This window comes from Cyprinus carpio, chromosome B24 (assembly GCF_018340385.1).
Source record: "Cyprinus carpio isolate SPL01 chromosome B24, ASM1834038v1, whole genome shotgun sequence".
Classification (NCBI taxonomy): Eukaryota; Metazoa; Chordata; class Actinopteri; order Cypriniformes; family Cyprinidae; genus Cyprinus; species Cyprinus carpio.
The window spans coordinates 13,808,012-13,864,134 of NC_056620.1; the positions used below are offsets into that span (position 1 = coordinate 13,808,012).

General features: G+C 37.0%; 3 protein-coding genes across 5 annotated transcripts; 1 reads left to right on the forward strand and 2 right to left on the reverse strand.

Moving 5' to 3' along the window:
- Positions 1-23,690: 23,690 nt before the first annotated feature.
- LOC109085567 (queuine tRNA-ribosyltransferase accessory subunit 2) lies at positions 23,691-35,939 on the reverse strand. 3 transcript variants are annotated; one of them, XM_042752085.1, is made up of 9 exons: positions 35,785-35,939; positions 34,961-35,229; positions 33,941-33,996; positions 31,776-31,852; positions 31,351-31,560; positions 29,725-29,924; positions 28,129-28,298; positions 25,557-25,653; positions 23,691-24,486 (listed from the first exon to the last, which is right to left on the reverse strand). In XM_042752085.1, the coding sequence occupies exons 2-9, from the start codon at positions 35,158-35,160 to the stop codon at positions 24,249-24,251; spliced, it is 1,248 nt and encodes a 415-aa protein (XP_042608019.1). In that variant the 5' UTR covers positions 35,161-35,229; positions 35,785-35,939; the 3' UTR covers positions 23,691-24,248. The 3 variants fall into 3 exon arrangements, with proteins under 3 accessions (XP_042608019.1, XP_042608018.1, XP_042608020.1); XM_042752084.1 differs by lacking the exon at positions 35,785-35,939 and adding an exon at positions 35,346-35,550; XM_042752086.1 differs by lacking the exon at positions 35,785-35,939 and adding an exon at positions 35,346-35,549 and having other exon boundaries at positions 28,147-28,298.
- Positions 35,940-38,886: 2,947 nt separating this feature from the next.
- Positions 38,887-49,773, forward strand: ccdc191 (coiled-coil domain containing 191). Its single transcript, XM_042752147.1, has 17 exons — positions 38,887-39,109; positions 39,532-39,570; positions 39,847-39,976; positions 40,064-40,201; positions 40,362-40,764; positions 41,431-41,575; positions 42,153-42,343; positions 42,541-42,567; positions 42,749-42,959; positions 43,026-43,463; positions 44,622-44,715; positions 45,615-45,697; positions 45,773-45,874; positions 46,821-46,964; positions 47,556-47,708; positions 48,806-48,960; positions 49,125-49,773. The coding sequence occupies exons 1-17, from the start codon at positions 39,035-39,037 to the stop codon at positions 49,294-49,296; spliced, it is 2,700 nt and encodes an 899-aa protein (XP_042608081.1). The 5' UTR covers positions 38,887-39,034; the 3' UTR covers positions 49,297-49,773.
- Positions 49,774-50,252: 479 nt separating this feature from the next.
- LOC109049790 (palmitoyltransferase ZDHHC23-B-like) lies at positions 50,253-55,347 on the reverse strand. Its single transcript, XM_019067444.2, has 5 exons — positions 55,022-55,347; positions 54,052-54,235; positions 53,295-53,975; positions 52,124-52,291; positions 50,253-50,920 (listed from the first exon to the last, which is right to left on the reverse strand). Exons 2-5 carry the CDS (start codon positions 54,186-54,188, stop codon positions 50,647-50,649), a joined length of 1,260 nt encoding a protein of 419 aa, XP_018922989.1. The 5' UTR covers positions 54,189-54,235; positions 55,022-55,347; the 3' UTR covers positions 50,253-50,646.
- Positions 55,348-56,123: the final 776 nt, after the last annotated feature.

Sequence of the window (56,123 nt, forward strand, 5' to 3'; positions counted from 1 at the left end):
GTGGTCCGGCGCGCACACAGAATCGTGGCTTTAACTTGCTGTCAGTGAGAGTGCCAGCTAATGAATTCAAATTGTCGTTTCTCTCGCAAAATCCGGCCCTCCTTCGGTCTTTCTGTTCTCGACCACTACGTATCTGTCTAAAGCACTCACTCCCTGCTGTAGATTCCGATCTGGCTGCATTGTGGACCAGCTTTTGCAAATCATTTCTTTATGAGAGAAATAATTTCTTTATGAGATTTCTTTTTGTGTGCGTATACTTGTTTTTGTGGCTGAACCCCTGCCGGCACTTGTTCTGAGCTAGTCACTAAGCTGCATTCAATAACGGCTCAAAATTGAGGTGGGCTATTGGAAAGACTTGTGAAATGTTATATAAGCTTCTGACTTTCACATTATGACTCTGCCCATCATAGACAGAAGAGGCTAACTCAATCACACCTGGGGAAAAGCTCCATATGGGACCTCTCCATATCACACACACACACACACACACACACACACACACACACACACACACACACACACACACACACACACACACACACACACACACACACACACACATAAATGGGAACATACAATATCAAACACTTCTAATAGTTTGCATAAAGCTAATTATTACAGAAAATTCTATGGAAGCCCATTCTGGCAGAAGGGGAAAAATGCTTGAAATAAAAAATGTGACATAAAAAGTCATAATTAAAAGTCAAAATATTATATAATTACGAAATAAAAGTAGAAACTAGTCAAAGTCAAAATTATGACATTGAAAAGTGCAAATACATTTTTTTTGTCATGATTTTTATATAATAATTTTGACTTTTTGTATCATAAATGACTTTTTATCTTAGAATTTAACATTTCTGTGATAATTGTAACTTTTTATCACATATTAATTACTTGCTATCTCATAATTTCAACCTTTTATGTCATAATTACAATTTTCTACATTATAATTATAATTTACTGATAACCCCCCCCCCCCCAAACCTAACAGAAAACTTCTTGCATGTGAAGAACTATTTTTTTTAAAAGTTCTTGTACAACTAAAATTAATTGTTTTAAATGTTACAAGTGAATTTAGGCATAAAAACATTAGAATTTACGGTATTAAAAATGCTATTGATAATATTTAAAAGTGTTAATAAATTAGTCTTTTTAAATATTAGATGACAACAAAGGATCTAAATATAAAATATATAAAGTTGTGAATGTGAATGGGATGTGAATGTGAATACTCACAAATTAGAAGAATCATGCATTACATTTTTTTTAAATATTTAAATAACTAACCTTATGTATGAGCAACAGTAATAAAAAAAACACCCTCCATAACTGTATGCCATTTTTTTCAAGCACTTGACATTTTGACATTTAGAGAGGTTTGACATCCTCTTAAGAAAGACAGTATAACGCACGTCTTCATTACCGTGTAGTTTGATTTAACATGAAAATAGACACAAACAGAGGATCGTATTTGTCTCACTGGTGACAGTTTAATGAATACTGGATTTATCACATGCCTGATGTGTTAAAAGACAACCAGAGGGAAGATAAGTTGCCCAATTACAGAAGCACAATAGCACAGCTGGAATCCTGGATCTGTCTTACAGCCGAATAAAATGCATTTGCACACACACTTAAACATGCACGAGCTTGCATTTCGAGTAGCCTACTGTATATGCGACTAAACTAGTTAGTGAACCTCAGCTGGTTAGTTTTGAGACCTATATGCCATGTTGTGATGCTTCATTGGAGTTGGTTCTTCATAAAGTGTCCAGTGGTGAGCTTATACTGTAAATCTGTGCCATTGGGAGATGGGATTCTGGTCGTTTGTTACCGTTATCTGCAGTGGCAGTGCTGTGCGAATTCTGATAATTATGTAAATCTCCCCCGATCCCCTGGAAGAACTGTGAATAGCTATAAATAAACTCAGTTTGATGCTCTTGTTAACCTGAGAGATGCACTTTCACGACCACAACACCCATGTCGCATTATCTGTCCCGCTTTATCCAATATCTATTGTGTGATAAAAAGAAGAGTGAGTTGAAAGTACTTTCCTTGCGTGACTACCATATGAAGCTCCTAAAACAATGCATTTAAAGTGATTCATTGGTAGCCAGGTGGAGAGGAGAATTTAAGGGCCAATTCATCTCTATGGCCACAAGGTCTCCTCTGACAAACCACATTGACATCAAGTTTTGGTTAACACATGCCCTTGGTTTTACTACCAGCCCCAATGATCATTTTCAAGCATTTGCTGTAGTGTATTTTTTTTTTTTTTCATTTTATATTGGCCCAACAACATATGACGCTGGTTATTATTTGGTCACCACAAGACTAAAGTACCAATTGGAGATGACAATGTTTGTTGTACTGACAAAGGAAATGAAATGAGATGCTGTCAAACGCAATTTAGCTCCCAGTGGACCGCACCACAGGCTCTTTGCCTCGCACTGCAGTTCTCAATTAACCACCTTTGCAGGTCCGTTTAGTCTCCACTACTGCATCGTACAGATTTGCATTCAAATTGGCTTCAATTATCATCCGGGACTAATGCAACAGGATTCTGGGAGTGAAATCATCAGCAAGTTATCACTTGGAAGAAGCGTAGAAAAGCAGAAGGTTTAAGCATTGCAAAAAATCATGGTATTAGATTTAATAGTATACCATGGTACTTTGATGTGTATAGGAATAGGAATAGTTCAGCCAAAATGAAAATTTGCTGAAAAATGTACTAATCCTTGTGCCATCCATGATGTAGATGAATTTTTAGTTTCTTCAACAGAACATATTTGGAGAAATTTAGCATTATATCACTTGCTTACCAGTGGATCCTCTACAGTGAATGGATGCCGTCAGAATGAGAGTATAAACAGCTCATAAAAACATCACAATAGTCCATAAGTAATACAAACTCACCCATACATTGTCGATGGCCTGAGGGTGAGTTAAGTTTCAGCAAATGTACTCACACTCATGCCATTATAGGTGTATAAGTCTTTCTTCTTTCAGATGAAAACAGTTTGAGTTATATTGACAGTTAATGGGGGTTCAGATTTTGAAGTTCAATAAAGTGCATCCACCCATCATAAAAAGTGCTCCGCAGGATCTGGGGGTTGAATAAAGGCCTTCTGAAGTGAACTTATGCATTTGTGTAAGAAAAATATCCATATTTAAAATGTTATAAACCATAATCTCTAGCTTGCACTAACTGTCGTACGCACGTTCCAGCGGATGACGCAGTACATGAGAAGTGAGAAGTGACAAATCTGGAAGCACAGAGGAGAAAGCAAAACAAAACACCAGTCATGAATTAGAAATACAAAACGAGGATTTGTAAAGAAAAATGTCTGAGCATTTCCATATATGCAAAGAGGATTTCATTTGCTGTAAACAAAACTTGGTTCTCACAAGACTAGCCTATTTTGTCTGCAAGCTAGAGATTACAGTTTATAAAGTTTTAAATATGGATATTATTCTTACACAAATGCAGCAGTTCACCTCCCGTAGCTGCAGGACTGGACTGGGACACAATTTCAGGCCGGGAAATCTCACATTCACGAGGCTACAGAGAAAAAAAAAGGCCAAAATGGTACCTTTTGAGGTACAATAGCTTGTTACTAGTGCAGTACCCTTAAAAGAACATCTTTGTACTTTTTTATTATTATAATTTTTTTGTTTACTCCTAATAGGTACCTTGAACCAACTAATAGTAAAAAAAAAAACAAAAAATACTAACATTTAACAATTACTTCTACAAACATGTCACGATGGACTGGCATGAGGTGTCTGAGGTGGGTCTCGAACCCGGGTCTCCCAGTCAGGGAAAGCTAGTTCTCTACCTCTGGTCTACTGGGAAGAACAGTTTCTTAGAAGACCCATGTGCAGAAGGAAGAGCAAACTCAGAGGCTTAGGTAACTCAAAGGCAGGCAGTCTTTACTTGGTCTCAGTAGTAAATATAAACAAAATATCCATTACAGCTTTACAGCACAAAACAGAAGGTAGTCCAATAGGCAACTGGAAAATGAAACTTAACAGGTCTACAACACAGGTAATAGGTACTGGGTAGGCTCAAGACTGAACACAGCACAATGAAACTGCCAAACTTAAATAGGTCAAAGTACAGGTGGAACACATTAACTTAATGAGCAGTCTTAATTAAAGAGTTCATGGCCGTTAGTGCCACCTAGTGGCCTGGAGAGTTCTCTCATTAAGGTGCAGGAGGTGCCCACCAATGGTTGGGAGAGTAATTGCACGTAGTAGCAGACAGCGCTCCCTAGTGGCTTGGAGAGTCATTACAGGAAGAGTCTTACAGGAGCCCCTCTCTCAGGAACGGCTCCCAACGTTCCGTTGGCTATGGTTGGAGTCATGGCGGTGGAACTCTCTGATCAGGTTTGGATCTAGTATGTCTTTAGCTGGCACCCAGGACCGCTCTTCTGGACCATAACCCTCCCAGTCCACTAAGTATTGCACCCTTCCACGGACTCTACGTGAATCTAGCAGTCGACGGACCGTATACACTGGCTGCCCACCAACGACTTGGGGTAATGGGGGGGGCTTCTTGGCTGTGGACAGAGGAGAGCAGACAACAGGTTTCAAACGTGAAATGTGAAAAGTGGGGTGGATGCGCATAGACCTTGGTAAGATTAGTTGGTAGGACACAGGGTTGATCTTCCTAAGGATCTTAAAAGGACCAATGAATCGGGGTGCCAGTTTCCGAGACTCTAGATGAAGTGGAAGATCCTTAGTTGACAACCACACCCTCTGACCTTGACGTAGTGATGGCCCAATTCTACGGCGCTGGTTGGCCTGTTTCTGCTGCTGTTGTGATGCTCTCAGTAAGGCTGTACGTGCTTTCCGCCAGGCCTGACGACACCGCTTGACTAGTTGGGTTGCGGCTGGTACCTGGACCTCCAGTTCCTGCTCAGGAAACAAAACTGGGGGAAACCCAAATTGACATTCGAATGGAGTCATGCCCAAGGATGAATGGTGTAGGGTGTTATGAGCAAATTCAGCCCAGATCAGACGGGAGCTCCAGGTGCTTTGATTATTGGACACCAGGCACCTGAGGGTCTTCTCAATCTCTTGGTTGACCCGTTCTGTCTGACCATTAGACTGAGGGTGGAATCCAGAAGACAGACTGATGAATGCTCCAATCAGACGGCCAAAAGCTTTCCAAAATCGGGAAGTAAATTGTGACCCCCGATCAGAGACCATGTCTTGAGGAAACCCGTGGATCCTGAAGACGTGCTGCATCATGAGGTCTGCGGTCTGACAAGCTGTGGGGATCTTAGGCAGAGGTATCAGATGACATGCTTTTGAGAATCTGTCTACTACCACCAAGATGACTGTGTTACCTTGTGATTTAGGAAGTCCAGTAACAAAGTCCAAGGAGATATGGGACCATGGACGTCTTGGGATGGGTAAAGGATGGAGTAGACCTTGAGGGTGGGCTTTAGGTTCTTTATTCTGGGCGCATACAGAACAGCCAGACACAAACTTTCGGACGTCCACCTGCATACTGGGCCACCAAAACCGTGTCTGGATGCGCTTCAAAGTTCTTGCAACTCCAGGGTGACCCGAAAGAAGAGATGCATGTCCCCACTGCAACACAGAGCGTACAACATTAGGAACAAAAAGGCGACCTGGGGGGCCATTACCTGGGTCAGGCTGTTGTCGTTGAGCCTTCCTTACTGCCACTTCTATTCCCCACTGAACCCCTGCCACCACCTTGGAGCTGGGAATGATGGGCTCAGGTCTGTCCTCCACATCTGGCATGTCAAACTGTCTCGAAAGGGCATCAGGCTTTGAGTTCTCTGAGCCAGGTCGATAAGAGAGAATGAAATCAAAGCGGTTAAAAAAAAAAAAGAGAGCCCATCGGGCCTGGCGTGGATTCAGCCTCTTAGCCTCCCGGATGTATGTGAGGTTCCGGTGATCTGTCCAAATGACAAATGGGTGTTTGGCCCCCTCTAGCCAGTGTCTCCATTCCTGCAGTGCCAGCTTCACCGCCAGCAACTCTCGGTTACCTATATCATAGTTCTTTTCTGCTTGGGTGAGTCGACGTGAAAAAAAGGCACAAGGATGAAGCTTATTGTCCCTCTTGGCCTTTTGAGACAGAACAGCTCCCACTCCGACATCTGATGCATCCACTTCTACTACAAAAGGCAAATCTGGATCAGGGAGGGTCAGGATGGGTGCAGAGGTGAAGCGGTGCTTGAGCAGCTCAAATGCCTGATTAGCCCCTTCAGTCCATCGAAATGGCTTTGAGGTCTTTTTGGTAAGGGCTGTAAGGGGTTCTGCAATAGAGCTGAAATTTCTTATAAATCTCCTGTAAAAATTTGCAAAACCAAGAAAGCGCTGTACCTGTTTGACAGAGCAAGGCTGAGGCCAGTTCAGAACTGCTTGGGTCTTGCTAGGATCCATCTGAATGCTGCCATTGGAGACAATGAACCCAAGGAAGGAGACAGTTGAAACATGGAACTCACTTTTCTCAATCTTCACAAAGAGCTTGTTTCTCAACAGTTGACACAGAACCTGCCGGACATGCTGGACATGATCTTGGTAACAACGGGAGAAGATTAAGATGTCATCCAGATAAACGAATACAAATTTGTTTAGCATCTCTCGTAGAACATCATTAATGAATGCCTGGAAGACAGCTGGGGCATTGACTAGACCAAAGGGCATTACCTGATACTCATAATGGCCAGTTGGGGTGTTGAACGCCGTCTTCCACTCATCCCCGGCACGGATCCTGACCAGGTGGTACGCATTCCTAAGATCCAGTTTGGTGAATATTGTGGCACCTTGTAGAAGTTCAAAGGCGGAGGTCATCAATGGCAGTGGGTAACGGTTCTTTACAGTGATACGATTTAAACCCCGGTAGTCAATACATGGACGGAGACTGCCATCCTTCTTTCCCACAAAGAAAAACCCAGCACCTGCCGGTGAGGTTGAAGGGCGGATGAATCCACTGTCAACAGCCTTGTTGATATATTCCTCCATAGCGGCTCTTTCTGGGGCAGACAGGGAGAATAGCCTCCCTCGAGGTGGACAAGTGCCAGGATGCAGTTCAATGGCACAATCATAAGGTCTATGGGGAGGAAGAGAGGCAGCATGTTCCTTGCTGAATACTTCACAGAGGTCTGCATACTCTTGGGGGACACGGGATAACTCGGGAGAGGTAGAGAGATCTGTGGAAGCCACTTGTCTCAGTCCAGATCTAGTCAGGCTCTCCTTGGATGGGAAGGTTGCCTGTGGCTCAAGAGAATGGCAGAGAGACAAGCCAGACACACAGCAGTTAGGCCCCCACTCACTTATCTGGTTGGAAGACCAGTCAATTCTTGGATTATGCAGAGCTAGCCAAGGATAGCCAAGGATCAAAGGGAACTCGGGAGAATTAATAAAAAAAAAAAAAAAAAAAAACTGTATCTCTTCTCTATGAGAACCTACTTGAAAATGGAGGAATGTGGTGCACTGGCTTACCTGGCCAGAACCTAGGGGCCTTCCATCCAATGCGGTAACAGTTAAAGGATCATGGAGAGTGATGGGCTGAATCTTTAACTGTGTCGCCAATGCGGAATCCATGAAATTTCCTGCAGCACCAGAGTCTATGAAAGCCATGAGCTCGTGATGTTCATTGCCCCAGGAAATTGAGACATCCATCAAAAGGCCTGAAGCTGCTGGTCGGGGGCAAGTAATTACTCTCGTCCCAGGCCCCCTCCTCTTGGGCGAGAGCTGCCTTTTCCCGCCAGTTCAGGACAATTGGCCCGGAAGTGACCCGACTCACCGCAGTACAGGCAACACTTATCTCTCATTCGTCTCTCCCTCTCAGCCTGTGATAACCGGGTTCTTCCCAGCTGCATTGGCTCCTCAGGACACCCAATCAGTGAGGAAGGTTCCACAAAACCAGTGGAGGTGTGGATCCCGGGTAGTCGAGTCTCATGACAACGTTCACTTTGACGATCTCGAATGCGGTTGTCCAGTCTGATGGCAACATCAATTAGAGACTCCAAATCAGGGGCTGGGTCTCTGTAGGCCAGCTCATCCTTTAACTCGCGTGATAGAGCACGATGGAATGCAGCTTTCAGGGCTCGCTGATCCCACTCACTTTCTGCAGCCAGGGTGCGGAACTCGATAGCAAACTCTGCAACACTGCGGGTTCCTTGTGCAAGTTGAAGAAGTCGATGATCAACCTCTGCTCCACTAACAGGGTGGTGGAAGACCTTCCTCGTCTCAGCTATGAAGAGATCACTGTTGGATGTGAGAGGAGACCTCCTCTCCCAGAGAGCTGTAGCCCAATCCAGTGCCTTTCCCACAAGAAGGGTTGTCATATAAGCCACTCTGCTGCTCTCTGTAGGGAAACTGTTAGGCTGCAGTTGGAAAGCAAGTGTACACTGGGTAATGAATCCTTGACACTTCTCTGGGTTCCCATCATACCTCTCAGGGGCTGGAAGTCTAGGCTCGAGCAGGGGACCAGGTGGTGGAGCAGTACCTTGGGACTGGGCTGGCAGAACTGGAGCAATTTGAGGTATGGACTGGGTTTGTGGGTCTGTAGAGGCCTGAGATATAGATTGAAGTCTCAGACGCTGCAGAATCTCAGTCAGGATTTGTTCATGCTCATGAATGGCCGCAGCTTGGCTAGAGAGCTCAGATAGTATCCGTTCCACATTGGAGGGAGGAGTCTGTTCTTCTGCTGGGTCTACTTCCATGGTTCAGTCTTGCTGTCACGATGGACTGGCATGAGGTGTCTGAGGTGGGTCTCGAACCCGGGTCTCCCAGTCAGGGAAAGCTAGTTCTCTTCCTCTGGTCTACTGGGAAGAACGGTTTCTTAGAAGACCCATTTGCAGAAGGAAGAGCAAACTCAGAGGCTTAGGTAACTCAAAGGCAGGCAGTCTTTACTTGGTCTCAGTAGTAAATATAAACAAAATATCCATTACAGCTTTACAGCACAAAACAGAAGGTAGTCCAATAGGCAACTGGAAAATGAAACTTAACAGGTCTACAACACAGGTAATACATACTGGGTAGGCTCAAGACTGAACACAGCACAATGAAACTGCCAAACTTAAATAGCTCAAAGTACAGATAGAACACAATAACTTAATGAGCAGTCTTAATTAAAGAGTTCATGGCCGTTAGTGCCACCTAGTGGCCTGGAGAGTTCTCTCATTAAGGTGCAGGAGGTGCCCACCAATGGTTGGGAGAGTAATTGCAGGTAGTAGCAGACAGCGCTCCCTAGTGGCTTGGAGAGTCATTACAGGAGGAGTCTTACAAAACAAAAGGCAAAAAGATGTCCTTTTTACAGGTACTTCTCCAGTGACAAGCTGCTGTACCCCAAAAGGTACCATTTGGCCCTTTTTTTCTGTATATAGCCTATACACCCACAACAAATTCTGCAACTACAGATAACCCTATTATTTAAATGTCCATCACCTAAAAACGTCTAAACCTTTAGTCCAGGGTCGTGAAAAATAATTAAAGGTAGTCTCTTGAACAACACCTTCACTTTCCTTTTCCTTTTCTTCATTTTCCCCAATATGTCTCTCCCTCTTTTTCCTCTACATGTCACTTTACCAGCAGGTCTATGATTAGAACTATGTCCACCTTGTTGCAAAACCTCATTGCAATTTGTTATCACAGATTTAACAAACCTATATATTTCATACAAATATATAAAAACACATTTTCTAAAGTGCCTAAATGTCAAAATCAGTACAATATCTTTATTGAAAAATCTTAATACTGAACACACTATTGAATTATTAGGCTGTGACTCATAGCCTATTTTTGTGTTGCTGTCTGCTCTAGCTCCCTTCCTTCCAATAAAACAAATCCATGTGAATATCTGTCTGCTAAATTTATTAATGTAACTTTCCAATCAATAATGATGTTCTTTAGCAAAGTATTCTGACTGATGATAATGGGGTGTTCCTGACAGCCAAACAGATGCTAGCAGTTTAATACTCAACTAGGTTAATAAAGATAAAACTACAATAGCGCATTTACAGATTAAACTGACCTGCACTTGATGCTCTGAACAGGTCAGTCATTTTTCTACATTTCTGTCTGCTTCCTCGAGGCCTGTGCATCAACTCTGTTCGAAACCCTTTGACAGAATAGCAGAACAGACGTGAGCCAATTCGTATAGTGCTGCCAAGAGTAACTGATTTATGATTTATTATCGATTTTTATCAAATGACAAAAACTGAAATTATCACTTTGGTACATTGAGAAGGCAAAATAATAATAATAATAATAATAATAATAATAATAACTAAAAAAAAAAAACAGGACAGCAGACCAAATCAGCCGCCAGGCCACAGGGAGTTCTCCCAGTGCTCCCGATGACCACTCCGGGCCTGCATAGCTGTGTGGAGCACTTTTTATGATTTATGCATTTTATTTTGCTTCAAAATCTCAATTCACTGGCATTATAAAGCTTGGAAGATCCAGGACATTTTTAAATAGAACTCTACTTGTTTTTGTTTGAAAGAAGTCATATACATCTATGATGGCATGATACATGATAGATCATATGATCTATCATGTAGTGTATGATGAGCACAGATTCTAACTTTTTATCTTCAAACTATGATTCATGTTTGATATTTTGAGCTGATTTTAGAACACATATTGTATTCATGTGTCATGCATCTCCTAGCAACAAGGTGCATATTTCTGCATGAGTTTGTTGTGTTCGCAAGGACTTGAAAGTCCTCAGTCATTTAGTGTAGGAAGCCCAGTTTTTTCTGTAATCATTTATAAAGTTGGGAAATGTACTGTATGCCAGCCTTAAGCTGTAACTAAAATTACAGTTGTAGCAACAACAACTTTTTTGTTTTCTTTCCTGTGCATGGCAAAGCACAGTTATTTATTTTTCATGATTTTCTGGGCCAGTTACATTTCAAGACAGCCTTTTCAACTTTTCCTTTTAAATATCATATATTTATAGGCAATAGGTGCTCTGTTAATAAAAAGAGCAGCATATTCTTCACCCTTGGTCCTCATTACCTATGCTAACCCTCATTCTGTCAATACATCTCACTTCCTGAATGTAGGGCACCTCTGTCGCAGAGCGTGTGAATGTGTGTAAGAACTAAAAAAAAATTGTGTGTACACATATGAATGCTTCTTTAAGCAGCTCTGATGAGGTCCTGCCACTTTCATTTTCACACCGGTCGCAAGTCAACAAATTAGTCCTCATTCTTTACAGGGAACAGAGCGAACTCAAGTAATTACTATGCAATCACATTCAAAGTTTTAATAATGCTGTGTTAACTACTCCCACATTCATCACTCACCATGATGAGCCTGTCATTGCTCTGACAGGATAAGTTTTTAAGCATCCTTAACATGAGTAAGACATACTGTACTAGCTTGGTCACAATTGTAATCTGTTAATATACGTTACATGTAATTTCTTTAGTTTTATTCTAAAATGTGGAGAACAGAATTTAATGACAGTATTTCGACTGGGAATATACAATGGCTCCCAAAGTTAAACCGATCTGCTTGTATGTCAAGATTAATATTCAAGGACAGGATCACAGCTATGAATCAGCAGTTATTTTAGCAGGTCAAAGGGTTTCATATGATTTATATCTTCAGGCTTTTCATACTGATATTTTATTTATTTTTATGTCAGAATATTGGATTTTTAAACGGCAATATAAAAATCTACTTTAGATTCAACCTTTTGTTTCAAAGCCTTAGCAACAGTAAAAAGGCTAAGCATTGGTTTAGCCCTTCTAGACAGACCACACTGAAACTGAACCCATCTGTTACAGTGTATTAGTTTGTCGAAGTCTATTTGTCTGTGGTTCACAGAGCACTGCTGGTTTATAGAGAACCGGGACATAGTAAAAAATAAAAAGTGAGTTTTAGTTAGACGGAGGTGATTGATGAAACATGCAATAAATCAACAGAGAGTGATAAAGCACCTGTTTATCTCTCTGAGCAATGCTTGTTAATGGAAGTAGATAAGGACAATCAGGGTTTAAAGGTAAATCAATTGATCAGCAGATCTGATCAAAATCTTCTCCACCCACAATAATCCAATAGTACAGAGGATAAGCAAATATACTGACCTGCAATCTCAGTGTACTCAATCATTCTTGATATGCAGTGCCTGTTGAACAAAGTAAAAAGAAGAATTTGATTACTTTCTTATTTAAAGAATAATTTCTTTAATAACGCAGGTATGTGTTACTCCGCAGCGGTGACGACCCAAACAGGCTACAATAGTCCAAAAATAATCACTTGTTATAAATATACCATAGTGATTTGAGATCACTAAGGCGTTTTGGTAGGTGTATTTATGATGTACTCGCTCATTATATACATTTTGCAAATTTTGAACATAGAAAAAGTTACATAACGTTGCTTTAAAGGAGAAGCCTATTTCAGCCCAGGCTCTTAATAAATTATAAATTAAGTTTATTTAATTATACAATGGTAAAGACAATAAACAAGACGAAAATAAAAAGCAAAAGTTAAACAAACAAAATAAAAAAAAAAAAAAAATTTTTCAAAATAAAAAATAAAATAAATCTTTCTACTTTAACATTTAATTCAATGTCTAAATTAATCTAACTAATGAAAATAGTATGGGATGTCAATGTGAAGCTAATTATAGCTATTTATAATTATAGCTATTTTTGGAGGATTAGTTCCTTAATTTATTACACAGAACTGATTGTAAGTTAAAGTGAGACAAATCAGTTAATACCATAAAACATCACAAAACTGAAATCCATTGTTAAAACTATTTAATTTTTGTTTGTGACTTTTTCTGAAAAAAAAGTTAAAGAGTTATTTCAAAAGACTAACAAGACCTAGGACAGAAGAAAATTAATTAATTAATTAACATAACTAAAATAACCTATTTAGTTGCTCTTTTTTTTTCTCTATTCAAATTATTTTGTTTCAGTAAAGTGCACCCTTAACTGTGACAGTGTGGTAAAATAAAACTAATATTCAATTTATTTTTAATACTAGTATCACTAAAATACTACTGCAGTTTAAACTAATGTTTTGCTTTAGTTTTTATTTTTGTTTCTATTTTCATTTATATTTTAGTTACAATTTTAGTAATTTTTTTGTGTTTGTCATGAGTTTTGTCATATTTTAGTACACTAAATGAAATTATTTTTTTTTTCATTTAGAGTTTATGTCAAGTAATAAAATTAGTTTCATTGTTGTAGTATTAATAGCCCTGATTGTGAATTCCAAATTATTATTCAGTATATTAAGTCATATGATAAGGACATGAAAATGCACAAACACAAAGGCTGTCTTGCTCTAATTTTCACTGCTCCCTGTAGTCAATAAGTCTCTCCTGTTCCCCTCTCCCCACCTCACCTCACTCTTGCTCCAGATGTGTTAGAGACGGTTAATGATGTTGAAGCTGAAACGTTCTCTCCTCTTCGGTCCAGGTAATGGAATCTCAGAATTCCAGACCAGTAAAGGAAATTTACATGAATCTTTCTGTAATACAGGCCTGCTATCGCAGCAGCCAAAGATCACAGAGGTCAGAATGACTGAGTGAACCATTCCAAGGATGAAATTACTGAAGCATGAAAAGAAGATACTGTATTGCTGGCCTTCAGAAAAGAAATGCTCAACAGAGATATTCATACACTGCACAGATGTAAAGGTTTATTTATGGTGACATTAACGCACTGTCACAAATTAATACAGACATTAGTCAGGGTAGACAGCGTATTTAATTTGACACAAATTAATTTTTTTTTAATGAAGATGAGAGAGTAGAGAAACAGGTAATGCAGCAACAAGTTGTTGAACAACATTCAAAAGCAACCCTTTCCAGCTGTATTTCCAACAACTTCCAAACATGCACCTAAGGCATTCATTTTAGATTCAGTTCATGCCTGTGCTCATAAGATTAAGGTAATGAGGTGAGCGTCAGGCTGTAGGCAGTTGAAGATTTGCGTCTGGCTATCAGACAGACTCCAAAACAACTAACAGCCTGACCTGCTCCAGCTGCAGCTGAGCAACCCCATATACATCACATTTAGAGCTTCAGGAATGAGGACACATCCAACAATAGTGATGAATGAAGAAAATGTTCAGCCCTCCAACCAACAGGGGGACATTCATTAACTAGCTGATTATACTGTTATGAAAGACGCCACCCTTTACTGGGGTTATTTTGGTTAACAAAAACCAAAACTAAAACCATAAGAAATGCATTTTTGTTACTTAAAATGAAATGTAAAAACTAAACATTTTAAAATAATAAAAACTATAATAATAATAATTATATAATATATAAAAAAAACTTTAAAATTATTTTATTTCAGCTAGTTGACAAAGCAATATGTCTGAATTTTATTTAATGTACTAAAATAACTTAAACAGTAATAAAAATAGTAAAACTTTATAGGCACTTAAAAATAACTAATAAAATTACGAAAAATACACATCATTACTAAAACTTAAAATGAAAAACAAATGTAAAAAAAACATTGAAAACATTAATAAAACTGTAATAGTATCTCAGTTGTAAGAAATTAACATATGTGATGAGTGATTGACAGTTTTAAATTAATCAAGCGAAAAGAAAAAAAAAGGAAATGCAATCAAAAAATTAATTATTGAAAAATTTAAAACTAAAAATTAAATGATTTTTAAGATTTTTTTTTAATGAGGATTATTTTAATTTTAACAATGCATTGTCCCTGTTACAGTAAAAAACAAATCTTTTGACATTTCATTTTCACCGTAATCTATAGACAACATATTAAGATTCAAATAAGAAAGGAAAATGTGAGAAAAATGGCAAATACTTTTTTAAAAAAGCTTTTCCATTATGCCAATAAAAAACTGTGACAGAATTCAATTAAAATTTGTTAACTAAAACAAAAGTTTTAGTTATTATATAAAAGTTCGGTTTTATTTAAATTTAAATTTTCAATGTCAGCCAGTTTAAAATTGGCATGAAAGGTCTAGGCTTAAGGTCAGGAAGGTGGATGTTCCTTTAAGGAAAGACAATGGCACATTCACAGAGTAACTTTATTGATCCCCATGGGGAAACTCGTGTTAGCATGATATACTGTTCTGCAGTTTGCCGTGTCTAATTTATTCACAAAAATCCTGTGAAATTCAAAACTGCATTCTGCAGTCTAGGTTTCAGTTTTATTAACATCATCTAGAGAATTTCCTTCATGCTTTAGTTTGGCCAAATAGCATCTTTCCCTTTTTCCTAAATCCCTTATTGACCCTCTTAAGCCTTAGTGAATACTTTTCTGTCTAAGCCCTTGTGAATAACATAAATTCACCTGTTTTGCCAGATAAAAGTAGTGAGGGGATTATTTTAAACTCATTTTCTATTCAGATAAACTCCAGCCAAGATGAACAGATTCCACTCTTAAAGACCTTTGCTCACTTCTCACTGAACATAAATCATAAATTCCCACTATTCCTATCTAAACCTTTGGTCACCTGGTATTAAAAACCATACAACTGCTGAGAAAAAAAAAGAGGAGAGAGAGGGAAAAAAGGGAGGAGAAAGTAAAGTAAAGGACAGATGATGGTGGAGGACTTACTGTCCCATTTTTGCAAACACAAATGGGGCATTTCCTACAAAGCTTCAATATCAGCATTACCCATTCCACCCCACTGCTGTCTCACAGGAAATATGTCCAACTTCACCTATATTTTAACTCTTCTATGTGGAATCCTAAAAGTCTGCCACAGGACATCTGGGATATTTCAAGGCACTTGCCATGAATAGGTTATAAAATAGGGTCTGAAACTCTATTGTAAATGTACAGTACTTCAGAAATTGTGACCCATCTAAGTACAATAAATAAAAGCCTGATTTGGGTGATTTTGTTCTTTTTATTTTTTTACCATTTCTACCACTTGACATTAAATAAACAAGAGAGGGCATTTCCATGACACTGCTTTTAACTAAAAACTGGAAATTTTTATGCATTTTGGCCATTCATTTACATGACAATAGCATTTTGGGGGAGTGAAAATGCAAACATTGCTTTGAAAAAAGTTTTTGAAAACAATACTGTTCTCTTAATAATTAATCATTAATTTAAATATTATTGTTTTTATTATTAAAAATGAACTAATATATATATATATTATATATATATATATATATATATATATAGTATATATATATTATATATATATAAAATTTTTTTTTTTTATATACAATTAATAACTAATTTTTTTTTTTTTTTTACTATGAATAACTAAATGTAATTCACAGTATATCAAAATAAATTCACATTGTTAATGATTTTATCGCTGGATACAACCAAGGTGGTCGAGACAGGCCCGGTGCCAGAGGACATCCCTGTGCCCCCCCCCCCCAAAAAACATAAATAAAACTTGCGTTCCCTTTCATGGGTTCACTTCAATGCTGAGACAGCAGTTGCTATGGGAACACCTTCAGTGTGATGAAAGTCCTTATATCATCATGCCAATTCATTGGCCAATAGTGCTTTAGCACTGCCCCGTGCATATGTCACGTATGCTCATATCAGCGTGCTGCGCGATATTTAATCAGATTTCATTTCCTTCAGGAAGTGGATTATCTGTTGCCCATAGGAAACCGTTCTTTTGTCATGTTCTCAGCTATTTTCTTTCAGAAAAGAACAGTTTACTCCTCTTCAGCAGACACGATGAGCTACAGGTAAGGTATTAAGCCGTGTGACAGGTTCATCGCAGGAGAAGACACTCATGACAGGTGCATGCTATGTTTGGGCCTACACACTCGAGCGGTGTTTAACGACCTATCTATTGTCTACACTGCGATAGCCTACGGCTAAAATTATTGCACAAATTATCGCGGCCTTCCCTAAGAAGGAGGCCTCTCGTCTAACCTCCGCCATCCCGTTTCTGAAGCACCGCATGAAACGGTAGCTTGGGTTGATGCATTGAGCTGGAACTTTTGCATGAATATGGGCAGCCTATAAGGGTGTTTGCCTCTCAGTCAGCTGTTCTGCCACTAGTTATGTTTTGGACTGATTTTGACCGTTCTCCGTGCCTTAGATTTCATAGATCAAGAGGATAGCCCTAAGTCCATTGTTGCAGGGTCTATGTCGACATCCAAGCTCCCACTTCTGTGGTTGGCGCTGGTTTGCCTGTTTTTAGGATCAGAGGTTTTTCCCACAATTTAGGCGTTTCGGGGCCTCACGAAGCTTCTATGGTGACTACCCATTTTGGAAGTAAAGCTGTCACTTCTAATGTGACTACTTGTGTTGATTTGGATTTGCGTCACCTAATCTTGTACTTGAGTAGCAATTTCATGATGCTGATGCAGAGGTTCATCCTGGCTCTATCTGAACCAGAGATTGGTTTGTGACCATTGATCTAGGATGTGTACTTAAATCTGCATCCAGATAGTCAAGAGACACAGGAAGTTTGGAGGCCGGAGAATAGAGATTGCACACTCAAGTGAAGCAACTTGTTTGCCTCAAGCACGACTACACATTGCCCACTCTGGTTTTTCCCTGTCTCTTCCGTAACCTCTGGTATGGATGCCCAGGACCTAGAGTAGACTAGGACCATTCTTTATGCCTTCCCACTGATCCGTTTGCTCCAAGCGGTTCTGTTCAGAGTACGGACAGACAGAGTGGAACGTCTGCCATTGGTGACACTGTTCTGGCCCACTCAGACGTGGTTCTCAGAATTAGTCAGTCTGTTAGCCAGCCCTCTTTGGGAGGTTCCCCTCAGACACAACCTGCTGACTCAGGCTCGGAGCATGATTGGCAGCCCCATTCGGATTATGGGTGTGGCCCCTGAGCAGAGTGCGTTAATGTGTTCTGGTTTCTAGGCAGAGATTATCTACACTATTCTTAATTCTAGGGCTTGTCTTCCTCCATGAGATGCTTGTGAGCCCTCATGGGAAAGCTTTTTGCCTCCTGGTGTAGGAAACACAATCTGGACCCAGTAATTTTCCCTGTAGGTCGATACTGAGCTTCTTCAGAGTCACTTTTTGAAGGGGGTGGCCCCTACCTCTCTTAAGGTTACGTGGCAGCCATATCTGCTGAGCATGTAGCCATGAGGTGTTTCAGTTGGACATCACCCTCTGTTTTCTCGTTTTATGCAGGGGTCGAGATGTACAACACAACTACTACACTACATAGAACAAGATAATAGCCTAATTTCAGAAGCACGAAGTGATGTGATTCTGCAACCAAGCCTGGTCCAAATGCAGGATTTAGGTAAGGAAATGGTTATTAATTTGTAATTTGTATAGGCTTCCATGCCAAATCATGCACCTGCTTGCTTTTCCATTTAATTTAAGTGTTTTTGTGAAGGTATATGCTTTAATAACAAATTAACAAATAATTGCAACATTTTACAATAAGGTTTCATTAGTTAATGTTAGTTAATGTATTAAAGTGTATTAAAGTGTTAGTAAATTATTGTAAAGTGTTACCCAAATAATGTATTTTGAGCGTTCACTTGAAACTAACCGCACCCCCAAAAATTACAACCAAAATTCCAAAAATACATAACAACATTACTAAAACTTAATTAAAATAAAAATATATAGAAAAAAACTAAAACCAAAAAAATTATTTGGAGAATCAAAACAGTTCATTACTGTGGGGAAAAAACCTTTTTGGATAACAGGCCAATTTCACCATTTTAAGGGGAGATATAGACATTAAATTGGTTTAACATTTAATACTAGGTCAAGTTTGTTAGTTCAAATGATACATCTAATAGCTATTAGTTGGAAGAAAAAAACATGGCATTTGTGCTAAAAATGTTTTAGTAATAGGACACCCATTTGTATGTGATAACAGTATTGCTCTCTTCAAGGTCACTGCCTGTGCGTGCTGTGCAGGAGATTGAGTGATTTCCAAGCCAACATACATTTCCTAAATAATCATCTATATTTTGTGCCTGGATGAACCACTGATAGGGTTTAGCCAAAATATCAACATGAGACAGAGTAGCTATAAAGCCACAGACTGCTTTAACATAACACTTCACACATCAGACAGCATTTCCAAAACCAAAAAATAAAAACAGACAAACAGATAAAATTTTTATAAATCTATACATCTCTAAAAAATTTAATCTTGTGCTAGGTCTTACTTTGACTTGTAAAAGTTTGAGAAAACTCACAAAATAACTTACCTGAGGACCTCAACAGACCTCACTGCCAACCAGACCAGCTGAAGACTACAATTTTTATTTATTTCATGCTTGTATACAATCTCAGAGCAAAACGAGATGAGAACATCACCAAAATGATTTCCAAGGTGAGGTCATGATTTCATCTGAGTCTGATAGCCAACCATGGTGCTCAACAACTCTATTAGACTCTCCAAAGGACATTAGACACATTTGTCACCTGTGGAAGATCAGCGTCCAGCACCTGTTATCATTTAATCAAAGGGAATGGCCTGAAAACTTACGGCCTGATACAGTTAAATCGATTCACACCAAATAAAGTTAACAGATAGATGATGGATTGAGAGAAGGTCCTTCCTGTTTGACCTATTCAGCTGCACATCTTACCAGCACAGCAGACATCAATGACCTTTACTTCAACTGCCCCTAACCTTCCGCTCTAGAAACAAAACAAAAAAGTAAGACAAGCAAAAGTGGAACAGTACCTCTGTAACATTGCTTACTGCCCTGAATACTTCATTCGCGGCATCCAGCGGTCAGATTATTTCAAGGTAACGTTGTAGCTATATCATTCCGCTAGTCACACATTTACTGTTTCCCCAGTGTAATTAAGCAACTAAATCCAGTCATAAAAATCTCCCCACACAGATTTCTTAATTTCTTTTGATGAGAATTTACCACGTTGACTAACAGTTATTAGCGCTTAAAGGGATACTCCATCGCAAAATGAAAATTTTGTCATTAATCACTTACCCCCATGTCGTTCCAAACCCGTAAAAGCTTCGTTCGTCTTCAGAACACAATTTAAGATATTTTGGATGAAAACCGGGAGGCCTGTGACTGTCCCATAGACTGCCAAATAAGTAACAGTGTCAAGGTCCAGCAAAGTGTGAAAAGCATCATCAGAATAGTCCATCTGCCATCAGTGGTTCAACCATAACGTTATGAAGCGACGGCTTATGGCAGTCTATGGGACAGTCTCAAGCCTACCGGTTTTCATCCAAAATATCTTAAATTGTGTTTTGAAGACGAACAAAGCTTTTACGGGTTTGGAACGACATTGGGGTAAGTGATTAATGACAAAATTTTAATTTTGCAGTGGAGTAACCCTTTAATTTACTGGTTCTACTTTTAACACCTCGGAGACTCTCCCGCGCTTATTTCATACGAATGCGATTGGCAACAATTCTCGACCTGAGTGAGAAAATCAACTATTTCTGTAATAATGGAGTAAAGTTTGTCTTGTTGGTTGGTCGATTGTTTTGTACATTGCAAGGGACAATTTTTTATTGTTTATATATTTTTTCGGTTTAAAAAATACATTGGTTAAATTATAAAATAATATTAACTCAAATCAAGTAGCCTACCTATTTAATTTTTGATGGCTAGAAAGATAATGTACAGACAGCTGGTCATTATTACGAAATAGAAGTGGTAATGTTGTGAATAACCAGCTGTATTATCTCATTTAGGCTATCTGGGTGCAGGGCTACTCAGAAAGAAACGCTTGACCTGGAGAAGAAACAGGCTTTCTCTTAAACATTTCTAATAAAATTCAGTAAAGGAATCCTAAAATCCCAATGCTACGGTACTCTAACCTCTTCAATAATTCAGTCAAACCCTTAAATATACATTTAGAATTGAATTCCCTCTGAAACCACTCACAATAAGAGGAGACTGACTTCGACACCATATGCCGTGAAGGGACAGCTTAAACTCTCTATTTGATTTAGAATAACTTCTCTGCACCGTCAATTTGACACATAAATGTAACATCATAAGCCTTCATATATCATTCAAGAAACAAGACATGTGGAGAGCCAGAAGACAGGATTTGCACTTAACTGAGCTTTTAAGAAGACCGAAAGGTCAAGTTTTCCCACAAGAATAACCCTTCAGTTTTACTCACCACAATCTTTGCTTTTGAAGTGAATCTGACAAGGAGCCCAACTGACATTCAACTGAAATAAAAATTCATATTATACAGCACAGAACAAGATTATATATTAAGACATAGTCATTTTCAACATCGCAACAGATCACTGATAGGTCTACTTGAAAAATCAAGAAGGCAAGATGCACAGGGAAATTCAAATACGCTGAGACTTCTCTGGAAAGAAACTAAGGTAACACTTTCTATGAAACCCATATTTATTATACATTATAAGGGTATTATTAAGGCATTATAATGAATGCATAACGTGTTAACACATATACTCTCACCCCCTCTTCATTTATACATTGTCCATGCTTGAACGACCCTTAAAAGGGCAACATTTTTGAGAATCCATTGCAAAAAGCAGTAAATCTAAAAAGAAATTGTGTAGGGTTTCTCAAGTACAGCTTTTCAAAGTCATTTCAAACATTCCTGCTATAGTAAGTGGGTCACAAAAATTATATATATATAAAAAAAATGATTTAAAAAAACATCAAAAGGTAGAAGTAGACAAGGTTCATCAGAGAAGAGGTAAAAAGTAAATCTTGAAGCATTGCTTTCAATGATTTAAAAAGAAAAAAAGAGCTAATTACGCAAAGCTTAAAAGCTGAATGTCAAGTTTATGATTAATAGGGGAGACTGGGGCTAGTTGTCACACCTTTTCTCCAGTGAATATTTCTATATTTTTGAAAGTCAATTTCAAAGTCTTGGCCATATTTTTCCTTGAACATTTCCACCGTTATTGCTTAGAAAAAAAAGCCACATCAAACATTTCCGTAATTGACTTTTGACTCGAACCAGAGTTACGGAGATAAAGCCCTTGTGATGAGTGGAGGTTGGGATAAAAGTGAAGTCAAAATCAGGTGCAGGGACAGCATTGGAAAGTCATCCAGCAGTTCAAACCTTTCTTTCTAATGATCTCTCCTGGCTCCTCGGAAAAGGTAATTGGCTAAAACGTGGGGAGGAACTCACCTGCTGGGAAAGATGCTCTGCAGCTATTAAATGGAAATGCTACCTGCTGTCACTCATACGAGCATATACATTTGAGTTAACACTCAACAGTGAACACAGAATTCCCCACATACACAGTGAGGTTCAAAAAGCTGGGATCACACTGAAAATGTAAGTAAACATGATAAAGACTTTCAAAAATGTATATTAATGCTGATAATTTAAGATGCAATTAAAAAAAAAAAAAAAAAAAAAAAAAATGTATTTCATGAATAAAATACAAAATATACACTTGCTGGTCAACAGTTTTGAATAATTACTGTGCACAAAAATACAGTAAAAACAATGATTTTGTGAAATTTTATTACAATACCTGTTTTCTATTTGAATAATATATATATATTATTCCTGAAATGGCAAAGCTGAATTCCAGCAGCCATTTCTTCAGTCTTCAGTGTTGCATGATCCTTCAGAAATCTAATATGCTGATTTGGTGCTTAATTGTTAAAAGTAATTGTTTGTGATCAATTATTAATAAAGGTTCTCATTATTATCTTGTATTGTCTTGAAAACTGTTTTTGCTGCTTGATGTTTTCTTGGAAACTGTGAAACTTTCTTTTCAGGATGCTTTGATGAATCTAAAGTTCAAAAGAACAGCATTTGAAATAGAAATATTTTGTAACATTATAAATGTCTTTACTGTCAGTTTTGATTAGTTGAATTTTGATACATAGTGTATCACAATTTCCACACAAACATTAAGCAGCTGTGATAAGAAGAAATGTTTCTTGAGCACCAAATCAGCATATTAGAATGATTTCTGAAGGATCATGTGACACTTAAGTTGGCTGCTAAAAATTCTGCTTTTCTGTCACAGGAAAAATTACATATTTAAATATAATAAAATAGATAATAGTTATTTTAAATTGTAATAATATTTCACAATATTACTGTTTTTAGTGTATTTCTGATTAAAAAATGCAGCCTTGGTGAGCATGGAAGTCTTTCAAAATCAATAAAATAGCTGAATTATTCCAAACTTTTGGCAAGTACTTTATAAAAAAAAAAATAATAATAAATTTAAAAAAAGGAAAGTGATCTCAGTATTTTGGAGAAACAAAGGACTATTGGAAAACAAAGCTTTACCTACATAACAACACTGCAAAGTGCAAACAATTTCAGGCCATCTTTCATTGATTCCCTCTTTGATTTCCAATTCCTGCAGCTTGTACCTAACCCAGGCTTTCTGACTTCTATTCATTAAAACACTCCCACTACAACAAACTTTCCCTAACTTAAGTATTTGAAAGAATATCCTGTACTGTATACTTTTACACCTACATTTCAGTACCAGTTGATACATGGCCAACTTTGAAACTTTGTATTGCTGCATTTATGTTACTCTCTTATGAACTGCTTGCACTGTAGCATTCCTTTAGTAGACCGCACTGAATAAAAACTACCAAATGAATATATGTTACAGTACCCACTGTCAATTTCACTCATGCATCCTTAATTATAAATGTCATAAAACAATTAAAATAGTTATGGCCCTGGAAGCTGACTGGTCACTACAACATTTTATCTGTGCTACAATATACACAGATTTAACACTAAACTTTTATAAAAGCAAAAGGTGCCATATTGTGAATATAGTCAAAGCTAAAAGGTTTATAGTTGTGCATTTATTGTAAAAAACAAAATTAGATAAAAAAATGTCTAAAACTTAATGTTGAACTTACAAATGCTAATTTAATCTAAACATCACAAGTTTACACAATAATAATAATGCACAATAATAAATATTATTCAATACCATTATTATAAGAAATAAAAAAAAAAAATGCAGCACTTTCCAATAATAAATGTAACTCATCTGAAAAAATATGTGCTAAACAAAACAGCAGGTGGTGACTTTTCAGGGCTTTAGAGAGAGAATCTCTTTAAAAAGGTAATTTCACCATTATTCATGCTCCGTCTAAGTGAAACTATTCTTTGATGGAGCAGACGACAAATTTAAAATCCATAAGCAAGCTCTGAGATGAGCCATGGGAAACTTAAAACGTTTGCTGTGTCACTCACATATTTTGCATGGCAAGAGCACATGCATCAGAATCCAGCTTTATATTCATGAAACACATATACTCTGAAATCAAAGCCTTAAGTATGCTCTGATGTAGGTGTTCTTTTGTTCGTTCTTTTTTCCTGCAGTCCTTCAATCATTTCAATCACCTTCTCTGCAATGGAGGACTCTATTTTTAAAGTCCTGCAGACGGTCGCTGGTTATCGCCTCCCGGAGCGCTTTGAAGAAGCCAAGGTAATGCGCCATGTTGTGCAGCATGAGTAAAACACCGCCGAGCAGCTCGTTGGTCACCAGTAAATGATGAACATACGCTCTCATATGCTTTTCACAGCAGTAGCAGCTGCAGCCCTCCACAAGTGGGCGGAAATCATCATGATACCTAAAAGTCAAACAGTGTTATGAGGCTAATTGTCACACCAGGGTATGTTTAATGGAATTCAATTTAAGTACTTTAAAGTGCAAAATGGAAAAATAATTTCATGGACAAATCTGCCATGCAACAAAATGCATAAAAAAAATTATTGAAATGCGCACACACGCGCACACACACACACACACACACAAATTAAATATAAAAAATAAAAAACAATTAAATATATAAATATAGAAGTAAATATATATTAAACAAACCTAATATATGAATAAATATATATTAAATAAATATAACTAAATATATTAATATTTAAATAAAAATAAAAACAGCCTCAAACACTTCAACCAATCTGTATACCGGTTATTAGAGCTGGAAGAATTAATAAGTTCCATGTAAAGCATGTTTTGTTTATTGATGATATTAGTGATATCATATATGTTCTGCAGCTTAAAAAAAAAAAAAAATTATACATCTATTTATGCATTTACTTTTTTTATTTTTTTTATTGTAAGACCCATAATATGCACTTAACAACAACTGTTTAAAATATTTCATTCAAAAACTAAAATGCGCTGAAAATCCAGTTAAATAAATAAAGGCAAGTTTTCCACAAAATAAATCCCTTGGATGAAAAAAATCCTATTAAAATGTACAAATACATCAATGCTGGTTAAGAAACAGTAATATTAATCTGAGTTAAGTTTGTTTTATTCAGTATAAAGGCAATTCATAGATCATTACTGCCGATGTATACAGGACGCTTTTATACGGCACTGGTTTGAGACATGGGTGTAGGGGTTGGAAAATCTTTTTGTTTAATATCCTTCATCGCTCCTTTGACCACTAATCTGATCTGACTCTAGTGATAAAGGCAATGTTATGAAAATGCACTCAGAAGCGAGTATGAATTACTGACATATTGCATTTATTTATCCTCATATCCAAGCTGAGGTGATTGAGATCATGAAAGATGTGCTAGAAAGCATTAGTCGTCTAATCTGATATGAGCAAATGAATACACACAGTTATATGAGGGGTGAAAGGATACGTCCTTTTCTCCCTCTATACATACACACCTTTTATCTTTGAGGTTCATTTCGTAAGGCGTCATATTTTCATCTCCATTTGAGTTTAGCTTCTTGACAGCAGGCATCTCCCCATTGAATTCCAACACTGTTTCAAACATATAAAACATGATTAAACATTTAGCACTGCTTTACATACAGTTGTGGTCAGACTTATTAGCCACAACATGTAAAATAAATAGGCTACTTAATAAATTAATAGGCTATTGATATGACAAGAGTTAATTACATGTGAGAGTAAATCATGTTTTAAAATATTTCAAAATACAGTTTTACACCTAAAATTACTGAGTGCATGTTTAATTGTACAGTAAGTGAAAAAAAGAGCACAAAGTGGATATTTAGAGATGTATAGAGGGTGATAAAGAGAAGAGTGGTATAGAGTAGAACCTGCAGTGAAAGAAGGCGGCAGATCAGGGTGAGTCTCCCTGCAGAGCTCTCTAATTGGCCGAGGGGATATTTCTTTCTTTACCCATTCTGCATGTGCCTGTCCTGAACTCTATTACCATCCTAACACATCGATTAGCTTCTTCTGCACACCAAACAGCCTGAATCAATTATTAATGGCTGATAGTGAATTTTTTATGTCTCTTCGTGTGATCCAGATACTTTGCAGACATATGCAGGGGTCTCCATTCTCACAAATTAAGCTTTTGAAAGTAAAAACCAACATTAAAATATTGGAAACTATAATGAGGTTTGACTTCATAGATGTTCCTGCTGAACTTGAAGATGCAAGATAGATTCCCAGGGCTCTGGTTCTGTTTGAAACAAGCCAATTACTTAATTTGACTAGGGCTTGAACAAACACACACTCTCTCGAAGACTTTATTATTTAAACTCACACTTAATTATCTGAATCAACCAGCAGAAGCACAGCCCCACTTCCACCAAGCCATGCTGAGAAAAACAGCCCCACAGGCTGCTCATTGTTTCTGCTGGCAGTGAACGGGTAGCTGACACTTTAAATACAACTTTACTGATTCATATTATTGTGCTGAACAGCTCCTTCATATCACAAGATGGATCTGAAACAGCCTTCCTTCAAAATGAAAGATTCAGTGTTAAAATACTTTCTATAAATGCAAGGACAAAATGTAATTACTATGGCAACGATGAATCTAGAAAATGCTGCCAATTGTTTTAAATTGAATTTTGAATGATTTATTATCAATTCTCACACTCCATTTTCTCTAAACAGAACCTTTTAACCCTGTAAGATGCTGACATTTGAAAAAATAGTCAGAAATTTAGGGCCCTATTTAAATGATCTAAGTGCATGGTCTAAAGCGCATGGCGCAGGTGCACTCAGGGCGTGTCCGGATCCACTTTTACCTGTTTAACGACGGGAAAAATGGTAGGCGCACCCGGATGCATGGTCTAAACAGGTTGTCCCTATTCTCTTAATTAGTAATGAGTGTTTTTTGGGTGTAACGTGCAATAAACCAATCAGAGTCTCATCTCCCATCCCCTTTAAAAGCCAGTTGCGCTCGCACCATGGTGGGCTCGCTATTTAAATGGCGGAATTTTTTTCATTTTTCATTTTTCATTTTTAAAAATGTTTGTGTGCTGCTGCGCATCCCTGTGTGTGTAGTGAGCAAAGTGTACACGCGTTGTGCACCTGCCTATATGTGCGTATTACTAACGCGTTCTTTAAATAAAGAAAAAAAATATCAGACCAGTTTGAGTTGGTCTATGGTGCAATCTATTTCAGTTCCTCAAAATAGCAAGGCGCCAACAATGCGCCTAAACACACCTCTTTTTTAGACCAGCACACCCATGGGCGCAAAAATGGGCTCAACTGCATTTGCTATTTAAACAACGCGGCACAAGATGGGAAAATGAGAACAGCGTTGGGCTGAAACTAGCAAAAACATTGCGCCGGGTGTATGACAGGGCCCTTATTTTTTTAAACTGCACTTGAGACAAAATCTCAAAAAAATTAAATAAAAATAAAAATAAAAAATAAATAAAATTCTGAGTATAATATTTGATACATCAGGCTTTTATATACAGTTTGGAAAATGGATTCATGATGTATTCGCTCATTATATATATTTTTTACATTTTCAACACAAAACAACACTGTGGCACAGCCCTGCGCTGATTGGACCAGAAGAGCCGGGAGCGGTGGATTTTGTTTATATTGGAGAGAAGTAGCTCCGGCTACAGACGCGAGCCCCGAGAGTTACCAACTGCAGCTTTAAGTTAAAGTTGTTTCAGTTCAGTATGTTCATCAAAAAATTTTAATAACAATTTAAAGTTTATTATGTTTACTTTATAAAAATAACAGCAATTAGACCACGTACCATGAGATGAAGATGAACAGTTTAATGTTTATACTAAAGGGCCTTTTATTTGCTAAGAAAAAGTATTAAGTATCAATTAAATGACAGAAAGCATGTAGCAGATTTTGTAAAATAGGTTTTTTTTCTGCAAATGTTGATAATTTAGAGACCTTAGAAATTAGTACATCAAATATAATACAGTAGGTTTTATATAGGGTTAAGAAAGTGTAGGAAACCTGTATCTTTTCAATAGCATAGTTATGGGCTTTGCACACCTGTAGGGGTTGATGTACCTGCTGTCTCAGGGTCAGGATCAATGTTGTAATTAAAGGAGAGCGCACAGCCTCGCTCCGTCACCTGGAAGGGGAAGAAGCTCTCAAACAGGTCCACTCCTGCTTCAACACAGCTGATGACCTCATCAGGACGGCCAACCCCCAGCACTAACCTGACACAGATGGTAAAAGCTCAATGTCAATGCACTGCACGTTCAATGCAATGTTTTTTTGTCTTGTTTTTTGCTTTAATGGGAGTTATTATTAATTAAAGGTCATAGTTGTCTCTGCATGCAAAGCTAAGATAGGAAAACATATTAAACATTGAATAAATAACACACTTCAGCTGTAACAGGTAATTCTAAGGCTTTAGATGTCACAATGCATTTTTTCCTATTGGTTTGGGAATACTTTTCTCAGTGTACCTCAGTAAAACAGATTATAGTCAACCCCAAAGTATTAATACAAAACCAGTGAATCTGCAGGTTTTTTTGTGCAGTCTCTATACTGTGTTTCAATGGAGATCCAAAAGCTATCTCAAACAGATCAACAAACACAAACTGTTGCACAAAGTAAAATGAGGAGCACTAGCACTTTCTGACATGTACCAACAGACACACACACATTCATATGTTGTGGGGTGGTACTTTATGTTTTTAAAAGAGGTCTCATGTTCAACAAGGCTAATATACTGTAATATTGTGAAATAGTTACTAATTTAAAATATTTTTTCTATTTTAATACATACTTTTACATTTAAAGTATAATTTGTTCCTGTGATGATCATTTTAATAAGCTGATTTGCTGCACAAGAAATCTCTCTTATCAATGTTGATAACAGTTGTCCTGTTTAATATTTTGGAGGAAACCATTATATTTTTTCAGGATTCTTTGATGAATAGAAAGTTCAAAATAACAGCATTTATTTTGGAATACAAGATTCTAAACATTTTTAGTGTCACTTTTGATGAATTTAATGCATCCTCGCTGAAAAAAAATAATTAACTTATTTTCAAAACTTTTGAACAAAACATAAGTGTGAAAATAAATAGTGTAATAAAAACATAAAAACTGCAGCACAGAAACATCTTGTCCTGCTCTAAACCTACATTATGTATCCTGTCCTCCAGCCCGTCTGCCTCATAACCTTCTCCAGCTCCAGTTATTTGTGACCTGAGATACACCCAAGGGAAATGTCAGTTTCTAACAAGACTATAAAGTCCAGTGGGAAGCACCCCTTTTAAGACCCCGCTGTGCCACAAGGACACTTCCAAATCCACACTTCTTTACTTCCTGCCATTGTCTCTGTGTGATTCTGTAACCTCCTTGTCAACCTCAAAGAGAGGGAGCTCAGAAAAATCAATCATTACACTACAAGAAACTCAAGATGAAGTCTGTTCCTGAAACCTTTCTAACCCAAGCACTTCCAGTTCCCTGGAAGGGATGAGGTGGTTGCTATGGGCTGCTAGTGGAATGGAGTGTTGCTATGGCTGCTGAAAATCAGAGAGTAATAAGTTGGGGAAGATCTAGCCACCTAATCTCCGAATGAAGAATCGTCTGAGCCTGAGAGGCAGAAATTTAAATAGACACCTTTTTTACCTGGGTTTTTCTTGGGGAAGCTCTGCAGATGTCGCTTTAATCAACTGAACCCTCACATCCTGGTCCATGGCAGCAGAATGAAATCCATCCAGGACAAATCCGCCCACAGGACGCTTTGCAGTCTCTCGTGCCGACCGGAGCCTCTCCTCCAAAATGTCTCCACCCTCCACAACTCCAAATATCTCGGACTGTTTTAATTCCTGTAAAAAACAGTATATTTATTTATTTAAATATAGGTTATATATTAGGTTTAAGGACTCATGCTTCTAGTGTCTGAACAATTACAGATAAATTTGAAAAATATCACGTTTGTGCTTGTGTGCTTGAAGTTATAATATGAGGCTATACTGTTAGCGCTAAACTGCTGGATGATACAAATTTGTTAAAATGGTAGGAGTGGGGTAATTTGAGCAAAATGTCATTGGGGTAAGTTGAGCCAATGGCTCAGCCCTTCTTATGATTATAAGGTATTGTAATTCTACATTATATTTCATTAATTTTAAACTAAACATTTCTAATTTGGTTCTTTGTTATGAACTTGATTTTGTTCTGAAAATTTTAAAGTTTATGAAAATTGGCCATTGACGTTTTTAAGAAACTGTAACTTGCCTGCAACATTTATACTCAACTTACCCAACCAACACATTTTCATTCTTTTGCTTGGGTTGAACACATCATCTTTGCTTGGTTGAAACAGCAGCTATGCTAATTTTGTCTCTATTTGCTTCTCTGTTTCTGCCACGGGACTTGCATCCCAGGCAACTAGGAATTACACAAGCTTCAGTCTGGATCCAACCCATGCGAAGATCTCTGAGATGACCGAACACCTGAGAAGAGATGATGTCAGCCTCAGATGCTGCTAACCCTGGAACAACATATAAAACTACTACATTTTGCTTATCGCAACGTTTAAATCGCAATCGCAAAGTTTAATCGCAACATATAATCACTGCAGTTAATTCACTGCATTCATTGCAGTTGTTCACCATCTGTTTGATTATGTGTAATTTGTAATTAACTGCATGATTCTTACTGTACATTTCTGCCATAGTCACCACAAATAAGCCACTCCTATATATAATGTAGAAACTTAACATTTTCTGTAAAGCTGCTTTGCAATGATTTTTATGAACTGAATTTGCGAATAAGCACTGTTTCCATCTGACGTGACAAGGGGAACAAACGAATATAGATGCCCGCTGTTCGGGAACGCAGTCAAGTCAGACTTTGCTCGGGCATTTCAGAAAGACCTCAACATTTCAGATGCTGTGCAAGGAGATCAGTCCACTGGTTAGTCAGGTTATGCCGTCCCATCGCGCAAAGTAGCCACTGTTATGTGCTCACTTTAAACACACTGTAAGTAAAAACTGGCTCAACTCAACCCACTCCTATGTTAAAATCTAATTTTGTCATAAAATCTCAGAATCTAAAATAAAGACAGATTCAATTTAGAAAAACTCAAGTTGTTTAGAAGAATCTTTTTGTATAAAGTCTTTATTCTGCTGTTCTTCCTGGCAGTCGAGCCCTGAATAGTTCAAATAGGACCATTTGTAATTTTTATGGGAAATGTATTCTGCAGTCACTAACAGGCATTCCAGTACTGAGTCTGTGTTTTTGTGTAGTAACCTGAGTTTTCTGGTGCAACACCAGACATTCATCCAGATGGGCCAGAGTCCTGTCCACTGCTTTACGGACTCTCTTGCGAGAGGTACCGGCCTGCCAGGTCTCTCCGTCTGCCATGCTCTGATAGAAGTCCGGCTGGATAGCTGCCTGAATCGCCATGAACCGAGCCGCTGTCAGCTCTATCCTTCCACCGCTGCCCCACACCGACACTGTCTGTTAAATCACACACAACCATTAAATCCCTCACAATTAACAGTAAAGGGATTGCACAGCTTCAAAGGACACAAAAGCTCTCTGTAAGCCAAACCGCATCAGTCGAAAACCAATAAGATTTTACTAAATTGACTATTTGTAATGATTTAATGGAATCTGAGTCAGTCTCAGTGACAAAAGAGGCTGAAAACAATCATTCGACACAGTTCTCTAACCTTGTTGGTGACGTGACCGGCGGGGATGGAGTTCGCAGAATCATGCAGAGAGCAGAAAAGCACAGTATCATGAAGACCTGCGTAGGAAACCATCAGCTCACGTCAGAGAAATAGCTTATTAGACGTCTACTGTCTACAACTCAAGTAGCTCCTTCTAATCAAAACAGACGTCTTGCATACAAATTTAAAACATTTTAACACGAGTTTCAATGACTTGAAATTTTAAAGCTATAAATAGTGCAAACACACCATATGATGAACTGCAAAATACACTTGTATTATTCATCCATTTACTAAATCTTCAACAGCAATAGAATGCATAAGAACAGTTCAATGCAATCAGGCAGAACACTTGTTCATTATTACAAAACTGTTTACTGGCGAAATAAACAACCAAGACTCATTATTCTGAAGATATAAAAATGCATTTATATAGAGTTTAGGACAAATTGGGGCACTGATGAGTGTCGTCGATGACAAAAGTGTACATTTGCATAGCTTGTACTAACTAATTCCCAACTGTAGTTTAGACGAACGTGAACATGTATGATATGAACATGAAGAGGAGTCTAAATTTGGCTGTATTTTATGGAAATGATGGAGGTGAACTTCAGTGACCAACATTATCATGTACAATAATTTTCTTTTTGTAATTATCCAAATGGAGAGCTAGCAGCCGCCTCAAGTCACCCTTTGAAATGTCTTCACGGTCACACATCTTAATATCGTGAATGCAATTACCTTTCTCATTTCTGGTTGGATTGCTGAAGGCAACGACTGAAACAGAGCCCTTCTTTTCGTTACGGTTGCAAAATGAAAACTGAAAACTCATTTAAGGAAAATGCATCTGTGGTATGCATCCAAGCATGAATGCATAATTATTTCTAAACAGTCACTTAGTAGTCAGCAAGAGAGGGAGAGAATCTGAAAACATGCCTTCAGAACTAAAAATGAACACCCCCACTTGTAAATTTAGATTTGGTTGAAAGTTAAAAGACTTTCAAAACCAAACAAGCTTTTATTTAATATGAATTTAATTTTATTAAAGCATATGTTTGGAATATCGAAGTGTGTATTTTCTACTAGTGGCACCAATTGCAATTTGTTTGTTCGAGCAATAGAAGTGGCTCGAAACCAGTTTTAAGTTGATTTATTTTTGAAGTTTTGCTGTCTGCTAGCAGTTTCACCTTCAAGATCAGTTTAACTATTCAAAATTTCTAGTACTGCAAGCAAAAGAGAGATTCATTTATCAAGTCCTTCAATTCTCAAAGCTTGTGGAGGATCAACCTATAGCCAATTACATTTATTTTTAAATTGGGATCGTCTTCAAAAGTGCAATACTTTCTTCCACAGTCTTAGCTCCAGAACCTCTCTGGCCATTTATAATCCACTTGATGTGTGAATTTTCTAATAGAACTGTGTGAACTGCTTCTAGATCTATTAGCCAACTGAGAAAATGTTTACACCCACACTGCTGGATAGAAATGACTTACAATGCTTTTGAAAATAGCAGAAGAGCAACAAAGATGATCTTTTCGAGGACTGACTTTTCAATGATCTTGAACAAACTACCAGTGACAGTATGTTTTCTGAGTAGAATTTGTTAGCATTTCTGTTCATCTCAATAGCAGTTGCTGGACTTATTTGGCTGAGAACCACAAAACTTTTTGAGTCAATCACCTGAGCTGTAAATGCCATGTGACTACTTACTTTAGAACCGCAGGAAATGACACAATGGCACTGGCTGATGGCACCACAAAAGCATTAAAATGGTGATTCACCACTGGCAGGATGGGATTGTAACAAAAATTGTCTGTCGATGCAGTAGAAATTCTATTTTTTTTTTTTAAACAGTGCTATATGACTTGAGAAAACAAAGAAAAAGGCATGCATGGGAACAGATATCTTGGGGCCTCATTTATAAAATGTTGCACAGAAACCATCCTCATTGTAATCTTCTACTATCACCTCTCAAATATGCGTCTAGTGATTCATAAAATGAACTCTGTAAACGACTCCTAATTAATGTCATTAACATATAAAAGATCACCAATCATCGTCAAATCCTTTAATTTAGAACAGCAAGCTGCAAGAACAAATGTCTGAAGACATTTTTAACCAAGAAAGAAAATAACAAAAAGTTAGTAAAAGAGTGAAACACTAACCTGCAAACTTTCTGAGACCCTCTTTGAATTCCTCCAGAACCTCATGATGCTCTGCACTGAAAAAGAAAAAATGCTTAAAAAAGAGACGTATCAAATAAATGATAAAAAAAAAAAAAAAAAATCAAACCTTTTCCAACATGGATTTTTATTTTTCTTTTTTTGCAGAAATTAGTGCGAGATTCATCCCTAATAATACTTTTAATAATTTTATTTTATCTTTACACTACCGGTCAAACTTTTTTAAAATGTTTTTAAAATAAGTTTTACTAACAGAAATGTTTTTGAAATATTATTACTATTTTAAATAACTTTTTCTATTGTAATTTTTTTTTTTTCCTGTTTTCAACAGCCATTACACCAGTTTTCAGTGTCACATGAAAGTTCAAAAGAATAGAATTTATTTGGAATAAAAATCTTTTGTAACACTGCATCTCTGTCTTTACTGTCACTTTTGATCAATTCATTGTGCCTTTTCTGGGAAAAAATATATATTTTCAAAAATTCATACCCCAGCTGTTTCCAACAATAATAATAGTATGAAATGCATCTTGAGTAGCAAATCAGCATATAAGAATGATTTCTAAAGGATCATGTGACACAGGAGACTGGAGTATGATGCTGAAATTTCAGCTTTGCAATCACAGGAACATTTTTATAAATTAAAATAAAAAGAAGTAATTTTAAAATATAAAGATAAGTAGGTGCAACCTTAGTGAGCATAAATCACTTCTTTCAACAAAATAAAAAACAACAAAAAAAGATTACTGTTGCCTATCAGGACCTCAAGGTCACTTTACAAATGACAAGACAAAAGTCTAATAAATTACTAATCTTATAGACTTCTATACACTGAATACTGTAAAAGCTTCCACAACATCAAATTTTGTGAACTGAGATCTGTCAGAAAATTATGCCATTTTTCAGACCCACGTGTTTGGTTAGAAACACTGTTGGACAACTATTCACTGAACGTACAAACTGAATTAATAATTTAATATACAAGTATAGCTAGAAGCTTACAGGCTATCCACTGACACCTGAGTGACTGATGGGAGGTCTCTCAAAGTGTGTAATGTGTCCTGGGTCAGATGAGGAACAGTTGCACAGCGAGTGTACAGGAGACAGCCGGGCACCTCCAGTGAATGCTGCCCTGTATTCCCCAGTCCAGTCAAAAGTCCCAGGCGACATCCCTGAACCGCTCGAGACAGTTCCAGTCTCATTCCACTTGTGGAGCTGTAGCCTCCTAATGTGAATGTTTCTCAGATCTAGAGGAAATGACAGCTTGTCACCTGGAAAAACAACATTCAACCTCTTTATTCTCTCGTTGTGCAGAGGGATATAGTGTTTGAGATGCACACATGCACTTATGAATGAAACAGAAGACATTACGGTCTAGTTTACCAACCTGAATTTATCTACTTTATAACGGGATGCAAAGTTTACTACACAACGAGCAAAGTACGCCGCGAAAACTTGTTAGCAGTGAATAAAAAAAATGTAATTCGATAATAAATCTTCTCAATCTTAGCTGCCTCAGAAAGCAGGGCATGTGGTAACTTCAGGTCGCAGAAATACTTCGTTGCGCTTTGACTCGGGTCTCACAATTACGACGTCATAACATTTCTACAGCGCACTGAGCGCAGAGCTGAATTTGATTTTTATATAGGCTACATACTCGTGGGTTTTAAAATAGAGGAGGCACACTAATTGTGTTGGTCTGGGATCCCTGCCGATTATTATTATTATTATTTGTTTAACCGCTTTAAATGGCTTTTTGGTTGCTTTTAGTCAGACAACGTAAAGAAAACGACACACATACAACAAGATAATATAATTTCACTTACCTGTCCTATCACCTGAAGCAAACATCCATCCCTTCTTAAAAGTCTGTTAAAAGAGAGCTGCCTGTTGTGCTGTTTAATTAAGCCGACTGCTGTATTCTCTATCCAGCTTAGACGTGTTTTCTCTTTTTTTAATTGTATAAATACTGTTTCAATGACAGCTTGGTAAATCTGTTGGCGATCAAATATAAAATATAGCTGCTCATCATAAGTACCTCGTGCCTTATCAGTGCAGCGCGAGACGTTCAAACTAATATCACGTAATTAAGTCTCTATGATGATTGGTTGATATCAGAAGGGAGGCTAGCGGTTTCTTTTCTCAACACTCATCAGCGCTGAACGTGAACACTCGATTCTGATTGGCTATTTTTTTTTTTTTTTTTTACCAACGGAGGCACGAGAGCTCATCTCTCCCCCGGCCCCCCTCCCCTTCTGTAACATTAGCGGTTGTCATTACATCAGCAGATTCGGCAAATTCGCGATAGAAATGCAGCGCTTTCCAACTTCATTAACATTTTATGGTATTACAACTGTGACATTACAAACAAAAAAAAATACACATTCTAAGACATGAACTGAAATTAATTGTGAATTTTATTAACATTAAATAGTCTTCCTCCAATTTTCACCTCAAAATTTTGGGGCGTCTGTGCCTCCCCTCCCCTTGTATTCTGTGCTTAAAGGGGTCATATGATGCTGCACATTATTTTCCATATAATGTACATTATAGTTTCTCCTCTATGCCCCGCCTTCTGAAACGAGTCGATTTTTACAAAGCTCATCGGTCTGAAACGCGAGGTGTGCTGTGATTGGCCGAATGCCTCAAGCGTGTGACCGAAATGTTACGCCCCTTAACATACTATGCCGTCTCCCTACTGCTCAAAACTCGCGTTTGAATCATCATTGGCAAATTATTTAAATATAAAAATCGTACTTACAGACTGTGTCAGAAGCGCCAGAGTTGCAAAGTTTGAACTGCGCAACTTTACAGAAACGTTGTGCCACAGACGCATTGCAGGCTACTGGTTCAGGAAACAGTCCTTATCCTCCATAAAATGTGAAGCACACATTTGAATATTTGGGTTGGACTGTTCTGGAACAGTGTTGAAATAAACTTGAACCACTGATTTGTAGTTGTGTCCTCTTTTGGAAGGCCAAACAAAGTTTCATTTCAATGAAACACACAGCGACTCCACAACATGGCAGCGGCAGCAAACAGAGAGAATAAAAGTTACACCTTCTTTCTTTGTGTGAACATCTGGGCGGCGTTATGCAAATCTTCCCACATAGTGATGTAGTCATGTGGGGGCGTGTTTAAATGAGTCGTTTTAGGGGTGTGTGGTTGACTGTTAACTTTTATAAAGAATATCTCTTTGGATTGAGACGTTAGTCTTTGCAACTTTGCAGATCTTCTTTATTCACCAAGAGCTTGTAACACTCCAAAGAGAAAGGAAAAACTGAAATCGCATCATATGACCCCTTAAAGCCCCGAAAAAGAACTTGTACACCAGGGTGCATTCAGATCAAGGTTACTACAGTTAACTAACTATTAAATTAATATTAAAACTTATTGAATTTTAGCTATAGTTCATAATGCAATAATAAATAAAACTAATGTATATATATTCAATTCTATGTCTGTTCCTTCGACAGGTCAACAAGACAATACAGGAGTGGTGTGGACGAGTCAGCTCCAGAAAAAAAGGAGCACATGGCAGAAAAAATGACTAGCTCCCGGGAGGTGGCTCAAAGCATTTATTTTGGCTAGTATATTATGTTTAATTGAATATTTGTAAATATTTAATATTTATATTGTGTTTGTGCATATATTAATATGATTGGAATAACAAAAATAATAATAAATGGTGTATTTTTTTTTTTAATCAAGTACAACACACTTTTATTAACACTTAATAGATATTTTTGGGGGGAGACTGCTCCAGGACATTTCTACCTTACAGCTATCAGTGGGCTTTTTGTATGCAAAAAAAAAAAAAAACCTGTCGTCTTCATCTTATATTATATGTGTCTCACTGGATTTGTTATTTGCTATGAATAATTAGCCTAAAATACAAGGCTACCGAAAAGTTAAACTGTGAATCTCCAAATAACCTATGAATTTACAAATATAGGCTACTATAATGTATAAAATATAAATTATAATGTATAAGATTATAGTATAATATAAATTATATAATATGATAAACTAACAATCTGCTTGTTTGATCAGCAGCTGACATTCAGAAAGACGTTTTTGAATATCTTCAAAACATCAATGTTGGCAACCAAACAATATGGTGCTCATTGGCTTCCATTGTAAGGACAAAGAAAACGAACACCACTGAGACATCCTAAAATATCTTCTTTTGTGTTTCACCATTCAGAGCTGTTTGATGTAGAGCGTACAGCTGCGCTCTCCTGACGGGATGTTCAACTTTGATCAGGACCCTCCGCTTGTTGTTCAGGTTTCAACTTCAGTTTAAAAAGAACATTTAGGCTGATTGTTTTCTCTCTAAAAAACAACTAATTTTAAAATCACCTACATTCTTAATAATTATTGTTTTATTTTTGTTTTTTGTTTTTATTTTTGTTTTTTACTACAATAAACACTATAAAGCTATAAAATATCCAACAAGTTGAAAAATAAATTATCATTGCACTTTTTATTCATTGGTAACAAATCAATTTTTTTTTTGTTTGACAAAGCAGTTATAAAACATGATTTAATTTTAACTTCTATATTTTAAAGTTGAACCAAACAGACAGAAACTCTTATAATTAATGCCATATTTATCTTGGGAACTGGGAATTTTACTTAATTTGAACACCTTGATTTTCACACAATAAACAACAAAAATTGCAATACCTTATTACACTAAGTTACAAATATCTCGACTAAATAAACACAATTATAGGATCTGAAATAAATGCATTTAGCTTAATAGTTCACCATCAGTGGTGTAACCAGGGTGTGACATATCTATGGTAACAACCGTCTCCATGGTTTCAAAGTAGACGCTTCAGCTCTCGTCAGTTCTTGTTGGGATATGTAGTTCTTTTCAGGCGCCAACTCATGCTACGTCACTTTGCGTAAACTACAAATCCCATAATTCCATTGTTGGGCCAAAAGTTTCTCACTAAATTTTCTATAACCTGTCCTATACTGTAAATTGCTGCTACATACACTTTGCGAACATGTGAAAATATATTAGCTTACAATCCAAATGCATGTCCATGTAGCCTGCTAGCGACCATGGCAAATCCCATGCACAGACCGGATATTTTTCGTTGGAAAACGACAAAGACTAAAACGACAGGCAGTAATAAGGCAAGTAAGCCCTGATTTCTCTGTTCTCACTCGGTTCTTCAATGATTTAGCTTCGGAATAGCGTTTTTCTTCGTTTCCTTTTTTTTGGTCTTTGGTCATGCACATTGGTCATTAGTAATGAATAGATTTGTGGCTCAGCAGAAGGATTTAGCTCAAATGTGCAATGAAATGTGTATCTACAAAAGAGCCAGTTTAAGGTAACACGGGATTTTTATTAATCCAGGGATTAGATGTGTGAGGCCAGTGTGACTAATAATTCATATCAGTTTATGTCAAGTTCAGGCATTAGCAAGGGTGGAAAGCTCTTGGTTTGACCCAGTGATCAGCTTGTGACTGTAGAGAAGCCAGTAATACATTTTAAAGTCTCAGTCTATTTTGAACTGAAACAATGATCAGATCTGAATTCATATGTCATATTGCAGGTGCAGCTGAATGAGAATGACATAAAGCATTGGGTGAAGGCAAGTACATTTCAATCATTTGAATTCATGTCATGCATAAAATTAAAACCAAACTACTCAAAAGCTCATTAAAAAAAAATTTACTAAATATTAATTAAAGTAAACTTCCCTGTTTCTTAACACACATAAGTACACTTCCTAAAAGTGCATTCCATAATAATTTATTATTTATTAATTGCAGTTAACATTCCAAAAGTGGTCGAAATTTTTTTTTTTACAAGGGATGCATGGTCTGTGTTTATGTATATCATTTTATTTCGGTTTCATTCTTCTCAGAGGGTGGAGAAGGCTTCAGAGTTTGCTGTAGCCGAGGTGTTTTCCATCAAGAAACCATGTGGTGGTAAAAACAGTATGGCGCTGCAGACTGTAGAGCAGCTACAGGATCATGATGATGCCTACAGTGAAGGTAATCTTTAACAAATTAATATTCAGCACTTAATGTATGTGCAGGTTTTTGTAATCAGCATTCCACAGTTCCACTTGTATTCCACAGCTCAGTCCATTCTAAGTGAATGGATGAACCAGAAGTTACGTTTGGAGCTTGAAATGGGCGATGACGAGGAGGAAGAGGAGTTGGAAGAATCCAAACAACTTGTTAAAACCACACAATCCAGCTATAATAACTTTGATGGTACAAATGAAACAAAGCAAATGTTCATTTTTATAATTTTTCTAATATTTATATTTTATTTTATTTAAGCTTTATTTCAGTTACCAAATTCATTTTTAATAGTTAATAATAATTTATTACTTTAAAACTGATCTAATCCAGAGTTTGTCTTTTTTATTAGACATGTACTTTCACCTAGCACAGGAAGAGGAGAACTCTGTAGTGCACAATTTCCTCCAGGACCTGATGGAAACCGAGGTTTTGGACATGGGGATAGTGGAGGACCTTAAAGTAGCCTCTAATCAGAATAAGAAGAGATGGAGGGACCCTAGTATTACCATGGAGGTGCGTCACAAGCAGGTAAAGGAGAACCGCATCCGCAGAGACGCTGAACGGGACAAACTGCAAAAAGAAAAGGGAGCGCTAAGGGAGGCGCGAGAGGAGGCATGGCAACTGGAAAAGGAGAAGCAGCGAAAGAAGAGGCAGGAGGCACGCAGACAGGAAGAACTGATCCAGCAGGAGATGATTCGCCTACGCAGGGAGATGGAGGAGAAGAGGAGTGTGGAGCAGCTTGCACGAAACATGTACAACAACCACAAAAAGTATTTGGGCACTCTAGCCACAATTTAAAAATGTATGAATGTCAAAATAAAAGCAAACAAATGATGCTAAACCTTTTTTCCCAACTAATTTCTCTTGGCATCTTTACCCCTCACAAGGTCATTTTTAGTTAATGTATGAAGTCGGTTAGGGGAACTGACGTCATACATTAACTAAAAATCACCATGTGAGCATTCATAGACAAACCTGATCAAAGGACCATGGGGCTTTGGGACACAAACATCCCATTATATCCACTGCAGTTGTTCTGTAATATATGCATGAGTATTTAACTTTGTGTTTTCCTCATTTGCAGATTTAGGACAAGACCATTGGTGAAAACTAGCCTAGTTAGAAGGATCTGATCATACATTTAATAAGAATAAATTTCCACATTTCTCAGTGCTTGAGGCCCATATTTTTGCAAAATATTTTTCCTTGAAGAGCGCATTTGTCCTTTTTTTTTTTTTTAATAAATGTCACTTGGTTTGATATTTTCTTATTCAATGCAGTCACATAAATACATATTTAATTGTGGCTTCAATTGTCCAGATACTTTTAAGGGCAATTATATAATTTTCTAATTTAAATGGCATTCAGATTTTTGAAGAGATGATTGCATGACATTTTTTAATTTCAATCTTGACCAGGGAGAGGGAAAGGCTTCAGAGACAAAGGCCCACTGAAAACTCTCTCATTCCAAAACATCATAATTCCACACAGAAGAAACAGAACAAAGACCTTCAACTTAAGCTGAAGAAGCTGGAAGCCAAAGTTCACCTTCTCAGTTTGCAGGTTAGAAGACATTACAGTTTAATTAAATTGTATGCATATATATAAAAATATATATATATAATAAAATAATCATTATTAAAATCAGCATAAATTAAATTCAGTTAAATGAATACTACTATGATATACACTCACAGATAGAATTTACCTATGTTACAATTTATATATACTTTATATTTATATATAAAAATGTTAATATTACAGTAAGAAATTAACATTAAATTTATCAGAAGTGACAGTAAAGATATTTGTAACATGTAAAAAAAACTGTTTAATAAGCAGATTAATAAATGCTGTTCTTTTGAACTCTCTGTCGATCAAAGAATCCTGAAAAATGTCATGTTTTCCACAAAAATACTAAGAACCATAACAGTTTTCAACATTGATAATAATACAAAAAAATGTTACCTTACCAAATCGGCATATTAGAATTGTTTCTGAAGGATACATGTGAAGTAGAAGTGGAAAGTGCAAAAGTTCACCTCAGTTTGTAGGTTAGAAGACATTATGGTTTAATTATATCGTCTGCAGTATATTCTTATGTTTTTTTCTAAATGGTTGCAATGCATATATGTTTTAGTGCATGCACAGGCATTTTACGGCATGGTACTCCGTGATATTGGAAAGAAGAGTGCGCATGGGGAAGGCAGCGGCACTGTGTGATTGGAGGAGGCAGCTGAAAGCGTGGCGGGCATGGCGGGCTCTCGTCTGGGCCAGAAGAGAGGAGAAAGAGGCTGAAAGGACTGAAGAGGAGCTAAGACTGGAGCACAGGCAAGAGAGCTCAATTTAGAAAAACCTGTCACTGTCAACATAGGGCTTCAACAGCCTGATAAACATTTGGAAGAAAAGCAAAGCTCTAAACGATTAGACTAAAAGAGCATGTTAATTGCTTAATTAAAGGTTAATTAAAGGCTTTGATTCCTCTTGGCAGTCAGACTGGTTTTAAGTCATATCTGTCTTTCCCACAGGCGCTGTCAGCAGGCAGTGGAGAGGAGGCTTGTGTGGTGTCCGTCATCCAAGGAGCTTCTCTCTCCAACAACAAGAAGAAACTCGACGGAAATGGCTGCTTTGATCAATGCGGGCACTTCTAGGAACCTAGGGGCAAGAAAAATCTCCACCAGTTACTAATACACCTGAACACCAGTCGCTACAGAAAACGACAGCCTCAGTAAGCAGGAGGCTTTTGAGGCGCTGCCTCAGTGATTGGCGTGTGTGGTGTCAAGTAGAACGTCATCGCAAGGAGCTTCTCCAACAACAAGAAGAAACTCGACGGAAAATGGCTGCTTTGATCAATGCGGCAGCTTCTAGGAAACTAGGGGCAGAAAAATCTCCACCAGTTACTAATACACCTGAAACACTCAGTCCTACAGAAAACGACAGCCATCAGGTAAGGACATTTACTGTAATATTCTTTATTCTGATTAAACTATTTCACAAACTCTCTTCATTTCAGGATCAGGATGTGGAAGCAGCTCCAGAAATCAGTTCACCAACTGCACAAGCCACTATCAAGACTTGCCGTTCAGAGGCCCCGCCCACTCAGGCCTGGCAGGTGACACGTCGTCATGCAGCTCTCTCATCGGCTGAGCTACAACAGGCCCGTCAGGGGCGACAGCAGCAGACCTCCCGAAGCGGAAATGCGGAGCTTAGTGGAGGACAGTTCAAACATCGCCATGCGGCCCTGCAGCAAACCGTAGCTGAGCAGAGGCGTCTTCTGAAAGAGCAACAGGAACAGATTCGGCATCTGCAAGAGAGACAGAACATTCTGGAACTGAGGCATGAGGAAGAGAAAACGGCACTGTTAGCAACAGGTCCTCCTGGAGCTACAAATACATGCTGTCCACCTAAACCCAAAACAGAGACGGCAAAAGAAACTACAGAAAAACCCACAAACTACCAACCAACCCACCCAATCAAACCACCACATATATGTATGCATGTCTGGGATATATTTCATCCCAAAATCAAAAGAATATTTTTATTTTTGCATGTAGGCAATCCATACACCAAATTCATACTTCCAAAAAATCCATACTTCAAAAAGACCCCCATACACCAAATTATTTCTCATTAGTGTAATACAGTAATGAAAATTAATGTTTTTAAGTATTTTAATTGATTAAATAATAAATTAACAGAAAGAAAATTATTAAAATCAGCATACATTTAGTAAATTAAATACTGTGATGTGCATTTACAGTTTTACAAATGTTACAATTTATATATAACTCAAATACATTTATATAAAAAACTATACAATATATTAATATTACAGTAAGAAGTTAAATTGATCAAAAGTGACAGTAAAGATGTTTATAATGTTTATAAAAATCTATTTAATAAATTCTGTTCAATTCAACCCAAAACTCATTAAAAAAACAATAAAATGTATCACATTTTCCACAAAAATATTAAGCACTACAGCGATTTTCAGCATTGATAATAATAATAAGAAATGTTTCTTTACCAAATCATAAAATTATAATGATTTCTGAAGGATCATGTGAAGTATAATTAGAAAAGTTCTAATAATATTTCACAATATTACTGTCTGTTTTCACTTTATTTTTGATCAAATAAATGCAGCTTTGGTAAACATAAGAGACATTTTTCAGAAAACCCAGACTTTTGATTGGTAGTGTTTTATACAAAATTTAATATTATTATTTTTATTGCATAGTATTTTTTTGTATTTATTATTTTGATGAGAATTAGATTTTTGTGCTTTACAGTAGGCTGCTATTTAACTATTTATATGTGCACAAGTTGCATTAAAATAATGCAGCAAATATTAAAGTAGGTATCATTTTCTTTATGTGAAACATATCTTTTTGTTCTTTTCTTTTTTTTTATTTTTTTTTTATATTGGGTGAAATGTGACCCTGACTTTTTTTTGACATTTTTTTGTGAAGCAAATCTTTACAGTTTCTTCACATGAAGAGAACAGATAAATATAAGAAATCACCTCAGGCACCAGAGTGGGTCAGAATGTAATACTGGCTTATTTCATGTACAGTTTCACAAAGATATTCATTCTCCTTACAATCCCAGAACAAAGAGTGCCTCGGGGGAAAACACCAGCAGCCACACCAAACAAACAGCATCCCTGCATCGTGCAGCTCTTCCCCATCCTGCACTACAAGGTCAGTCATACACATACACAATCCAGCAGTTGGAAAACTGTCACTATGGTGGTTCCAAGCATGGAAAATGAATTTCATGGCTATGTCCTAGTTTTAAATCCTTTGATACTGAATGCATTGAATGCAGATGCACACAATCGCCATACACTCTTAATCCACTTGTGCATCTTTATGTAAACCAAGAAGAATACCAAAACCTCAATAGCCCTTCCATGTGTTAAAACCTTGTGCTTCATTGTTATTGAATACATAGTCATATTTGTTCAATAATCAGTGGTATCTGAGGGAGGTTTTGTACATGGTCGCATCTCTCCGCGGTTGGTTGTTAACAGGCCCCATGAGTCAACATCCTGCTGAGTTAAAGGCCCTGTGGATTCATCAATAACATCCACTATTTTTGATATTATCATTCAATCTGTGAGGCAGACTGTCCTGGCCTTGGCAATAACTAATTAGATTTTTCTCACAATGAAAAACCGACAAGCCAATGTCCTGCTCAGATCTGATCCAATGAGAAAAAAACAGGGGAATGTGCTATATACTGTACATGGGAATTTTCCCCATATTTTAAATATCTAAATTCTAAAACATTTTTGTCACTTTTGGTGCCATTTTTGCTTCAAGCCATAGTAAATTTCTGATTCTTGTTGCAATACATGACTTAACTGGTGAAACACACTATAAATGACAATGAGATTTTCAGCAAAAACAGTCAGTGTGATGCGGGACGCCACCTTGAATACAAATGCAAGCAACGCAAACAAACTTGTACCAAAGAACCATAAGATCAGAAGAAAATACTGCAGAACTTCACAGTGACCCTTTAATCTGGCCCTTTATTGATGTCTTGGTCCCCCGCCAACTCTTGCTGTCACTTTCCTTTTTTATGTTTCATTCAGCCATGGAGGAACGAGCACGGCAGCGTGCCGAGCGCAGGAGAGAGACAGAGGAGCGGAGGAGACAGAAGCAGGAGGAGAAACTGGTAAGACTTGCCTCTCTTCAAGCACAGAAATGTGTGAATGTGATGAAACAAACCTCACCGTGTTTTGTTCTGTAGGCTCAAATGAAGGCAGCTGAGGAGGAAAAACTCAGAGCTGAGGAAGAGGAGAAACTAAAGGAGATAGAGAGGAAGAAGGAAGAGAAGAGGCAGCAAAGAAAGGTGTGTGTGGTCAAACACATTATCATGGGTTTTACATAACTGGATTATGTTCAATTTAATTGTTTATGCTATGGATGTGAGTGATATTATTGAAGAGAGGGGTGTGTTTACTTTTTCAAGTAGCGGTTATAATGATTTTCAGCTTTTTTGAATGATGAAACTGGTGGAAATAATCCCAAGCCTATCTAGGGAGAAAATGGTAACCTGAAAATGGTAAATTAACTGGTTTTATTCAAGTTTAAAACATCACTGACTCAATCTAAATACATTCATTTATACCAACAAGACACATTTTTATGAGTTAAATCTGGCAGAAATTATGAAAGCCCATTTTCACCACAGAATAGAAAAATAAAAAGGTTAATTGCAGCTTTTTATCTCAAAATTCTCACTTTATTCTTACGATTCTGAGTTTATATCTCACAACTCAGATTTTGTGAGATATTAATTTGCAATTCTGAAGAAGAAAAGTCTGATATGTGAGAAAAAGTCACAATTACCTTTTTTCATTCCACGACAGAAACAAAGAACAGAATTTCGAGATATAAAATCAGAATTGCGAGAAAAGTCAGACTTGCTAGTTTATATCTTGCAGTTCTGTATTTATCTCACAATTCGTACAGTTCTGAGAAAAAAAAAAAAGTAAGAATTACGAGAAACAAATTCTGAATTGTCAGAAACAGGCTTCCATAAGAAAGAGCTCTTTAAGTTCACAGTTGTAAGTTACGACTTTTTACATTGCAGAATACCAGTATGTAACCACCCAGAATGCCCTGGGTACTGATTAGCAGTATGCTAAAAACCACTCTGAATAACTAGGCAACAATGTAGCACTGTTTTGCATAAGCAAGTGCATCTAGAAAATGCAAACAAGTTCCTGTATTCATCATGTTTATGCTTCACTTTGTAAGCTTTAAGTAACTTGTGTGTGTTAATGTGAACTTAGAGGGAACTTGAGAAACAGAAGAGAGCAGAACGGGAACAGGAACTGTCAAAGCGGGCGGCCCAGCACTACCTCAGAACCCTGTTACTGCGCCGAGGCCTAGCACCATGGAAAAGCCTGCTGGAGCAAAGCCATGTCAACACACAGGTCAGCGCTACTGCAAACACACACACATACACACATGGTCTACAGTAACAATGCAGTCCATTCGCCTGCTTTCCAGACAAACACTCACACACTCAATTATTCATCCAAAGAGTTATGGGCAGCTCACACACAGACAGGAAGACCAGCTGTTGCCTTGCATTAATTCTTGGTCCATTCCCCAAATTTTAATGATGTTTACGGTATACTGTTGCATTTCCACCTGGCTAACCACCTGTGTTTGAAATAAATTAACAGAGAGCAGATATCTGAGATTCAGGAGGGAGATGGAGTGACTGAGAGGGAGAGATTGACAAAGGACAGAGACACAAAGAGAGAAACACAATGGCTTTGAATTCAGAATATGCATCGTTGTTTAGCTATTGATCCACATCCATGTAAGCAGAAACCGCAAGGTCCAATTAGTTCTAAAACTAGCATGTGCATCTATAATATCTCTACAGTACCAACAGGAAGTCACTGGGGAAAGTTTGCAATCCATAAAAGCGATGGGAATGTATGAGATGATGACGACTTAATTAAAGCAGACAGTTATTTATGTTGTGGTGCTTTTGCCTTTTCGGTCTCCTCCAGAGAGCGGTGGATCATTACACAGTGGCTCTGCAGAGACGCTGCTTCTGCTCCTGGCTTCAGTCTGTGGATGAGGCCCATGCAGAGAGAGAGGCCAGCGCCAACCAGCTGTACCACCGGATCTTACTTCAGAGGGCTGTGTGTAGCTGGAAAAGGGTAAAACGCCACACACACATAGTCTGATAGGAAACAGTGAATGATTAAAAAAGCTCCAGATTTTCAGACGTCATCATTTCTGTAGTGAACTTCTTGTTGACTTTTAAATAATTTTTTTAATAAATAATTGTATTTATTTGTAATAAATTCAATACATATTTATTCATCATTTGAATATAATACATTTAATATTAAGATTTATTTATTTAAAAATAATCTTATAAATTTAATATAAGTATACAGACATTTATTTTTAGACATTTTTAGACAAAATTATTTATAGACAATTTATTTAGATATTTCGACATTATCGAAATATCTGTATTGTTTATAAAAAAGTTATTTAACAAATAAATAAAAAAAAAATTAATACATTTAATGAAAAAATTAAAGATTATATAGCCAAAAAGTGTCTTATTGACTTATTATAAATTAATTAATAACAAATTAAATGAAGATGTATTGTTTAGTCATTATTTTAATATTTATTACTTTAATTTTAAATTTTACTTAAAGGTCCTATTCATATACATGTATCATATTGTATTGTTTATAATAAATTTAATTAAAAATGAGGCATTTTAAGTTCTTAATAAAATTTGGTTTATTGGCCATCAATAAGTTTATTAGTAAATTAACTTTACTAATAAATAATTAAATTATAATAAATTAAATATTTATTATTCATTAAGTATCTTAATTTATATAATTATTTTAATTATAAATACAAAATAAATATGAATTCATATTTATTTGTTTAAAAAAGATCTTATCAATTTAATATAAATATACATATTTACTTATAGACAATCTATGGACAATAACTATATTACTTATAATAAATAATTTCAAATAAGTTATTACATTCATATAAATAAAAATGTATAATTTATTATCTGTACAGTTTCTAAAGAAATTATCTGATGTGCTTTCCCACCATGGCCTTGCTCTGTGCTTTCTTACTGGTCTAAGCAAAAATAGTTTACCGATAATTAATTAATCAATTAATTAACTTATATTTTGGGTTAATGATATTAATAACCTCATATCCTTAATAATGTGAGCAATTGTCTATGTTTGATTTCAATACTTACCAGTTAAAAGATCTGCGCTTTATACTGGAAGCACGAGCTGAGCGGTTTCACAGGACACGGACCCAGAGAAGGGTGTTCATGGCCCTGCTGGATCACGCTACAGAGGAGCGAATCACAGCCTGGGACAATGAGCAACGGGCAGAGGAGCACAACAGCAGGTCAACACATGTCCTTAAGTGTGACAGTTTTACAGCACCATAAGGCCAAAACATCCTTTCTAAACATACTTAAGATAGTAGAAGAAATGTATGGGTTATTAAGAATTTTTAGTATTTAGAAAAATGAAAATATGTTTGCTGACTTTGTTCTCTGGGCTTTGTAGGAGAGCTGTCAAGAAGTGTTTTGCTGGCTGGAGGCGACTTCCTGTTGTCTTGCGAGAAGAGAAGGAAAGAGAGGCACGCAGAGAGCAGCTCAGACGTAAAGTGGCGGAGATTTTGCCTGACTTCCGCTCCTCGCCTATTGACTCCCTGTGGTGCCCTGTAAATCCTCTTTAATGGCACACACACAGGCTTTACATGACATCATCAGATGACATTGAAAACATCTGCAGCTTGATGAGCCGGCATGTTTAATCATTTTACGCTTGTTTATTTTTCCATGCTACAGTTTAATTGAACAACTTGTAGAATGAAATGCATTACATTATAAAGCCGTCTCACATGAGACAAATAAACTTCCGGATTCTGAGGTGCTTCTTAGCTGTTTCTTTAGAAGGCATTTAATGAAAGGAAAACAACTTTGATTCAAAAATGCTGCGATAATTCATGCACGTCAAAATGTATCCGGATGGTACGCACCACAGATATGTCCCCAGTTGAAGCAAATGAAAAGAAAATACACACACAGGCACAAAGACCTCGAATAACAAACATGAAGCTCAACATAAAACATTCATACTGAGATGACAGTTTTAAAGCTGTGTGCTGTCTGGATATAGATGCAGTGTTGCATCACTTCAGATGTACCAAAAAGGCACTAAATAAGGCTTGATACTGAATGTGCATACATATATAAGACACACTTTGGAGTTAAGAGAACAAATATTAGACATTAAATCCAAAATTGGTCCAACAAGCAGTGATTGTAAACCAGAAAAGAAATACTTAAATAATAAAAGAACAGATCAAATACAACAACCTGCCATAACCATGTGAAGCATTTTTCACAGGCTTTCATGTGTAGGTTTAGTAATTTCACTGTTTTTTTTTTTCATTGCCATAACTGAACAGAAATATAGAAGTCTGAGAAAAATGCTCATTTTAGAAGAAAATTTCAGATGGCACTTAGAAGCTTTTGCATCTGAACTCCTCATATATATATATTATGTTTTTATTGTAAATGCAAGTTACTATTATTATTTAAAAGCATTAAATAAAATGAATATATTATGTTTCTATTGTAGATGCAAGTTACTATTATTATTTAAAAGCATTAAATAAAATGAATAGTCAATGAAGGGAAAAAAATTTATTCTTAATATTAATCGAAAAGTATTTAATATTTAGTGAGACCTTTATAATATAATATAATAATAATATAATATAATTAGTTCATATAAGTTGTGTAAACACTAACCACACCTGAATAATGGCGTACTTGATGTTGAAATACGCTGGTAGAAATGTAACATACTACAATACTGCCATCTAGTGATCCACACAATTCAACTGACTCTGGATGAGACCTTGAGCACAATGTTTAGAGCCATAAAACTGACTCTGGAATGGATGTTGAAGACATTAAGTAGCACAACATTATACTTCACTGTATTAAATATGAGCGATAATTCACTTTAAAGAGCAGTTCAATCGTTTTTCCATCAGCAGAGACTGACAGGTGAATTTCTACACCAGATCTGATAGTTTCTGGTTTGATGGCTCTGAAGCCTTGCTCATGGTCATGAATTCAATCCAGTTAGAACGGAAGCCTTGTGAGTAAACGCCGGTATCAATGATCAGACCCCAGAGAAGGCTGCGAGCGGTTTTCTCTCTCAGAGCCAGACGCGCCTCTCGTTCGGTCACGTTGAAGCTGACGTTGATAAGCTGTAAGAGCAGCAGGTGCAGCAAACCTCCCGTCACGATACTGCTGTACCAGGCACAGGTGAAACACAGAGCAGAGCTGATGAACAGAGAAACAGAAAAATGGGTCATTAATTAACACGTTATATTATTAATACTCTAAACAATAAAAATGCTGTTATGAACAGTCATATTGAACTTTTTTTCAAACAATTTGTTTTCCATGTTAAAGAAATCTAAATCAAGTTAAAACCAATGTCGGTGTTGTTAAATATCTAAAACTAATAAAAATGATTTTTTTTGTAAATTGAGATAAAGCTGAAATAAAAATAAACATGAAAAACTTAAAACCAAATGAAAATTAGAAATGTTTCCTTAGTAACTGACATAAAATAAGTATTAATGAATTATTAATTAATTAAATAAAATAATATAAATTAAAAAAGAAATTATTTGAAGAAAAAATTTAAAACTGGAAAAACTAACAAAAATACTACTAAAAAGCAAATTAACCAAAACAAAAAAACTTAAATAAAACTATATATATATATATATATATATATATATATATATATATATATTAGTGCTGTCAATCGATTAATTGCATGTGTGTGCACTGTGTATATTTTATTATGTATATATAAATACAAAAACATGCATGTGTTTAAGAAAAATTTGTTTATATATTAAATATATTTATATATAAGAATATAAATATATTAATGTATAGACGTTAATATTTTCAAAATATATATACTGTGTGTGTGTATTTACATATATATAATAAATATACATAGTACACATACATATATTATGTAAACAAAAACTTTTATTTTGGATTTGATTAATTGCGATTTATCATTTGACAGCACTTGACTGTCACTGCAGAGGATCCATTGGTGAGCAAGTGATGCTAAATTTCTCCAAATCTGTTCTGATGAAGAAACAAACTCATCTACCTATCTTAAATTAGCAAATTTTCAGCAAATGTTCATTCATTCCCTTAACCAGTGCTATAAGCTTTGGGCAGGACTGTGTGTTTGTGTGAAGAATGGCAAATGGAGATTGGGAAAGACTAATTTTCGTTCAGTTTAACCCTTGACGATCCTGCTGAGTACTGATATGGTACAAATGTAGTGTATTTGAAGCAGCCAAGTGACTTTTTCCAATGAATAACTAATGGAGTTTAAGGAACAGAGGTGGTTAAAAAAAAAAAAAAAAAAAAAAAAAAAAAACAAGGTCAGAACCTACTGATTTAAATGAAAGAGAAAGCATTTCTGTGAATGTGTAGTTGGATCCACACCTGAACTGGTTGTAGACGTCAGGACAGTAGAACAGTGCAGTCATTACATTCTGGTCGGGACACACACTTCGAAGAACCAAACTGATCCCATACAGCGACGTCAGCAGAAAGAAAACAAGTGTCAGAAGGAAACTGCGGTGATTGGCCTGCCCCACACAGCTGTTGATCCTAACACAAACCAAAATGACAAACAAGACACCAAACTGAGACCTGGAGATCATTTTCACATATCAGTTACACAGAGCGAGAACAGATCACCTCGCTGTCTCCATTACACATATGTTTACATGGAGAATAAGACATTTTACAGCTGTGCTGAACAACCACAAAGTCTAATTGATGCATATTAATCCATAATATATCATAAATGGACAACTAGAATGTTCTGAGATTACTTGGATTATTTCAAACACAACAATGAGCATACATTCAGCGCAAAGCACATGAGCTAACTTAACCCAACTACAGGAATTCTGATCATTGTACACTATTTGATTCCATGAATTTTGATGACTGACACTTTAGTTTCAAGGAAAGTAAAATTGGCATGCAGATAAGACTTCACTATGCATGCAGTATACTGTATATACTGTACATGTTAGACACTAGAGATGGGTCAATAACTAAAGCTTTTCTCAAAATTCTGGTAATGCTAATGTGTGCATTTACATAAATTAAGTGTATTTGATGGACATGACAAATATTGCATGAAAATGAATCCTATTTTAGCAACATTCATTTTTTGCCTTTTTTAAATTTCAAATATTCTCCCAAAATCAATACATGATTTTCATTATATATCATTACATGATCTCATAACATTTTCATCATTTATGTTATTCTTGATGAATCAATGGATTTTCAGTACTGTAGCTATATATATATATATATATATACACATATATACACATTAAGCACAAATACAAGTACAAATAGGTATCTTAATACTTTAAATAATATTTTTTATTTTTCATGTTTTTGCACAATTAGATATTTGTCACAGTAATGTGAACTCGAAGAGAAAATTTGTTTAATTTTCATAAAAATGCTTCACAATGCAAAACTTTTGGGCATGAAAAATGACCCAAACATGTTACTGACTGGTAAAATTCACCCACATAACAATGACTGATACCCTCTTGAATAAGCAGTGCTTTTTAAGTGAACCCACCAGACACAGTGGTGGTCCAGACGCAGGATGCAGACTCCACAGATCCTGCAGTGTCCCGCTCTCGGGGGCCGCACCACTTTGCATACGGCACACCAGTTCCTCCTCTGAACACCCTGCTGTGCTGTCCCAGATTCACCAGTTTGTTCGTGATTGGCTATCACCACCTGGTGCTGTGCTCCATTTAGATAGGCGGCATCTACTTCAGGTGGAGGTTTGTGATAGGTCACTGTACTATGAGTGTCAGCTGGACAAGGCCTGACGTAGCCCGGCCCTCTCTTAGTGATTATGAGAGAAATGACCGTAAGAGCAACACCCGCCGTCACAGCGGCCAACTGAAGATGATTCACATCACCTCGAGGAGCGACTTCGGTGATGAAGAGATAGAACATGTAGAAGAGGGAGAAGAGTGCGAGGCTGAGGAAGAATAACGTGCGTCCTTTCTTCCGGTGAGTGAAATAGTAGTACCAAAGGACCATGATGGGCACTGCTGTTAGCACTAAAATACCCAGCAGGTAGTGCAAAGCTGCAATGTGCAAAAAAACAGGAAGCAGAATAAGAGGAGGGATCACTGATATATCAAATTGTCGGGCTCCGGATATCCAGGGCACCCGCAGACGATCACTGATCGTAGCTATAACCCGGGACAGAGAGTCTGGACTTTGAGGCTTCTTCTTCATCCATCTGGAAAATAAAATATGAAGTCATTCTCATCATTTACCCAAAAGCAAGTAGAAATCTATGAATCCAAAGTGCGCACCTGTCACAAGCATCATCCAAATCCTCACAGTCACAGCAACATGCTGCCATGTGACTGCGTCCGCCATGACGATCGATGTACTCACAACAGCACAGAGGATCGTCCTGATCTAGTGTGCGACGGCTTCTCTTTTTCATGATGGATATCAGCCGATAAAATGAAGGTGAGGAAAGATATTGAATTCCTGTGAGGAAACCAGCATGTTTATTAGATGTATATGTGTAGACAAAAATATACACTGTAGCCTATACTGTATTGGTCATTAATCTGGCATATCCTAGAATATCCTGTATGTAAAGAGACAATGTCCCAGAGGATGCACTATCTGGGACAATTTCTTCTACATGTGGTGACTGTGGTGTATAGTTTGCACATGCTTGAGTCACATTATGCTTAATGGTGTGTGAATCAGTTTAAAAGTAGATTATTAATGGATCCAGGCCTGTGTATTGGATACAGGCTTGTTTATATATAAACAAAAAGCATAAAAAACATTTTCATGATTTAAAATAAAATATCATCTTAAATGAAATATAAAAACTTGAAACTTATTTCCGTCTTTTTCCGTACATTTTGTCGGTTCATGTATTCACTAGGAATTGAACACATGAGGGTAATGTGTGTATATGTATAATTAAATGAATAAATAAGCTCCACATAGACAGACAGATAGACAGACAGATAGATAGATAGATAGATAGATAGATAGATAGATAGATAGATAGATTGGTGCTTCTACATCCTTGTTAATCAGCTATCATTTCAAAATTACTGCTTTTAGGAATAAATTATGGGTAGGGATTGGGTTTAGTCTATATTTTTGGGCAGTATGTTGATCCAGGATCATGTCTTACTTGGCAAAATCACGGCGACCGATCTGATTGCCGACACTAGAACACGCCATATAACAAAAGTAATCACGATAATATGTAAATAAACTTATAGTGAAATGTCAATCATTCATACTTACAGTACAAAACATTCATATCGCAGAAGCAGTTCCTACTGTCAGTAAGAGCGTCAGCTGTCAGTCTCGTTGTCGTTAGTGGAACATTCGAGTCTTTTTACCCCGCTGCTCCATTATAGCTTACTTAGCCATTTACTCCAAAGAAATTGCGACGAGTTGCCCAAGAAAAACTACACAAAGCAGCCCAGAACTACGAAGTTTACTACAAAGAGCACCAGGAAGTCGCGTAACAAACAGCAGCAGCGCACAGCACGCGCGTTTGACCGCCCTGTGTATGTGACTGGCGAATGGAAACGATCCTTACCCAGTCTTCCTGACGTCAGCGCAAAATAACCCTTTCATTTCCTCCAGTTAAATACTTTAATTGATGCTCATGGTTTGCTACAGAGAACACCGTTTCCAGATGTCTCCAGAGTCTGATTACTTTCATAACTTTTTCGCCTTTAATGGATATTGAAAATATAAACTTAAGAGTTAAAATAGAGAATCATTGCGTATTAGTAACACAATCCTTTATGTGCTTTTCGACAAAAACACAATACAACATATTTCAAATTATATATAAAAAAAAAAAAAAAATTAAATTCCTTGACAGAACATACACGTGATGTGACGTCATAGAGGGCTCCGCATGCATGTCCGCAGCCTTTTAAAGGGATACTCCACCCCAAAATGAAAATTGTGTCATTAATCACTTACCCCCATGTCGTTCCAAACCCGTAAAAGCCCCGTTCGTCTTCGGAACACAATTTAAGATATTTTGGATGAAAACCGGGAGGCCTGTGACCAGGGGCGTTGCACAAGATCCTGGGCCCTATGCATAGGCAGTCCTGATGGGCCCCCATGCCCCCCCACCCCACTGTTTGTAAGCGAAGAAGACAAGAATAACTTTATTCAACAATTCCTTTGTCAACAGTTTCCTCTGTGTCCCTCAATATCACCGCATGTTGCGTATGCTCTTCTGTATCATCTGCGCCACAAGGTTATTTTTGTTTTCTTCGCTTACAAAAAGTGTTCACGTTGCTTCATATAACCCAGATTGCACTTCTGATGGCAGATGGAGTATTCTGACTATGACTTTCATACCTTTTATGGACCTTGACAC

Coding starts and splice junctions, on each gene's coding strand:
- LOC109085567 (XM_042752085.1), bottom strand. CDS start 35,160: ATGAGACTGGAACTGTCTCGAGCGGTTCAGGGATGTCGCCTGGGACTT. Junction 31,853..33,940: donor GGGTCTCAGAAAGTTTGCAG/GTTAGTGTTTCA, acceptor TTTCCTACGCAG/GTCTTCATGATACTGTGCTT. Junction 28,299..29,724: donor CTTCCCCAAGAAAAACCCAG/GTAAAAAAGGTG, acceptor CATCTGTGTCAG/GTTAGTGCTGGGGGTTGGCC.
- ccdc191 (XM_042752147.1), top strand. CDS start 39,035: ATGGCAAATCCCATGCACAGACCGGATATTTTTCGTTGGAAAACGACA. Junction 40,765..41,430: donor GAGCAGCTTGCACGAAACAT/GTACAACAACCA, acceptor AATCTTGACCAG/GGAGAGGGAAAGGCTTCAGA. Junction 48,961..49,124: donor GCAGAGGAGCACAACAGCAG/GTCAACACATGT, acceptor TGGGCTTTGTAG/GAGAGCTGTCAAGAAGTGTT.
- LOC109049790 (XM_019067444.2), bottom strand. CDS start 54,188: ATGAAAAAGAGAAGCCGTCGCACACTAGATCAGGACGATCCTCTGTGC. Junction 53,976..54,051: donor TTGGATGATGCTTGTGACAG/GTGCGCACTTTG, acceptor TTTATTTTCCAG/ATGGATGAAGAAGAAGCCTC. Junction 52,292..53,294: donor CTGGACCACCACTGTGTCTG/GTGGGTTCACTT, acceptor GGTTTGTGTTAG/GATCAACAGCTGTGTGGGGC.